The sequence below is a fragment of the Triticum urartu genome, chromosome 3 (genome assembly GCF_003073215.2).
Source record: "Triticum urartu cultivar G1812 chromosome 3, Tu2.1, whole genome shotgun sequence".
Taxonomy (NCBI): Eukaryota; Viridiplantae; Streptophyta; class Magnoliopsida; order Poales; family Poaceae; genus Triticum; species Triticum urartu.
The window spans coordinates 732,797,357-732,869,445 of NC_053024.1; the positions used below are offsets into that span (position 1 = coordinate 732,797,357).

The 72,089-nt window shown below is 46.0% G+C and overlaps 2 long non-coding RNA genes and 1 pseudogene across 3 annotated transcripts; all 3 read right to left on the reverse strand.

Moving 5' to 3' along the window:
• Positions 1 to 20,731: 20,731 nt before the first annotated feature.
• LOC125549504 lies at positions 20,732 to 23,095 on the reverse strand. Its single transcript, XR_007301358.1, has 3 exons — positions 22,813 to 23,095; positions 21,425 to 21,480; positions 20,732 to 20,877 (listed from the first exon to the last, which is right to left on the reverse strand). It is a non-coding gene; the product is annotated as an uncharacterized LOC125549504 (long non-coding RNA).
• A 2,174-nt stretch (positions 23,096 to 25,269) lies between these two features.
• Positions 25,270 to 26,819, reverse strand: LOC125549505. Of its 2 annotated transcripts, none has more exons than XR_007301359.1 (2): positions 26,516 to 26,819; positions 25,270 to 26,367 (listed from the first exon to the last, which is right to left on the reverse strand). It is a non-coding gene; the product is annotated as an uncharacterized LOC125549505 (long non-coding RNA). The 2 variants fall into 2 exon arrangements; XR_007301360.1 differs by having other exon boundaries at positions 26,445 to 26,819.
• A 23,028-nt stretch (positions 26,820 to 49,847) lies between these two features.
• Positions 49,848 to 51,890, reverse strand: LOC125547358 (annotated as a pseudogene).
• Between the last annotated feature and the right edge of the window lie 20,199 nt (positions 51,891 to 72,089).

Below are 72,089 nucleotides of genomic sequence, written 5' to 3' on the forward strand. Positions count from 1 at the left end.
CCTCCTCCGGCGAGTGACGATCAGGGCCCTCGGCCGGCTCCTTCTCCGGCGCGTGGCGGCACTCCGCCTCCGTCTCCGCCTGCGCCGACGCGCCCGAGCAGCCAGCCTCCTCCTTCTCTGCCTCGTCAGCAAGGGCGGAAGAGACCTGCCGCCGCTCCAGCTGCTCTGGCGTGTCGTAGTCCTTCTCCTCCGCCTCTTAAGCAAGTAAAGAAGACAACCGCTTCGTCTGCTCGGTCGGCGTCTACCAGTACAGCCAGAGGCGGGAGGACATACAGATTCGGTCCTTCTCTGAAGACTCCAGAGAAGTTACCATACGAGAGGACCCAGGAGGAGAACGCCGAGATCGCGCGAGAAGAAGTGAGGAAATTCTTTGAAGGGGTGAAAGCAAAGAAACATCCACCTCCGGAGGTGAAGGTAGATCGGGTGAAAGTGAAGCGCACTCTGGCTGCCCTGACAAAACAACCGAAGTCTGATCCGCCGAAAGGAAACTATGACCACATTATTGGAAAGAAATTTGCCGAAGCGGAGCGGTCGGGAAGTACTGTCAGTGATCAAAGGCTGAAAGAAGGACGAGCTGGGAAACAAATTGCCCAGGTCGGCAAACAAGCGAAGCAATCATGCCCCCCGCTCAAGGTGCCTAGCCACAACGTCGCTAATGACCCGAGGATGGTGCCCGGTTATAGAAATCTTGCAGATTACCTGCCCGACGAAGTACATTATGAACCCATGGACATGCAGATACAAATATTCGAGTACGGGAAGCCTCTCGTCAAAGATGAAAGATCTCTATCAACGATGATGCGAAGATTGCATGATTGGTACTTGAAAATCTGCAGAGACTCTGGGGGGAGGAGTACTTTGTATGTGAAAGTTAAAAAGGAGCATGACCTCGTTGGAATTGATCTGTTGCTTGTTCCATTTGAGGAGTTCTATCAGTTTTTCAATCAATTGGCCCTCGATAAAACAACGGTCGCCTGCTACTGTCTGTAAGTAGTACTACTTCTGTCATTAAGTTTCTCTATATAGCTTAGCTCTTTCATTGCATGTATTTATAATCATCCTCACTATATTATGCAGATTGAAGATCGTCGAATTGAAGAAAAGACAAGTCGGTGATATTGGGTTCATTAACACATATCTCATAGATGCAACTCAGGTTAAACTTCATGCCGCAGCTATCGAGGCCAACTTGCTACAATCGTTCGTAATAAATCAAAACAAAGATATAATACTCTTTCCTTACAACTTCAAGTGAGTGTTACTGTCTTGTGCGTATTCGGTTTCCCTTATATATTAGTCAAGGTTATAGTAATGTAATTCATGAGTTATGCATGCGTGTGCAGTTTCCACTATATTCTCCTAGAGATTAAGCTTGAGCAGGGACTAGTAACCGTCTTAGACTCAAAACGAAAAGATCCCCAGGACTATGCAGACATGACTGAAATCCTCAAGAAGTAAGTTAAATAGATCATTATCCACCATATCAGCAACTTTGTTCATTTCCTGATATCAAGTAATTGTTTTCTTTGTCCGGCAGGGTTTGGAGAAAATTCACCAAAAAAGTTCCGGGACTGCCGAAGGAGCTGGAATTTAGACACCCGAAAGTAAGTACTATAGTAGCATGTTCCGCGCATCTCCTAGTGATTCAAGCGCTAGTTTCATCAATACCATTTAGCATTCTTGCTTATCAGTTTGATTGACCTCTATTTCTTGTAAAGTGGTTGTGGCAGGAACAAGGGAATGATTTCTGTGGATACTACATCTGCGAGTCCATCCGCCACACGACGTGTGAGCGGGGCGGGTACTCTAACGAACAATATGAAGTACGTAAATAACAACATTCACAATTTTATTTTATTACCATCATTTGTGTTGAGTTTCATTCATTCATATATATATGTATTGACCCCCTTCTTCAAATTAGATGTTTCGGAAGCGGGATGAACTCCTAGCACCAGCTCGCATGCGAGCAATTCAAGAGGAATTGGCGGCATTCTTTCTTGACCACGTGATCCCTGAAGACGGAGAATTCTATGTGGACCCTGAGTTCGTATGATTATATTTGTAAGAGATAATTATTGTATATATGTAGCCGGTAGTGTCAGATAGATGTACGAGAACTTGTTGTTCGACCAATCTCTCGGAGAAGGAGAGGTGGTCGATATCACTTCTCTTTGTATGCATATATGTTCATGACGATCTTCTGTTTCCTTCGTTTGCTTTACTAGCTAGCCAGCGTGTCTAGTCCTCTCTATACGTATGTATAGTACGTAGCGTCGACCAAGCACGGACATAAGAGAGGACACTTCTCTATATTAATTATAGCTAGCTAACACAATATATGAAACACCTAAATTAACCCCCCAAAACCCCCCACCCCCCCCCCCCTTAAAAAAAAAACAAAAACCCCAGCCACAGAAATGCTGACGCGTGGATGCCTATTGGTCCCGGTTGGTGCCACCAACCGGGACCAAAGGGTCTCCTGACTGGGCTCTGCGCACTGCCCACGTGGAGGGCCTTTAGTCCCGGTTCTGGATTGAACCGGGACTAAAGGGGGGAGGTATTAGTACCGACACTTTAGTCCCGGTTCAGGAACCGGGACTAAAGGCCCTTACGAACCGGGACTATAGGCCCTTTTTCTACCAGTGCCGGTTCAGCTGGGCCAGGTAGGCTATGCCAGGTAGGTGGCCTAGTGGCCTTCTATCCCTCTCTTTTATTATTTGTTTCAGTTTTTCTAATTTCTGCTACTATTTTGCAAATAAAATACTAACCAAAACACTTTGGTTAATTCTGTAAATTTTTGTGAGGAATATTTGAATTATTTTCAAACCACACAACAAATTTCAAAATATTTGGAGCAACCAATATTTAATGGTAAATTTTAAACTCCAACTCAAATATCATAATGATTTAATTGAATGACAAAAATGTCCTGGAAAAATATGCATCATCTCTGGTAGAGGCTTTCACCTTTTCCTATAAATCATGAACATTTTAAAAGGATATTTTGAGGTCATTGAAAATATTTTGGTTGAACCTATTTGAATTTCATTTGCTGCTAGGGTTTACCAGTCCCCATTTCAACTTTCAAATAAATTTTAGACATGATGCATGGGTGCTGATGCAACTAAGTACAAACAAATTCTAGGGCTGTGACAACTCACCCCCACTAAACAAGAATCTCGTCCTGAGATTCAAGACGTGAGCTAAGAAGACAGAGGGGGCACAAAGCTAGCACAATCTTCACGATCCAGGTTGCACTTCATAAGAACGTTGATATTGATCATCACCTTTGCCTCGACGTCTTGCTCTGAGAACTCCATCCAACACGATGATGACAAAACAAACTCTATAGGAATTGATCTTCTCAAAGATCGAACTATACAATCTCAACTCGCGGAATGGGATGTTGAAACATCTCGAGTTGAGACACAAAACACATCGAGAGGGATGAAAGAACAAACGACGGGGTTGATTTGGTGGGCAATAATTCCACGCTTAGAAAGATGGTGGATGGTGTCAAGGTGGCGAGGAAACAATTGCCATGATCCTGTAACGGGGCACCTTGGAAAAATGTGACGCGTTGAACTGTTCCCTTAAGTGACAAAAAGAATTACTTTTGATTCAGAGATCATTGAAACTCTTCATACCAGCCTAAGGCAATTCACAAATGATCATTTGATGGAGTTCAAGGAAAGGACATATTCGGGCTAGAATGAATGATGTGGGCTACCTTGTTGAAGACAACGCAATGGATGATTTCTGCTTATCATCGGAGACAGATGGAACCCATGGTAAGTCCACCTTGAAGATAATCCTGAGTAGTAATTACCGAGAGGCAACTCATGGTAGGATTGGCACAATGGGGTGCAAGTTGGGAACAAAATGCAAATGGTGGGAATGTTCCAACCATCATATCTGCCTGAGATTCAGATCTGGTTGCTAACAGAATATTTCAAATAACATGTCTGAAAAGGAAAGGTTGCAACATAAGTCGACGAGATAACGTTTCGAGACTCTCGGGAGATGAACTACAATAGCAAGCTCCAAAACATGAGTTGGTTCTACTACACACATGTGAACATGTTGTCCAAGACATGCATGACCACAGAGTAGTCTTAGAATAAAACACTACCAAAGTTCAGGTGAGGAACCATCATCGCGGATAACGAAGTCCTTGCATAAGTCATATGATTAGCTCTTATGAAGGAACTTCTTCTCCTTGAACAAATCAGTTAGTGGCTTGGTGTGCTAGGGAATACATATGGAGTGGAGGTAATTAATCTACCAAACCATAGAATACTTCGCACTTATGCATGACTGATTTGGGATGATTCCAGAGGAAGCAACATTGACTTTCTCGAATTCACGGCGGCAACTTGCATCAAGTGCACATGTATTCGGGGAAGTCACTTCTTTCATCCGAACATATGCTTCATGAATGGGACATGAGGGCAATGCTTATAAAGTTTACAACACTACTTAGATGTTCGACATGAATCATGGACAAGATAAGGATGTTGTCGATGGGCTCAACAACAATTCATCCAGGTTCCCATGAAGATGATATTCCACGACTATGTGAACAAGGTGATAGCATTGGTCAGAACAAATGATATAATGGTGTATGCTCGAGGATCAACCACGAGTAAGACAACACTATGAACATCATTGGTTCTGATTGGATTTGGTGATAGCCCACACTCAAATCAAAGTTTTGACAAGACAATAGGTCCAACAACTGATCACGAGGACCAATCGATGAAGATATCATCTTTCTTCAACACACACACAAAAGATAACCCTTAACACGAACTAAGTCAGACAAGCTTTTATCTTCCAACTCTCCAAATTGTTGTTTGGCTTAACCAACTAGCTCAGGGGTATCCCACACAGATCTTGGAGAATGGGTGGTTTGGAGGAAAACCAACATGATCATGAACTCAACATAGCGGTCAGGTGACAACCTGGTAATACTTCCGATAAGATAACCGGAACGTCACGAACCACCGATATGTTACTAAGTTCAAGATCAATCTTGCTTTTCAGGGCAAGACGATATGATCAAGGGAGCGAGGGATTGACACAATCCTAACTCATTGATCGAAGAGTGCACCAGGAAATATGGACTAGGTAGCAAGATCAATCTTAGAATGGTAGTTCAATAACCAACATGCTAAGAATGATAATAATGTCCATAACTACCAAGCAACACAGTTGCTGGGAGTGTTGATTTCACACATCACAGTTCACTTGTCGACATTCCGGTTACAACAACACGGGACTGAGGAATGAATAATGATGGCGAGAAGTATCACTCCGTCAAAAATTCATAAGAGATGGTGCAATTCCTATGATATTCTTGACATGAATAGGGTAATACTCCAAGGTAGAACAGAACAAAAGCTAGATTGGCATTTGATCTGCGGAATACAACTACTTTGACCCAATCCTCGATATGGATGAGGTACTGGAGTTTGTTTCTCCTAGTCATTCTGGAATAGAATGGTTTGATGGACCACAAGAATGATAGGCACCGATGAACGAATGCTCACATACTCTTGACTATCAATTGATAGATGAAGGTCGGAATATAACTGAAGGAGGACAACTCAAAGGAACATATAACTTTCTGAGTTGTGGATGCATAGATTAGTATGTTGAACGAGTTCAACATATTTCTTCCGGATAACCCATGCAGAAAGGTAGAACTAGCGGAATCACAATTATGAATGGAGAACTCCTCAGGAGTACCCTAATGGTGATCTTTTGGTTCAAAGAACTTCTGCCATAATGGTTCATGGTATTTGGAAGAAGGAAATACCACAGACCTCGAGGACTATCGCAAGGTTACTAATAACCTAAAGGAACGATCAAACACTGACGACGGGAAGTGAGTGGAGTGAATCTCGGGTTCAAAACCCAGGAATAGAATACCTACTAACTAATAACATCACGGGATGCTTTCAAGAATGATGGCCAGAATCATCACACAAGGAATATAAAGCATTGCAAAATTACTGGGTGGTTCCCTAAGACGCCTAGGGTCATAATAATGGCTTCAACATATATGTTGAGGCAATGGAGTACCTCAACTCAGCAATTAGTGTGGTTAATCTGGCCCAAAGGAACATCGGGAACAGAAAGAAGGGAGTTGCAAATGCATCAGACTATTTAGAAACCTGGGATGACTCGGACAACATAACGGCTGTAATTGCTCAAAAAGATTTGAGACATTCTGCAAAAATGGTGGCATAACCACTCAACATCACAATATCAAGGTTCTGAGGCCAGCTATGAACATATGGAAGTAGTAGGAACTAAACTGAGGCTTGAACTCAACAATCCTAGGCAACTACGGTTTAGTAACATGTCATCCTGAAAGATAGAAGAGAAGCCTAGTTCTTAACCCCGTAGAAAAGATAAGATGACTCAGATTAGAAGGTCATGAGAATAAGGAGTAAAAAGAGCCTTGCGTTCCCATGCACAATCAATTCCCTTATATAACTAAAGCATTTCTAGACACGACTTCGACCAGCTTGGCTTGGTAATCCTACAGGCAGTGAGGCTCTGATACCAAAGCTGTTAGGACCCCGATTCTAAGTCACACCGATCTAGCCTGTAACACCTCATATCACTTTGCGTCCTCACGCACGGTATTCCCACGGGTGTCGCCTTAACATGGCCCGGGACCGTTTGCGTCTTTTGGCTCACGTATATGATAGTGTCGCTAGCATCCATATGACAGAGAACCCGGGCCGACGTGACTAGTCGTGAACCCAAAGTGGCACTAACTTACGGGGACAGGCATACATGAATCAACATCGAGCATGTCGGTCAGCAGCGTGCGAATCCGGGCTGTAGCACTGGGCTAACAGGACTCCGGGAACCCGAGCTGTAGCAGGCTAGGCAGGACTCCGGATGTCACCGCGTGACTTTTCCCCGAAGGGACAGACACAGGAACAAAGTGAATCACGTGCCGGTCAGTCTAAGTGTTCCGGAGCAGTAGTGCTGGGCTAGCAGGACTCCGGTGAACCGGGCCGTAGCGGACTACTATGGCTCATGGAAGCACAAGACTACATTTCCCCATAAGAGAGGCTACCAAGGATAAACAACTAGGTTGTCGGATCCCACACATACCAAGCATTTCAATCATACACACAATACAACATGGCATCACAACAAGACTCTACGACTCAGAGTATTTATTCATTAGGCTCCGAGGAGCGAGACATTACAAGCATGGGTCTCATGACCCAACATAAAGAGCATACAAGCAACAAGAGCATGCGGAAGCTTAACTTGTCTGAGTACAGACAACTACAAATGAAGAAGGCTTAGAAGCCTGACTATCTACAAGACCCTCCCAAGGGGTACAAGATCGTAGCTGAGGTAACAAGCTAAACTTCAAAGTCCACGTGGAACTACTAGCGAGCCTGAAGTCTCTCTGCAAAACATAAATTAAGCAAACGTGAGTACAAATGTACTCAGCAAGACTTACATCAGAACTATCTACATATGCATCGGTATCAACAAAGGGGTGGTGGAGTTTAACTGCAGCAAGCCAGCTTTTACTTGGTGGCTATCCTAAACTACTACTGCAAGTAACTCTTTTGAGGTGGCGCACACGAGTCCACATATTCACCATACCAATACACCACTATGGATCCGCTCCCGTCTCCCTACGAGAATGCCATCCATAGCACTCACGCTTATCTTGCGCATTTTAGAGTATCCACTTTCACTTGTCTATGAACTATGCAAGGGGTCCAAGTTTCCATATCTGAGGAATCCGGCTATTCGAATAGATAATGATAACCCTACAGGGGTGTACTTCTTCACACACGCTGTCGCCACTTATCGCCCTGTACACGTCATGTACCTCGGCAACCTTCAAGAGGAAGCCGGGCGGGGGTGTCGGCCACGACCTGACTAACCACACAAGTCTCTTGTCCAGGTTTATCGCCTATTCGGGTTCCATCCACAAGGAGATCCGGCCGGGGTGTCGCTCACGGTCCCAAACGATGTGTGCAGGGTTCCCAAGCTCACCATCCGGGTGCCACTTGGTACACCGTGCCACTGTGCCTAGTCTGTCCCAAGTGCACCTGTACCGGGTGCCACTTGGTAGACTACTAACACTACCTACAAACACCAAAAACTAGTTGCAACTCATGGACAGAGATCGAGTTGATTAATAAGCTGAGAGGGGCCGAGTTACCGGAACCCAATGTGTGGTAGTAACTATTCATGGATCACAAGCACAGAACTCAGTTCCTGAGAACGGCTGCAATGAGACAACCCACCATGTACTCCTACATGGCCTCTCACCGCCACCTTTACCAAATCGTTTTCACATACTTAGCTCTCAACAGTAGGACATGTTCACAACTTTCCAACTCATCCCCGATGAATCAGACCTGACACAACTCTAAGCAATAGCAGGCATGACAAACAAGCATGAATGAGTAGGCACACCAGGGCTCAAACAACTCCTACTCATGCTAGTGGGTTTGATCTTTTTACTGTGGCAATGACAGGTCATGCAGAGGAAAGGGGTTCAACTATCGCAGCATGTAACAGTTGAATCGTTGTTGTCCTAATGCAGTAAAAAAAGAGCAGGAGCGAGAGAGTGGGATTGTATCGGAATGAACAAGGGGGTTTTGCTTGCCTGACACTTATGAAGATATCATTGGGTCTTTCATTAGTGTCAATGATCACAGCGTCGGTACAACGTATATCAAGAGGGGACAACCACCTGCAATAGAGAAGGAACACAATCAATGCAATGCACAACATGATGCATGACAATGACATGGCAATATGTTGTTGATTGAGCTAATGCAACTAGCAACACAATTAAATGAAGTTCATTTGAACCCAAAGTTCAAATTCAAACTCCACATGTGGTTATTTAAATACCATTCATTTGATTTTTCCTAAACAGTGGCCTTAAGTTGTTCTGACATGCATGAAAAAGGTACAGATGGATAGATTGGATTTTTCTGCTCATTTTTCATATATAAATCTTTTCATTTGGAGTTACGGTTGAATTTCTATGATTTTAAGAAGTTTAGGGGTATTTTCTGAAATTTATAAATCATTTCTGATTTATTTTAATTCCAGAAAGGAAATATTGCGTCAGCAAGACCTCACAGTGACGGCAGCAGGTCAACGGCTCGGGCCAGGTCAAACCTGACTTGTGGGGCCCGTTGGTCAGTCACACAGTTAGTTAATTATCTAATTATGGTTAGTTTAAGTGCTATGCTAGGTTAGTTAACAGGCCAGGGCCCACATGTCAGTGAGTGAGGGGGTTAATTAACGGGGTCATCAGCGGCTAATGACGTGCCACGTCACCCGCCACCGGTGTTGGACTCCGACGACCTCACAATGCGGCGGTGGCTCGCCGGAATCGCGCTGTGGGCATCGGTTGGACGTGCCGAGGGCACCGGGCGATAGCCCTTGCTCTCCCGCATCCACAGGAGCAGGTGGGTGGCCACGGGGCGGTCGGAGCTCGCCGGAAATGAGCTCGGGGCGGCGCCGGCGTTCGGGTGAGCGTGGGATTGGTGCTGCGGTGCGCAAACGAACGCAGCGAGGTGCTAGGGGGTCTGTACGCGCGGCGGTGGGCATGTTGGGCGCACGCCCGGGACCAAATGGTCACCGGAGCATTACCGGTGACGAGCGCAGGTGGCGGCGCGTGCGGGTGAATGCGGTGCAGCAGCTACGGCGTGCGAGAGAGGGAGCGGAGAAGGGGAGCAGGGGCAGGAGCTCACTGCGGTTGCGACGAGGCGAACGGCGAGCTCGGGGAGGGTCTCGAGCAAGCGAGTCGACGGCGGCGGTCGTCGGTGCCAAAGCTTGATGACGACGAAGATGCCGGCGATGAGGGGCTCCCGAGGTCGTGGCCGTTGGCTTGTCGACGTGTGGTGATGAGGCGGAGCCGATGGGCATGCTAGTGAGTCGACGGGGGCACGGTGGCCGCGGTGGTGACAAGCGGCAACGGTGAGCTCCGCTCGGGGAAGAGAGCAGAGGAGGGGAAGAACACGGGAGAGAGTGAGAGGGCCCAGGGGGTGCGTGGCGACGTCCAGGGAGAGCCAGGGCAAGCAGGCACAGAGGAGGTGGCCGAGCGCGTGCATGCGTGCCGCGGGCACACGCCTCTCGTCCTACTGGCGAGAGGTAGAAGACGGTCCAACCCCTGGTGGGCTGGGCCGGTTCGGCTGGGCCAGGTAGGCTATGCCAGGTAAGTGGCCTAGTGGCCTTCTCTCCCTCTCTTTTATTATTTGTTTCAGTTTTTCTAATTTCTTCTACTGTTTTGCAAATAAAATACTAACCAAAACACTTTGGTTAATTCTGTAAATTTTTGTGAGGAATATTTGAATTATTTTCAAACCACACAACAAATTTCAGAATATTTGGAGAAACCAATATTTAATGGTAACTCCAACTCAAATATCATAATGATTTAATTCAATGACCAAAATGTCCTGGAAAAATATGCATCATCTCTGGTGGAGGCTTTCACCTTTCCTATAAATCATGAACATTTTAAAAGGATATTTTGAGGTCATTGAAAATATTTTGGTTGAACCTATTTGAATTCCATTTGCAGCTAGGGTTTACCAGTCCCCATTTCAACTTTCAAATAAATTTTAGACATGATGCATGGGTGCTGATGCAACTAATTACAAACAAATTCTAGGGCTGTGACACTTGTGAAGCTTCTGATAACGCTTGCACAAGCTAGTGGTGAAGACATGATACTGCCCACTATTCAACTGCTTCGGATTGCTCTGATAACCCGACTGCTTCTGCTGCTGATTCTCCTGATGGTTATAACCACCCTGATTGCCCTGGTTCCCTTGATTGCTATGTCCGGTTTGATTGCCTTGAAATCCTGAACCGGAGTTGCTGCCTCCATAACCCGGTCCATGAAAACCACCTCCTGAACCGCCGGGCGGGCCATTGTCGTATTGAAACATATTGGAGTTCTTGAACTCTCGCATGATGTAACAATCCTTCCAAAGATGTGAAGCTGGCCTCTCCTTCGATCCATGCTTTGGACAAGGTTGGTTTAACAGGCGCTCCAGATTGGGACATGACCCTCCGCCTCTCTGGGGCTGTTTACCCTTACGACGTTGACCGTTGTCCTGAGCATTGGTGTTAGCCACAAAATCCAAACTGTTGTCTGCCTTGCGCTTACCATTATTCCCATGACCTGCCGGATTGTGCTGCTGCCCTTTGGTATTGTCGTTCTTTTTCCCCTTCCCTGATTTGTCGTCCTCAGACTTAGGGTCTTTGGTACTATCTGAATCGGCATATTTCACCAAAGCGGCCATGAGCGTTGACATGTCGTTGCAGTGACGTTTGAGCCCTCCTAACTTTAGTTTTAATGGTAGAAACCGGCAATTGCCCTCCAACGTCAAAACTATTGTGTCCGCGTTGATGCGGTCCGACGAATGCAGGATAGGTGAAACTCGTTTCACCCAATGGGTTGTAGATTCCCCATCCTCTTGAACACAAGCGGCCAGGTCCACAACTGACATAGGCTGCTTACAAGTATCTTTAAAATTCTGGATAAACCGGTGTTTTAACTCGGCCCATGAACCGACAGAGTTAGCTGGTAAGCTCTTTAACCAAGTACGAGTTGTCCCCTCCAACATCATGGTGAAGTATTTGGCACACACGGCTTCATCCACATCCAGCATCTCCATTGCCATCTCATAACTTTCAACCCATGACTCTAGTTGCAAATCGGCGGTGTAATTGGGCACCTTACGAGGGCCTTTAAAATCCTTGGGCAGTTGATACGTCTCCAACGTATCTATAATTTTTGATTGTTCCATGCTATTATATTATCAACCTTGGATGTTTTATATGCATTTATATGCTATTTTATATGATTTTTGGGACTAACCTATAAACCTAGAGCCCAATGCGAGTTTCTGTTTTTCCCTTGTTTCAGTGTTTCGCGGAAAAGGAAAATCAAACGGAGTCCAATTGACCTGAAACTTTACGGAACTTATTTTTGGAAGGAAAGCAACCCGGGAGACTTGGAGTCCACTTAAGGGAAGCAACGAGGAAGCCACGAGGCAGGGGGTGTGCCCACCCTCCTTGGGCGCGCCCTCCACCCTCGTGGGCCTCTCGTGGCCCCCCTGACGTACTTCTTCCGCCTATATATCTCAATATACCCTAAAAACATCCGAGAGCACAATAGATCGGGAGTTCCGCCGCCAGAAGCCTCTGTAGCCACCGAAAACCAATCTAGACCCGTTCCGGCACCCTGCCGGAGGGGGGAATCCGTCTCCGGTGGCCATCTTCATCATCCCAGTGCTCTCCATGACGAGGAGGGAGTAGTTCTCCCTCGGGGCTGAGGGTATGTACCAGTAGCTATGTGTTTGATCTCTCTCTCTCTCTCGTGTTCTTGAGGTGGTACAATCTTGATGTATCGCGAGCTTTGCTATTATAGTTGGATATTATGATGTTTTCTCCCCCCTCTACTCTCTTGTAATGGATTGAGTTTCCCCTTTGAAGTTATCTTATCGGATTGAGTCTTTAAAGATTTGAGAACACTTGATGTATGTCTTGCCGTGCGTATCTGTGGTGACAATGGGATATCACGTGATTCACTTGATGTATGTTTTGGTGATCAACTTGCGGGTTCCGCCCATGAACCTATGCATAAGCGTTGGCACACGTTTTCGTCGTGATTCTCCGGTAGAAACTTTAGGGCACTCATTGAGGTTCTATGTGTTTGTTGAATAGATGAATCTGAGATTGTGTGATGCATATCGTATAATCATACCCACGGATACTTGAGGTGACATTGGAGTATCTAGGTGACATTAGGGTTTTGGTTGATTTGTGTCTTAACGTGTTATTCTAGTACGAATTCTAGGGCTGTTTGTGACACTTATAGGAATAGCCCAACGGATTGATTGGAAAGAATAACTTTGAGGTGGTTTCGTACCCTACCATGATCTCTTCATTTGTTCTCCGCTTTTAGTGACTTTGGAGTGACTCTTTGTTGCATGTTGAGGCATAGTTATGTGATCCAATTATGTTATTATTGTTGAGGGAACTTGCACTAGCGAAAGTATGAACCCTAGGCCTTGTTTCCTAGCATTGCAATACAGTTTACGCTCACTTTTATCATTAGTTACCTTGCTATTTTTATATTTTCAGATTACAAAAACTATTATCTACTATCCATATACCACTTGTATCACCATCTCTTCGCTGAACTAGTGCACCTATACAATTTACCATTGTATTGGGTGTGTTGGGGACACAAGAGACTCTTTGTTATTTGGTTGCAGGGTTGCTTGAGAGAGACCATCTTCATCCTACGCCTCCTACGGATTGATAAACCTTAGGTCATCCACTTGCGGGAAATTTTCTACTGTCCTACAAACCACTACACTTGGAGGCCCAACAACGTCTACAAGAAGAAGGTTGTCTAGTAGACATCAGCAGTCGTACATTACGCAAAGCGGGGGTAAGACACGGCACCCCTAAAGAACTGAAGACCACGCCTGGCTCCACTGAAGCGGTAGGGCGAACCGGAGTAGGTTGACGAGCTGCATGCAGAGCTGCTAACTCGGCTTCTCGGCGTGCACGACCATGATCCACCACATCCTGCGCATTAGCACCACCACAGCCGGGTTATGCCCTCACAGTGAGTTACGGTGACGTGCACTGCTCAACATGGCCGGTTCGTCCTCAACGTGCCTGCTATAGCTCCGACTTGGGCGGGGGGTGGAGTGAATCCTGTCACGACTATGCGAATAAGCTTGCTGCTGGTTTAAAGTTGTCTGAAGGAGCTCTCTGGCTCGTCGTGTCTCAATCGCCACTGGTGATTTGCCGTCCATCGGGAGGGCTGCCAATCGTGAAGCGGCGGCCACAATGTTATCCAACGGGTTGGAGTAATGCCCCGGAGGCATCGGAACGTACTGTGGCACAATGTTGTTCTGGCGAGGGGGGTCCATCGTGCGCGGCTGAACCGGCACTCCTGTTCCCGGTGCCTCAGTCAGGTTTCCGACAGGCTGGTTACTGGTTCCTGCTCCTGTTGTGTTGAAGAGATTTCTTGGCTCATAACCCGGCGGGAGGTGCGACCGGTATCTCCTTCTCATGACATCATCTGAGGCACTCTGATCCAGCCTAAGCCAGTAGGCCTGAGCTTCCAAATCGGCCCGTTTTGTAGCCATCCTGGCGTTCTCTGCTGCCAGGTCCGCTTTATCCTGAGTTATCTGATCCTTCACCTTCGCAATCTCCGCATTGTGCTGATCTCGGGCTGCGGCGTCCACTTCTGCTGCCATCAAAGTTGCCAAAGCGTCGAACAAATCAGACAAAATCTGAGCCGGAGGCGGTGCAGAGCCCACTCCCGCTGGCGTCCACTCCCGCTGGCGTCGTTGTTGCTGAACCGGAGAGCATTGCGGCAGCAGTAGTAGAGTGTTGCACTGGTTGTGTACCGGCCATGAAGATAGCGAACCAGTTTGGCAAATCGAGGGGGTCCGGAATACTGTTGCCATCGGAACCTCCACTAATCCGGTCGTCCTGCAGCTGATACAGTGACTCGGTCTCTCCGGTTGAAGACTCGTCATCAGAACAGACAACAGTTTCCCCATCAGATGCCGGTCCATCCTCATATTCCGCTTCATGGCTGAATCGGGGCAGGGCTTGCACGCTGAGCCGTCTCGATGATGTCGGTGCAGGTGTCCGGCTCAGGGCCCGGTTCGCCGATCTTGCATATGAATACGTGAATCCCACCAAAGGGGACCAGGTACCCGTATTCGATTGAACCGGCCTCGGGACCCCATTCTGCATCGTCGATGTAGAGCTTGCCGCGACGACTCTTTGTCATCCGGCCCACAGCGTATCCCTTGAGTCCTTCGAAGCTGCCATTCACGAACTCGAAATCATCATGCGATAGCCCCACGGTGGGCGCCAATTGTCGTGGGTTTGTCACGGCAGATGTCCTCGTGAAAGGACTTAGTCATGGAGCCATCACTACGGGTTAGCTTAAAGGGGTTAAACCAGACAAGGGACACGAGGGTTTTTATACTAGTTCGGCCCCTTCGATGAAGGTAAAAGCCTACGTCTAGTTGTGTCTGGTATTGCTGAGGATTTGATGACCAGGGAGCGAATCCTCTTTGCCTGGCTCTCGAGTTGTTGTGTGTTGTATTGTCCCTAAACCGCTGCCGGGTCGTCCCTTTATATACATAGGTTGACGCCCGCCGGTTTACAGATTCCCGAGGCCGGATCATAAACGTGTCCGGCTTGGTCTCTATCCTTCCAATCTTACAATGCAAGTTACATATAAGGTCGGTTTACATCTACAGGCCTTAACTCCCTTTGGGCCTTGAGCCTTCACAAAGCGCCATCATTCTTATGTCTTCATGGGCTTCTAATCTTCATAAAGTTAATCCGGCTACTCCTGGCCGGTTTACGTCCAGTAGTAATATCCCCAACACCATCGCTAATAATACAAATAAGTTTTTACTTACACCACTATTTATTTAAATAGGGTAAATTACTTTGTAGCTTTCTTTTTATTCTAAAAAAGCTTCTGCATGCAAGTTCGATCTAAATGCTTTATATTAGTTTATGGAGGGAGTTCTGTTTACCTATTATCAAGTGACTTTATATGAGAAGTAAAAAAAAACATACCTTGAATCATGTCTCCATACCCCCAAACGTGTCAGTAGGTGGCTGCTGGGTGCGTACAGACGCAAGCGCTCATATACACACGCATACACTCACCTCTATGAACGCACATACGCACACCCTACCCCTATGAGCACCTCCGAAAAACTGAGCTGACATATCATCTTGAAATTTACGAAGTCCTTGGTTCGCGGGTGCCTGTGCCCTTGAGTCGTCGAGTCCGACCATGATTAATGCAACATGTGCATGTTTTCCATCACAGCGACGTTATCCCTCTTTCAAGACAACCTTCCTTTCTCCTTACTAATTAGTCGCTATTATATGTGTCTCTTCCTCTGCATTAACTTTTTTTTTGCAATAATAGATTCGGGCCCATTATAGTAGCAAAGACCCATCTGGCTGTCAATTGTCGTGCGATCGATCGTTGGCTCCAGGAAACAGGTAAGGATATATAGAAAATAATATAGGTGAAAAAAACTGAAAGTTTAAATATATGCCCATTGCAACGGGAGAAAAAATATATTTCAACACAGCGCCACACCCCTGCCGCCTCTTATACTTCTTCCGCCCTTGTTGATAGTTGCCGCATTGTCCACTTGGTCATAACACATCCGGAAGTTGTCAATTTTGAGGTGATCAGCTCGGCCACTGCACGACACACCTGTCATTGAAGTGTACAAATGCAAGGGGATGTTTAAAATTTTAAAAACTATAATCTCATCAAGTTGGCATAAGGGCCGCCCTGCGCAATCTAATCCTCGCACCTGGTCCATAGATCGCCCCTCATAAGGATTGACAACAATCAGTAGCGAGAAAACACTACAAACAATTCCATACTTTTTTGGGATATATAAGACATGCACCTTCTATGAAGACAATTTATTTTGTATATACCTAAAGACAATTGTTTTGTTTTCTGCTTGCATGTATAAATCTTCGTCATATACTTCACAAGCCATCTAGGTATATATGCTTCCCGCCTGTGTGCTAACCTATGTACATAATGTTAGTCCAGCAATGTGCAATCCTATTTGGACTATGGATGGTGTTCATTTCTTTTCTAGCTTTATGTCATAGTAGTTATTACCATGCTTCCCGCGAGTGTGCTAACATGTGTAAATATGTTAGTCCAAAAATGTCGTATCCAATTTGAACTATGGATGGTGTTCGTTTCCTTTCCGGCTTTTATGTCGGATAGTAGTTAGTACCACTCTACCAGTCTCTGAAGGACACAAACAAACACCAAATCCAACTTCAGTTAACAAAGATCAGCGTCAAAACCTCTTTACGTTTAGTTATTTTCAAACTGGCACAGACATAAAGCCATTTTTCATCCTCTTCACGTTTATGTCGGATACTGGTGTGCGGCAACATTTTATCCTGAGCCTTTCAACCTGGCATGTGCATGGTGAGTTTGAAGTATTCACATCCTCTTTTCTCTTAGTCCCTCCAGCTATTTTTCATCCATTGAGCGAGTTTGAATTATTCACATCCTCTTCTCTTAGTCCCTCCAGCTATTTTTCATCCATTGATCAGGGCATCACAGGCAACGTGAATCAATCAACATGCATATCCGCCGTCCTTAAATTATTCACGTCCTCATAAATCGTTTAATAGCCCGCATAATAGCAGCCCATGTTACCCTCTCTTTCCAGCAGCCCATATTTATCATCTATTTCCTTCCTTAGCTTAGCCACGTCTTTCCTTTCTGAGCCTCTACACACACACACACACACACACACACACACACACAGATATATATATATATATATATATATATATATATATATATATATATATATATTTCCTTCGTTAGCCTCTCTTCCTTCCACGAGCTCTTCTCTGTCATAATCCTCGAGACCTCTTCCTGATACTAAGGGAACTGAGAGACGTATATAAGTTGGGTATATTGTATGTAAGGGAGCGAGGTGGGATAATTTAACAACACAATCAACTTTGATTCCTACACAGAACAGGGGCTAGTTCAGTGGCCACAATATTGTTTACTAACCTGGAGGTTGTGAGTTTGATACCTTCACCAGCAAATATTTTTTTGGATACGTGGGCCAGAATTGTTGGGCCATGGACAAACATGGTACATGTCCAATTTGGCCCAGGACATATGAGCACGTACGAAGGTCTATGCCCTCTATTTGAAATTATATACTCCTTCCCATCATCATCAATAGTGGCCACAGTGTCCACCTGAAGGCAATGCGTTCGAACGTGACCAATCCGACCACGGTGATCTCAGCCTCTACATGACACACCTGCAATTGAGACACGCCAGCGCATGGGAGTGTTTATACTTTGAAAACTAATCCCGTCGACCTGGTCATCAGGTACACTCTCCGTGAGCTACACGCTACACCTACCACTTAGGATGGTGATAATTTCTGATGTCATGAAGCCATCGGCTCCTCCATGAAATAAGTTGTCATACTTTTGGATTTCTTCTCAAGTCAGAATGCTTGATAAAAAAATGGTCGCAGTTTCTTTTTGCCAGAGCACATCCCACCGAGTAACACTACACATAATTGTTGGCCGAGAAACTAACCAGCCCATTCAAGTATATTAATCCCCACCGAGTAACACTACACATTCCTTCTTAAACAATTCCGCAATCCGTCCTTCTATTATTATACCATGCACCTCGTGGTCTCGATCTCCTTGTGTGCTTCTCCCTTTTCTTTGCCCTCCCTCCTTCCTTTCCCTTCCGACTTCTCTCTTTGTAGACACCTATTTAGGCCAATATATGTTGGGTCTTTCTCCCATTAATTCCTTCTTTAAAAGACTCCTTGATTCGAGGCTGCTTATTGTTTTGAGTTCACTAACATATTTAAACTGGTGGGATTTTAAAAGACTCCCACGTTTCTTTTTTAGTGCCAAAAGAGAAATCAAGTAATACATCAACCAATCCGTAGTACATGCATATCGTTGAAACCTTCTTTGGCCAATACATCCAGAAATTTGGCGTCCATGGGATAAAGTCTGTTCACGGTAGCCATGCCATGTTAACAACGTCCTGCCAGCCAAATCTCTAAGTTCTTGAATCTTGATATTGGCATCTTCGCGCCCCGCATGGCGAGGTCGCCGAGCTTAACGTCGGCTGGCCGTCCTCCAAGAGATCACCGGCATGCAACTGGGCATAGTGCAAAATTATGGAAACCATCCACTCTCCAACGATAGCATGCTCGACTATGCGTGTAGCACCCGCTGAATTCTGCCTGCCCTCACCCTCGGCATGTGCTGCCTCATGCCCTCATCCATGGCCTTCGGCGTCCCCGTTGCCACTCCATCTGCCTCAACGCTCCAGCCGTCCCCCGTGCTCGAACGGCCCATGTCCAGCTAATTCGGTTCAGAACTTCAGATACTGATCTTTTGCTGCTGAAATTCCACTGTGTATCAAACGCCGACATCCATCTTATTATCTTCACAAAAAAAGGGCTGACCACATGGCTTGAAGCATAACTGGCATTCAATTTTGGGGAACAAGGTCCAACGATGTCATTGGAAGTGGGATCTGGCAGCCACCAGCCCACCACGTCTCTTTTGAGCGAGTTAAATATTCAGATATTATGGGCGAGCACGACCACTATTCAGAGAAAATTTCGCCGACCAGCTTGTATGCATCCTGAAATCGATCAGCATGGGTGAGGGTTGCATGATGGGGTTGCAGGTAATGAGATTGGCCTCGATCCTCTCCTCCCGCATCTCGTTGAGAACAGATACTGCCCGGTCTGCTGTATCAGATCGACGAATAAGTCCTGTAGGAGACAACCGTAGGGTGCTGCCGGCTACATGCATCTCTGCCCAGAGCTTCCCAACCTTGTCCAGCTGGCGGATGCTGCCTATACCAGCCGTTGGGAGCATATTGTAGGTCCATTGATCAGGCGTGTTCCCCTCATGCCAGCACCACTCATCGTAGGGCCATGACACCAGGACATGCGACCGCAGCCAACGCGGTCCTCGGACAACATCATTGTGGCCTTGGTGTTGCTTGGGCGCACGCGAAGGTACCCGACCAACACTCAATTTTCCGTCGACGGTGGAGCAGGACGGCAACTATAGCCCGGGCCATCTCGCCGCAACCGGTGCCTTCAGTCCGTTGAGCGTTTTTCTCCGGCGACACATACCTAGGCCTAGATCGATGAGTGTAGTTGTTTGAAGCGTGAGCACCACGATATTTTCATCTCGGCCTCGATCAATGGCTGGCTCTCAACACAACCGAACACCAAGACGCAGTGCCCGTGGCACCGCCCTCCGTCGACAACGTTGTAACCGCCAAGGCTCAGTGCCGACGGCGGCGCCCTCAACGACGTAACCGCGTGGCATAGGTTGTCGATACTTCCAATCGGGCTTCAATTTTTATATTGAGTTGACCGGGAACAGGCTTGGAGTAGTACAGACCAAACCGGCAACGTGTTGGAATTGGATTGGAGTTTCATTGAGGGACCGGGTGAAAGTACAACTCATATAGCGTCAAAACACAGGACTATACTACCACGTACGAAAAATTGGTATTGATGGATGGATGGACGCGATCACATGAATAGTACCACCTCGGATGTAGAAAAAAAAATATAGGTGAAAAAATTGAAAGTGTAAATTCATAGGAAGAAGCGTGTTGTGACGGTGAACTCACGGAGTCAATCCGTGCTTTATTATTAGGGATAGATAGGAAAATTGCCCGTGCGTTGCAACAGGGAATGCCCTGCAGACATGTTATCATGGTATTGGAACACTCAGGCGCATTGCATTCGACTCAATAAAAAGTATGTGATTAGCTTCTCCACCCCGCATCATGCAACGACTAACCACACATCATGCGAAATTAATATGTCTCGAGAATGTAGGATGCGGATGCAAATTGTTTTAAAACATTCCAAAAAACATTTTGCATTAGGTTATCACAAAATGTATATATGAATATGAACACCAAATTATTAATGATAGTGAATCACTAATATTTCACATTTGTCAACAACAACATTCCTGCATTGGTAAACCAACTTGCCAAGCCATGCTATGATCAAGGAATGAAGAGGGTCCCCACATAAAAAGAAGGAATTAAGAGGTACCTTCCACGTAGTAATAAGGGCAGTCATAAACCTGGTAGTCAATGGATCAGTCTTACATTTTTTTTCTCACATCTCATGAGTTTCAACTCCCTTACAACAACTATTATTATGCATTGTCATGTCTTGAGACATACTCCCTCTATAAAGAAATATAAGAGCGTTTAGATCATCTATCTAAACGCTCTTATATTTCTTTACAGAGGGAGTAACAATTAGCTAAACACAAAATAAAAATCTAGATTTCCTGCCTTAATCTGTAAGGTAATTGACTCAAGTGTGATGAATCATTATCAGATCTAGATATAACTGAACTACACGCGCAAAAAAAAGTATGTGATGTATGCATCTCTTTCTAGCAGATTTGAAAGCGTTATGGAAGAATAATAAAGGAAAATAAATGCAATGTCCAACTTAAATTGTATGAACAAACAATCAGGCCTTTCTAGCAGATTTAAAAGCTTCATGGAAGAATAATCGAGAAAGATAAATGAATGTCAAATAGGGGTAAACAATCTATGTTGGACTGGATTATAAGTGTTTCGGTTGCACCGAACTCGGGAGCTATCTAGCTGTCAAATATTTGTGATGTGGGCAAAACCATGGACAGATATAAAGTGAACACCAATACAGTTTATTTTATACAAGTACGCTTTCAAAAACAATGCCCACACAAAGAGAGTCCAAACTTGTTGATGATAGGCAAACCAGGCTCCCATATTTGAAGTATTGTCATGGAAGCAACCTGCATTGGAAGGGTGTGCCATGGTCCATTAAGTATGACCCTTACAAAAATTGGTAACTGAACAATGCAAGGAATCTATGAACACTGCATACAGAACCCTGACGATAATTGGTAATATCTAAGTGAGATCCTTGTAGGCTAGAACAGACACAATGATAATAATAACTAAAAGGTACAAATACTTCGTAATGTGCTTTTTTTATGGCATCTACCCTTTGCTTATGTAGTACATACAAATCCAACAACGATAATAATGCACTGGAACTTCTGGTAGGAGATCAAATGGCAAAGCTTGAGCCTCAAATCAGTTGCAAGTAAGAGACACACAGGGTCTTTCATTCACATGAGACTGCAAAAATTAAATGTCACAAACCTGAGACCTGACTAAATCTGAATGTACTTCTACCATTCGTCTGCTGGATAACAAACTCTGTTCTCTCGAGAACTCATATATAATTCAGTACTACTGTCCTGTAGGATGCATAAATGACAAATTGAACACCAAAATTTGTGGTCAGTATATTAGTAACAAATCACAATAATACATTTTATTTTTCGTTAATTTCGTGGCAGCTCACAAATAAGGTGCAGACGTCATATCCACAAATCAAACAAATTAGGCCTATTTTGTACAAAATTCTCTACTTGTAACTTTTTCCTAGGTCAGTGTTGCTAACATGATAAATTCCATAGATTTACTCGATCACTCTGGACAGTACCAATTATTACCATATCATGTGTTCAGTGCTCATTGCAACGGTAGCCTAAATTACAGCTTATGTGCCAACCAAGAAGCCTCGGACAGTAGCCTAAGTTACGACCACATTAGTAATAGAACGGTGATGATGCTTTTGCACCAACCTAAAAAGGGACATAAGATATAATTTTTTCAGAGATCCAGATGCAAAAAAATGCAACTATGATAAAGAAATTCAAAGAGAGCAATGGATTGAGTTAAAATAGACAACATGTCCTGGTCCAATCAATTCATTATATGCCAGACTGGAAAATAGCTCCCAGCTTGGGTATCAGTTTTGATTCTACTCTGCATCTATGATGATTTGCATTCTAATTCATGCATTAGCTTGGGTAAGATTCTGCACGAATCAATCTTTTAAACACACTTACAATTGGCACATGTTTTGTAATAGAAGTCAGACAACTGAGAAATTATAGGATGATAAAAAAAGTAACTAAACAACAACGTAAACAGAAATAGTACAGAAACATCGATTCATTTGGGTCGAACTGTAGACCAGAATCTGTCTGAACATCCAATTTATGTATTTGATTGATGAGAAATGCTAATAGAAAGGGAGAACAATAGCATACCAGTGCATGGAGATGACACACCCACCACGCAGATCACCAAGCCGATCTCCTAAATCCTGATTGCCATAGTTGGGACCACTGTTGGCCGCTTTCTTTGCCGCCGGGGCACGCTGGTGACCCTGGTATCAATTCACGTGTCATAGTCCGTCGCCTGCTCCACAACCCCGTCGCCCGTACCCTAAGGGAACCACTCCAAATCGGCCTTGTACGCCATGACCGCGGAGCATCCATGATTGCTCCTGTACACGAAGGATGGCAGCGAGATGAGAGAGAGAGAGAGAGAGAGAGAGAGAGAGAGAGAGACCTGGGCGGCTCCGGCGCCACGGCGGGCGCTGTCCTTCCGCGGCCACGCAACAGCGGTTGAGGTGGGGTTCGGCGCCGGATCAAGGTGGCGGCGTCGTTCACGAGCTCGGGCAGGGCATCCATGGCCGGAGCGCCGGAGCACCGGCGAGACGCGGACTTGGGGACCCCGGAGACCGCGCTGGAGGTGTGGATCCAGTGTGAAGGTGGGGTTCGGCGCCGGATCAAGGTGGCGGCCTCGTTCACGAGTTCGCGTAGGGCATCCATGGCCGGAGGGCCGGAGCACCGCGGGCGGGCAGGCCGGCGAGACGCGGCTCCAATCCTACGCCGGTAGCTGCTCTGCCTTCCCCTTATTTTTTAAGTGCTTTGAACCCGACGGAGTCAATCCGTGATCAACGCTTTAGTACCACCTCATATATATATTTTAAATTCAAACTCAAAGCGTAAATTCACGAGAAGAAAGCGTATTGTGACGGTGAACCCACGGAGTCAATCCGTGCTTTTTATTATTATTACTAGCAAAAATGCCCGTGCGTTGCATCGGGAAAAAAATCATCACACCCCGTAACCATAGCCAATTACACGAGTAATTTTTTGACTCATGACCCACATGAACTAATCTCAACATGAAGAATTATGCTTTCGGCCAAACCATCTTTGCAAAATGGCTAACAAATGTTTGCATTGTTTGGTTTGCGGGTTTGTTAGTTTTATTACCACATCCACTGTAGCAGGTGTACTTATTGTCCACTGTTAATGCAAGGCATATATGTAGTCTGAGAAACATAAGGATCCGGAATCTATTGGGTTAAAAAAAACATTGTGACCAGCTTATTAACCAAGAACCCAAAAAATGGATAATTAATTTCCTAAAGTTAGGACATTTTCTTGTGGATCTGTAACAATCTTCCCAAAATCTAGAACAATTCTATCCTAAACCCAAAACTTTTTTTCCTTAAACCTAGTACATTGTCCGGCTTAATAAAAACATGTCTTTTCTTAATAGAGAAATGTTCTTAAAAATGTCATATTTTTGTGGGGTTCAAAAAATGTCATCTAATGAAAAGAGTCGGTGCATTGCAACGGGGCAAACATCTCACTTTCTCCTAATTATTCTTTGTAGAGGTTCGTGTTGCCTGGGGTTGTGGATTAAGGCATCTTATGTTCCTAGTCATAGATGTATACTGAATGATGGACATATTCAGGTGTTGCAAGAAATGTTTAAATTTTGAATTAATCAGTGGTCAGTAATTGTGGCTACCGGGTAGTAACCACGAAAATAACATAGACCCCCCAAGATCCATGCCCTCTATTTTAACACGGCACCCCACCAGTGTTGCCACTTAACCTTCATCCAAGTCTACTTTATGGTGTAGTCCAAAGTGAGCAATGAAGCACAGTCCAAAGTAAGCAATGAAGCGAAAACAGTGTCACTGTGAATAGCACTTGTTTATGGAATCAACAGCTAGCTAGTGGTTGTAGCTCAATATTGTAAATCAGTATGTTATTGAAAAGGTCGTTCAGTCTCACTGGAACTGGAATATTATCAAGGATTAGTCTCTATGTCTACTAAATTTACAGCCCCGCAAACTACAAGAAAAATGAGGCATTCTAGTGAGCATGCATCTAATTAGATTAGTATCGGATGTAATGTAATACTGGAGGGGGCACATTCCCCTCACCTTGACCAACCTGATTATTTTCTTTATTGGTAGGGTTTCTCTTAAACCTTATAGCTTATTTAAATTACTTCAGTATAAATTAGGTGTTAGGCCTACCACATAAAAAGTTTACCTAAAGGCTACAGCAAAAATCCAGAATCAAGCAATGATGAACCTGGTAATAAAGCTAGAACCACCTGTCCTGAAACAGATCTCAATAGGCAAAATAACTAACTTATGGTGTACACAAGATTTTATCAGATCAAACAACTTAGGTGGTAAGCAGAGTTGTTAACCCAAATTTCCAGAATTTTACATGATTGAATGCTGTTGTATAGACTAACCATGACTTAAATAAAGCTACTCGGTGTAAAACGAACCTTATCAAGCGTTGGAGAGAGAGATCTCATCCCTGCGCCTCTACCACGGCTCGTCAAGATGAGCTGCTTGAGATCAGACACAGCTATAAAAGAATAGGGCAACAACACATAGTAAGTTTCCTCTGCACTCATATTTTTAATATATAACAACACCCATGATGGAGTCTTTGAATCGCAATAATGGAGCGTCACAACACCCATGATGAATTCCCAACATTCCGGTGAAACCATCTGGCCCGGGCACCTTTTCAGGATGCATATCAAATATGGCCTATTTTATTTCCTCTTCGGTGAAGGGCGCTCTAGTTCCAGCAGCTTACAAGGTTGAAAACCAAGAGCGTCAAAATTCAATGTAGCGGTCTTCTTCAGAGAGGGCCTGCAACATGGCATTGGGTGCAGCCTCACACCACGGTTGGCTATACAGGAATCAATTAAGCCTGACAAGAATTGTGTTGAATTGTTCATTTCTCCATGTGTATCAGACCCCTGTTGAGATTACCATTGTTCTTATCCTTAGCTGCAGCAATCATATTGAAATCGCCAAGAACAAGAGCGGGCCAGGGCAGTTAATCCCAATTTGCTGCAGGTCAGCAAGAAAGTCCATCTTGTCAGAGAAAAATTGGGGGCAATAGACGTTAACCATCTGCCAAACTAACCCGTTTGCTCTGCTTTCACATAGCAGAGTTGAAAATTTTGGAACATTGGATAGAGGAAACAACAACGTCATCTGCCCAGGCTATTAGCAACCCTCCACTTGCTCCATCAGATGGGGAATAGGCAAATCCCGAGAAAGAAGCACCACAAATCTCCTTCACCAAATTAAGATCAAACACGGACATTTTGGTTTCTTGCAAACAGATCATACACACATCATTATGACTAACAAACACACTGACAGCCGCTCTTCTCGCCGGGGAGTTAAGCCCCCTGACATTCCACACAAGGAAATTGCCACTAATCAAAGAAACACAAACGACATGGGTACAGGCTGAGACAAACAGTGAACTGAGACTCAGGCGATTGTATTCTTCAGAATCTTCTTACCCCCAATGGCATGAGTTGAAAGCTGTGTCAGGGCGTCGATCTGGGAGATGGAGAGGGGATCTCTTGAAGCAGTCAGCATAGAAGGAGAGGAGATCCGCGGGGTTGGTGACCGGCTCCTCAAATTGGACTCCAATGCGGCGGCACATGAGCCGCTTTGCCTGAGTGAGCGACTGAGAGAACATTTTACTGCCCACGAAATCCATAGGAAGAAACGATCGAGAGAGGATCTAGTAAAACGACGACTCACATCTCTTGACGGAATTAACAGTCCAGATTGGACCAAAGAAGAACAAGCGATGGATTCTGGGGAGCTAAGACCTGCGGATGTAGATGACGTCTGGTAGATTGGTCCGGTGCCTTCTTCGAAGTTGCAGGAGCAGCGCCATCTCTGCCTAGACGCGTGTCCAGAAAGGATGACCTCGAAGTGCGGCCACAAGCCCAGGACGAGCCGCAGGGCAGGATACGGGGGCTGACGGGGAGGGGCAGGGAGGAGGCCGAAGGGCTGGAAGGAGGCAGGGCGGCAAAACCGGATGGAGGAGAGGGCGGGGCGGGAGCGGTGGGGAGGTGCGCGAGGTTTCGAGAGGATGACGAGAGAAGAGATTAATCCAGAGAAGAAGACCGGCCGCTGCCGCCGGCGCCATGTCCATACGGATCGAGCAGAGTAGGCATCAAAGAAACTGTGGGCCAAGGCCCAACTGGATCGCAGCCCAGCTAAGCGATCAAGAAATAAGGTAGCGGTCAATCGAAGAGACAAAATTTAGTACCACCTCGAATATGTTTTAAATTTAAACTGAAAGTGTAAAATCACGGGAAGAAGCGTATTGTGACGGTGAACCCACGGAGTCAATCCGTGCTTTATTATTAGGGATAGATTATTAGGGATAGATTAGACTAGTAAAAATGTCCGTGCGTTGCAACGGAAAAAAATGAAAAAGTACTCCCTAAGTCTAATGGCTGAAGACTATATTTTGTTGCTTCACTAAAATACTCTCTCTCTGCGCGCGCGCGTCACCGAGGCATTCCTCATAGCATCAGTTATGTAATTTATTTGCCGACGGTCTTAAACATACAAAACGATGTGTATGAAGTGCTACACTTCAATTATAAAATAATGGAACAACTGACCTCAAAGAAGTGGATTTGTGTTGGTGTCAATTACAGTTTCTTTTTCTCTGGAGACATGTTCATCCCTTCAGAAATAGATCAACATAAGGAAGGAGCGGCGAAGCAATGGAGGACAGACAGTACGATGTACACCCCCGTTAGGGGCCCCAAAAGAAGGTCCACGGAAGTATAACACACCTGCTCTAACCTGACGTTGATGTACATCATCATCGATGTCCTTGTCGGCATTGTGTTCTACTTGGCCGTCCGCTACGGCCAGTCGCTCTTGTGCGAGTGGCGGGAGCTCCATGGCACCAGCCACGGCCCGCCTCCCGGAACCCCTCGCCATTGGGCAGCTGGGGTGGCTGCCGGAGCACCAATAGTAAGAGGAGGAGGGGCAGCAAGGGGAGGGTGATGTCGGTGGAGTGCTGGTGTGCCTGAGCACGGCGACGTTGTGCGCATGCCGTCGGCGTGTAGGCAATTCTTCCTGGGCAGCTGCATCGGTACCTGGCTGTGCGAGCACTCGTCGTGTCCGGTGTGCCCGCCATCGGTAGCTGCATCGGTACCTATGTAGTCAGTATGACCCACTTCAAGCCTCAACGGCCACCGCTGCTTCAAGGCCTCCTCCGCAGATCTGGATCGAGGCCTGCCGATTAAATAATCGTCGTCCCGGACACTGCCAGTTGTGTATCCACCTGGGATATAACAAGATTTGTGTGGATTTGTTCCCTCTTCTTTGATATGTTTCGGTCCTATGCTTGTTGTGTGTCCCCCGCCAGGGTTAACAAGATTTATGTGGGTTTGTTCCCTCTTCTTTGATCTGTTTCGATTCTATGCATGTTGGCTTCTGATGCAACAAGGTCGCTGACATATAAAAGTAGATGGAATCGGGTGCAAAGAAGCGGGGTGGGACTATTATTACTTTGTACATGCAGCGCGTCCTAGCTGGCTATACATGTTGGACGGGCAGGTATTCCCCTAGCGAGGAAGATTTAACCTTAACTGGGATAGTTGGGCCTGATTCGGTGTGCCAGGTCATGGGCTGTTTCGTTTGCTAACAAAACTGATGCGAAACTGAGGTACTAAGGGTGGTGAAACGGTGGACGGAGACAAAATTTAGTACCACCTCGAATATGTTTTAAATTCAAACTGAAAGCATAAAATCACGGGGAAAAGTGTATTGTGACGGTGAACCCACGGAGTCAATCCGTGCTTTATTATTAGGGAGAGACTAGCAAAAGGGCCCGTGCGTTGCAACGGGAGAAAAAGAAATCATAATCTTTAATGGCCATAATCACATTTTGCTGTATCACCGAGATACAACACCACTCTCAATTTTGTAAAATGATGGATATTTTTTAAACTCGTGAACATATTTGAAACCGTGGTCATTTTTCAAATTTGATCATTTTCAAAAATCAAGAATATTTTTCGAATTCATGAATATTTTATACTATTCGCAAATATGTTTTAAAAATTGTGAACATTAAAAAACGTTTCTTGAATTGGTGAACTTTTCTTGAATGGATGAACACTGTTTTGGAAATTGGTGGGTTATTTTTTGAAATTGACAAACATTTTTTTATTTAACGAACATTTTGTGAAATGCATAATCTCTTTTGAATCAGCAAACATTTTATGCATGAATACACTATTTTGCAAGTCACAGATAATTTTTTAATTTTTAGGATATTTGTTCATTCATGAACATTTTTTGAATTTGCTAAATTTTGTTCAATTTCATTATCATTTTTTCATATATGACCTTTTGAAAAAATCATGAACATTTTTTGATTTCTCAAACATTTTTGTTCAAAGTTTCGAACATTTTTTGAATATGAAAACAGTTTTTTAATAAAATCGTGAACATTTTTCAAATACACAAACATTTTATGATTTATTAAAAATATATTTCAGAATTCCCATTTATTTTAATTTGGGAACTTTTTTGAAGTCCGAAATTATTTAAAGTGGAAAGAAAGAAAGCAGAAAAAACAAAATTAAAAAACAGGCTGCCCGGACATGGACCGGCCCAAACGGTCGCGCTGCGTCTTCTCCCGACGCACAAAGCACGGTATAGGAGGATTGCCCTCTGTGAACCGTTTTTTACCACTTATAGAAAAATGGCCCATGTGTTGTAACGGGTGCATAAATATATTAACTGGTTATCATCAATGTTGTAAACATATATTTTTAGTGTCCATATGCACAACACATCATATTGTTGATTTTTTCTTTTTAAAAAAATCACTCTTCTTCGTGTGGCCATGGAGGCATGGCGGATCCCACCGCCAATGACACATCCGTCTAAATATAATATACTCGTATATTCATCTTTTGTGAATCTTAACATCACAAACTAAAACATTTGGGCATTTGATTTTGGTGAGTACATCCAAGTTGTACAAAACCGTTCATAATTTAGGAAGGATTAAGTAGAGACATGGCATAAAGAATATGCGTGTTACATACTAAAAAACAATTTACCACTCTTTTTTGCGACATATGTTTTGGGAATTTACCACTCATATCATCAGTCTTTCCTATATATTATAATATCTTCACGCCACGGTCCTTCTTCCTGTTGGGGAACGTAGTAATTTCAAAAAAATTCCTACGCACACGCAAGATCATGGTGATGCATAGCAACGAGAGGGGAGAGTGTGATCTACGTACCCTTGTAGACCGACAGCGGAAGCGTTAGCACAACGCGGTTGATGTAGTCATACGTCTTCACAGCCCGACCGATCAAGCACCGAAACTACGGCACCTCTGAGTTCTAGCACACGTTCAGCTCGATGACGATCCCCGGACTCAGATCCAGCAAAGTGTCGGGGAAGAGTTCCGTCAGCACGACGGCGTGGTTACGATCTTGATGTACTACCGTCGCAGGGCTTCGCCTAAGCACCGCTACAATATTATCGAGGATTATGGTGGAAGGGGGCACCGCACACGGCTAAGAATATGATCACGTGGATCAACTTGTGTGTCTAGGGGTGCCCCCTGCCTCCGTATATAAAGGAACAAGGGGGAGGTGCGGCCGGCCAGGAGGAGGGCGCGCCAAGAGTCATACTCCCACCGGGAGTAGGATTCCCCCCTTTCCTAGTTGGAATAGGATTCGGGAAGGGGGAAAGAGGAGAGAGAGAAGGAAGCGGGGGCGCCGCCCCCCTCTCCTTGTCCTATTCGGACTAGGGGGGGAGGGGTGCGCGGCCCAGCCCTGGCCACCTCTCCTCTCTTCCACTAAGGCCCATATACCTCCCGGGGGGTTCCGGTAACCTCCCGGTACTCCGGTAAAATCCCGATTTCACCCGGAACACTTCCGATATCCAAATATAGGCTTCCAATATATCAATCTTTATGTCTCGACCATTTTGAGACTCCTCGTCATGTTCGTGATCACATCCGGGACTCCGAACAAACTTCGGTACATCAAAATGCATAAACTCATAATATAATTGTCATTAAAACCTTAAGCGTGCGGACCCTACGGGTTCGAGAACAATGTAGACATGACCGAGACACGTCTCCGGTCAATAACCAATAGCGGAACCTGGATGCTCATATTGGCTCCCACATATTCTACAAAGATCTTTATCGGTCAGACCGCATAACAACATACGTTGTTCCCTTTGTCATCGGTATGTTACTTGCCCGAGTTCGATCGCCGGTATCTCAATACCTAGTTCAATATCGTTACTGGCAAGTCTCTTTACTCGTTTCGTAATACATCATCTTGCAACTAACTCATTAGTTGTAATGCTTGCAAGGCTTATGTGATGTGCATTACCGAGAGGGCCCAGAGATACCTCTCCGACAATCGGAGTGACAAATCCTAATCTCGAAATACGCCAACCCAACATGTACCTTTGGAGACACCTGTAGAGCTCCTTTATAATCACTCAGTTACGTTGTGACGTTTGGTAGCACACAAAGTGTTCCTCCGGCAAACGGGAGTTGCATAATCTCATAGTCATAGGAACATGTATAAGTCATGAAGAAAGCAATAGCAACATACTAAACGATCGGGTGCTAAGCTAATGGAATGGGTCATGTCAATCACATCATTCTCCTAATGATGTGATCCCATTAATCAAATGACAACACATGTCTATGGTTAGGAAACATAACCATCTTCGATTAACGAGCTAGTCAAGTAGAGGCATACTAGTGACGTTCGGTTTGTCTATGTATTCACACAAGTATTATGTTTCCTGATAATACAATTCTAGCATGAATAATAAACATTTATCATGATATAAGGAAATAAAATAATAACATTATTATTGCCTCTAGGGCATATTTCCTTCAGTCTCCCACTTGCACTAGAGTCAATAATCTAGATTACACAGTAATGATTCTAACACCCATGGAGCTTTGGTGCTGATCATGTTTTGCTTGTGGAAGAGGCTTAGTCAACGGGTCTGCTATATTCAGATCCGTATGTATCTTGCAAATCTTTATGTCTCCCACCTGGACTAGATCCCGGATGGAATTGAAGCGTCTCTTGATGTGCTTGGTTCTCTTGTGAAATCTGGATTCCTTTGCCAAGGCAATTGCACCAGTATTGTCACAAAAGATTTTCATTGGACCCGATGCACTAGGTATGACACCTAGATCGGATATGAACTCCTTCATCCAGACTCCTTCGTTTGCTGCTTCCGAAGCAGCTATGTACTCCGCTTCACATGTAGATCCCGCCACAACGCTTTGTTTAGAACTGCACCAACTGACAGCTCCACCGTTTAATGTAAACACGTATCCGGTTTGCGATTTAGAATCGTCCGGATCAGTGTCAAAGCTTGCATCAACGTAACCATTTACGATGAGCTCTTTGTCACCTCCATATATGAGAAACATATCCTTAGTCCTTTTCAGGTATTTCAGGATGTTCTTGACCGCTGTCCAGTGATCCACTCCTGGATTACTTTGGTACCTCCCTGCTAGACTTATAGCAAGACACACATCAGGTCTGGTACACAGCATTGCATACATGATAGAGCCTATGGCTGAAGCATAGGGAACATCTTTCATTTTCTCTCTATCTTATGCATTGGTCGGGGATTGAGTCTTACTCAATTTCACACCTTGTAACACAGGCAAGAATCCTTTCTTTGCTTGATCCATTTTGAACTTCTTTAAAACTTTGTCAAGGTATGTGCTTTGTGAAAGTCCAATTAAGCGTCTTGATCTATCTCTATAGATCTTAATGCCCAATATGTAAGCAGCTTCACCGAGGTCTTTCATTGAAAAACTCTTATTCAAGTATCCTTTTATGCTATCCAGAAATTCTATATCATTTCCAATTAGTAATATGTCATCTACATATAATATCAGAAATGCTACAGAGCTCCCACTCACTTTCTTGTAAATACAGACTTCTCCAAAAGTTTGTACAAAACCAAATGCTTTGATCACACTATCAAAGCGTTTATTCCAACTCCGAGAGGCTTGCACCAGTCCATAAATGGATGCTGGAGCTTGCACACTTTGTTAGCTCCCTTTGGATCGACAAAACCTTCCGGCTGCATCATATACAACTCTTCTTGCGGAAATTCATTCAGGAATGCAGTTTTTCACATCCATTTGCCAAATTTCATAATCATAAAATGCGGCAATTGCTAACATGATTCGGACAGACTTAAGCATCGCTACGGGTGAGAAGGTCTCATCGTAGTCAATCCCTTGAACTTGCCGAAAACCTTTTGCGACAAGTCGAGCTTTGTAGACAGTAACATTACCGTCAGTGTCAGTCTTCTTCTTGAAGATCCATTTATTCTCAATTGCTTGCCGATCATTGGACAAGTCAACCAAAGTCCATACTTTGTTCTCATACATGGATCCCATCTCAGATTTCATGGCTTCAAGCCATTTTGCGGAATCTGGGCTCACCATCGCTTCTTCATAGTTCGTAGGTTCATCATGATCTAGTAGCATGACTTCCAGAACAGGATTACCGTACCACTCTGGCGCGGATCTTACTCTGGTTGATCTACGAGGTTCAGTAGTATCTTGTTCTGAAGTTTCATGATCATTATCATTAGGTTCCTCACTAATTGGTGTAGGTGTCACAGAAACAGGTTTCTGTGATGTACTACTTTCCAATAAGGGAGCAGGTACTGTTACCTCGTCAAGTTCTACTTTCCTCCCACTCACTTCTTTCGAGAGAAACTCCTTCTCCAGAAAGTTTCCGAATTTAGAAACAAAAGTCTTGCATTCGGATCTGTGATAGAAGGTGTATCCAATAGTTTCCTTTGGATGTCCTATGAAGACACATTTCTCCGATTTGGGTTCGAGCTTATCAGGTTGAATCTTTTTCACATAAACATCGCAGCCCCAAAATTTTAGAAACGACAACTTTGGTTTCTTGCCAAACCACAGTTCATGAGGCGTCGTCTCAACGGATTTTGATGGTGCCCTATTTAACGTGAATGCGGCTGTCTCTAGAGCATATCCCCAAAACGATAGCGGTAAATCAGTAAGAGACATCATAGATCGCACCATATCTAGTAAAGTACGATTACGACGTTCGGACACACCATTACGCTGTGGTGTTCCGGGTGGCGTGAGTTGCGAAACTATTCCACATTGTTTCAAATGTACATCAAACTCGTAACTCAAATATTCTCCTCCACGATTAGATCATAGGAATTTTTTTTTACGATGATTTTCGACTTCACTCTGAAATTCTTTAAACTTTTCAAACGTTTCAGACTTATGTTTCATTAAGTAGATATACTCATATCTGCTTAAGTCATCTGTGAAGGTGAGAAAATAATGATATCCGCCACGAGCTTCAATATTCATCGGACCACATACATCTGTATGTATGATTTCCAATAAATCTGTTGCTCTCTCCATAGTACCGGAGAACGGTGTTTTTGTCATCTTACCCATAAGGCACGGTTCGCAAGTACCAAGTGATTCATAATCAAGTGGTTCCAAAAGCCCATCAGTATGGAGTTTCTTCATGTGCTTTATACCGATATGACCTAAACGGCAGTGCCACAAATAAGTTGCACTATCATTATCAACTCTGCATCTTTTGGCTTCAACACTATGAATATGTGTGTCACTACTATCGAGATTTAATAAGAATAGACCACTCTTTAAGGGTGCATGACCATAAAAGATACTACTCATATAAATAGAACAACCATTATTCTCTGATTTAAATGAATAACCGTCTCGCATCAAACAAGATCCAGATACATGTTCATGCTTAACGCTGGCACCAAATAACAATTATTTAGGTCTAATACTAATCCCGAAGGTAGATGTAGAGGTAGCGTGCCGACTGCGATCACATCGACTTTGGAACCATTTCCCACGCGCATCGTCACCTCGTCCTTAGCCAATCTTTGCTTAATCCGTAGTCCCTATTTCGAGTTGCAAATATTAGCAACAGAACCAGTATCAAATACCCAGGTGCTACTGCGAGCATTAGTAAGGTACACATCAATAACATGTATATCACATATACCTTTGTTCACCTTGCCATCCTTCTTATCCGCCAAATACTTGGGGCAGTTCCGCTTCCAGTGACCAGTCTGCTTGCAGTAGAAGCACTCAGTTTCAGGCTTAGGTCCAGGTTGGGTTTCTTCTCTTGAGTAGCAACTTGCTTGCTGTTCTTTTTAAAGTTCCCCTTCTTCTTCCCTTTGCCCTTTTTCTTGAAACTAGTGGTCTTGTTGACCATCAACACTTGATGCTCCTTCTTGATTTCTACCTCCGCGGCTTTCAGCATTGCGAAGAGCTCGGGAATAGTCTTATTCATCCCTTGCATATTATAGTTCATCACGAAGCTCTTGTAGCTTGGTGGCAGTGATTGGAGAATTCTGTCAATGACTCAATCATCTGGAAGATTAACTCCCAATTGAATCAAGTGATTATTATACCCAGACATTTTGAGTATATGCTCACTGACAGAACTGTTCTCCTCCATTTTGCAGCTATAGAACTTATTGGAGACTTCATATCTCTCAATCCGGGCATTTGCTTGAAATATTAACTTCAACTCCTGAAACATCTCATATGCTCCATGACGTTCAAAACATCGTTGAAGTCCCGATTCTAAGCCGTAAAGCATGGCACACTGAACTATCGAGTAGTCATCAGCTTTGCTCTGCCAGACGTTCATAACATCTAGTGTTGCTCCAGCAGCAGGCCTAGCACCCAGCGGTGCTTCCAGGACGTAATTCTTCTGTGCAGCAATGAGGATAATCCTCAAGTTACGGACCCAGTCCGTGTAATTTCTACCATCATCTTTCAACTTTGCTTTCTCAAGGAACGCATTAAAATTCAACGGAACAACAGCACGGGCCATCTATCTACAATCAAACATAAATAAGCAAGATACTATCAGGTACTAAGTTTCATGATAAATTTAGGTTCAATTAATCATATTACTTAAAGAACTCCCACTTAGATAGACATCCCTCTAATCCTCTAAGTGATTACGTGATCCAAATCAACTAAACCATGTCCGATCATCACGTGAGATGGAGTAGTTTCATTGGTGAACATCACTATGTTGATCATATCTACTATATGATTCACGCTCGACCTTTCGGTCTCCGTGTTCCGAGGCCATATCTGTATATGCTTGGCTCGTCAAGTATAACCTGAGTATTCCGCGTGTGCAACTGTTTTGCACCCGTTGTATTTGAACGTAGAGCCTATCACACCCGATCATCACGTGGTGTCTCAGCACGAAGAATTTTCGCAACGGTGCACTCAGGGAGAACACTTCTTGATAATTAGTGAGAGATCATCTTATAATGCTACCGTCAATCAAAGCAAGATAAGATGCATAAAAGATAAACATCACATGCAATCAATATAAGTGATATGATATGGTCATCATCATCTTGTGCTTGTGATCTCCATCTTCGAAGCACCGTTGTGATCACCATCGTCACCGGCGCGACACCTTGATCTCCATCGTAGCATCGTTGTCGTCTCGCCAATCTTATGCTTCCACGACTACCGCTATCGCTTAGTGATAAAGTAAAGCATTACAGCGGATTGCATTGCATACAATAAAGCGACAACCATATGGCTCCTGCCAGTTGCCGATAACTCGGTTACAAAACATGATCATCTCATACAATAAAATTTAGCATCATCTCTTGACCATATCACATCACAACATGCCCTGCAAAAACAAGTTAGACGTCCTCTACTTTGTTGTTGCAAGTTTTACGTGGCTGCTACGGGCTTAAGCAAGAACCAATCTTACCTACGCATCAAAACCACAACGATAGTTTGTCAAGTTGGTGCTGTTTTAACCTTCGCAAGGACCGGGCGTAGCCACACTCGGTTCAACTAAAGTTGGAGAAACTGTCACCCGAAAGCCACCTATGTGCAAAGCACGTCGAGAGAACCGGTCTCGCGTAAGCGTACGCGTAATGTCGGTCCGGGCCGCTTCGTCCAACAATACCGCCGAACCAAAGTATGACATGCTGGTAAGCAGTATGACTTATATCGCCCGTAACTCACTTGTGTTCTACTCGTGCATATAACATCAACACATAAAACCTAGGCTCTGATACCACTGTTAGGGAACGTAGTAATTTCAAAAAATTTCCTACGCACACGCAAGATCATGGTGATGCATAGCAACGAGAGGGGAGAGTGTGATCTACGTACCCTTGTAGACCGACAGCGGAAGCGTTAGCACAACGCGGTTGATGTAGTCGTACGTCTTCACAGCCCGACCGATCAAGCACCGAAACTACGGCACCTCTGAGTTCTAGCACACGTTCAGCTCGATGACGATCCCCGGACTCAGATCCAGCAAAGTGTCGGGGAAGAGTTCCGTCAGCACAACAGCGTGGTTACGATCTTGATGTACTACCGTCGCAGGGCTTCGCCTAAGCACCGCTACAATATTATCGAGGATTATGGTGGAAGGGGGCACCGCACACGGCTAAGAATATGATCACGTGGATCAACTTGTGTGTCTAGGGGTGCCCCCTGCCTCCGTATATAAAGGAACAAGGGGGAGGTGTGGCAGGCCAGGAGGAGGGCGCGCCAAGAGTCCTACTCCCACCGGGAGTAGGATTCCCCCCCTTTCCTAGTTGGAATAGGATTCGGGAAGGGGGAAAGAGGAGAGAGAGAAGGAAGCGGGGGCGCCGCCCCCCTCTCCTTGTCCTATTCGGACTAGGAGGGAGGGGCGCGCGGCCCAGCCCTGACCACCTCTCCTCTCTTCCACTAAAGCCCACTAAGGCCCATATACCTCCCGGGGGGTTCCGGTAACCTCTCGGTACTCCGGTAAAATCCCGATTTCACCCGGAACACTTCCGATATCCAAATATAGGCTTCCAATATATCAATCTTTATGTCTCGACCATTTCGAGACTCCTCGTCATGTCCGTGATCACATCCGGGACTCCGAACAAACTTCGGTACATCAAAATGCATAAACTCATAATATAACTGTCATCAAAACCTTAAGCGTGCGGACCCTACGGGTTCGAGAACAATGTAGACATGACCGAGACACGTCTCCAGTCAATAACCAATAGCGGAACCTGGATGCTCATATTGGCTCCCACATATTCTATGAAGATCTTTATCGGTCAGACAGCATAACAACATACATTGTTCCCTTTGTCATCGGTATGTTACTTGCCCAAGATTCGATCGTCGGTATCTCAATACCTAGTTCAATCTCGTTACCGGCAAGTCTCTTTACTCGTTTCGTAATACATCATCTTGCAACTAACTCATTATTTGTAATGCTTGCAAGGCTTATGTGATGTGTATTACCGAGAGGGCCCAGAGATACCTCTCCGACAATCGGAGTGACAAATCCTAATCTCAAAATACGCCAACCCAACATGTACCTTTGGAGACACCTGTAGAGCTCCTTTATAATCACCCAGTTACGTTGTGACGTTTGGTAGCACACAAAGTGTTCCTCCGGCAAACGGGAGTTGCATAATCTCATAGTCATAGGAACATGTATAAGTCATGAAGAAAGCAATAGCAACATAGTAAACGATCGGGTGCTAAGCTAATGGAATGGGTCATGTCAATCACATCATTCTCCTAATGATGTGATCTCATTAATCAAATGACAACACATGTCTATGGTTAGGAAACATAACCATCTTCGATTAACGAGCTAGTCAAGTAGAGGCATATTAGTGATGTTCGGTTTGTCTATGTATTCACACAAGTATTATGTTTCCGGATAATACAATTCTAGCATGAATAATAAACATTTATCATGATATAAAGAAATAAAATAATAACATTATTATTGCCTCTAGGGCATATTTCCTTCACTTCCTTCCTTATATCTTTCTCACTTATGGAAGGGATACTCCTTTTTTTTGTTGCTTCCAATATAAGCCGTGTAGTAGATGCCTTCCATGCCTTCATATTTCCTTCCTATATTAATCCGTGCATGCCCACTCCTTCCCATATTATAATCTCTTTGTGCCACGGTCCGTCATCCTTCATTATATCTCTTTCTCACTCATTAATTTCTGATGGCCTCAGGCAACCCGACTCCAGCTTTTCTTTTGTTAACCAGCTTATTTTGCAGTCAACTCGTGAACCTATAAAAACTGGTTGGACTTGGTATAGATAAGCGATGTGGTACTATTTAATTTGTTGAAGAACCTAAAGTTTGATAGAGTCGAGTAAGCTAGCTCAGTTGGATTTCCCTCTTGGCGCTAGATTGAGGTCGGCAGATCGATCCCGTGTGTGTACATATTTTTTCGTGGGATATGTCTTTTTAACTCCACGCGGCTCATGTTGGTAATAGACAAAAAAAGGCCCACTTAGGCACAGGTAGGCGTCAAGCGAGGGCAAGGGAGGTGCACGTACGAAACGGTTTTAGTACCACCTCGAGTATATATTTTAAATTCAAACTGAAAGCGTAAAATCACGGGGAAAAAGCGTATTGTGACGGTGAACCCACGGAGTCAATCCGTGCTTTATTATTATTATTAGGGAAAGATATATAATCATGCCTTAACCCCTCCCTCCCAAACACACACATGTCCATGTCTTCTATTTCAAGATGACTTTCTCAAGGGAGGCTCGAATATTCTCTCTTTGGCATGTCCTCTCCTCTGTTGCTCCATCCCTCAATGCGAATAAAACCGAAGCCGAAATCAGTCGTCCACCCTATTCGACCCTTCTTGTTCTCGAGGCACTCGCCCACTGGGAATGAAGCTCAATAGCTCATATTTCTACAACCACTACATGGTTCATCGGTGCTTCGATACGGAGCCAACATCAATTACCATAAATCATAATTGACCGGGTCAAAGGGTCAAGATTCACATTCGACGAGATTGAGAACGCCTAATAGGAACTTTCAACAAAGATTAATTTCCTTGCATAATTTTCCACCTTCCTCCATCCTGCCGCTAATATAATATAATAGGGAAGAGTGAGAAGTTAGTGTCGGAAACAGGAGAGATTTTTTTTGAGCTGATCGACTATCTTCGCTTTTGATTCCATTCGGATTCTGACTCATCGTGTCGAAGACGCACTCCACCACGGCCACATCCGGACGATTTTGTCTGGCAAAGATTATCACCTGACAAGACCCGGCCTAAATTGTAAGAGCGGGAAAAAAACTACAACATGGACCAATTCACAAGAGGTTTCGATCTAGAGTTGATGTTAGCAAACAATATGTACCCTCGTGCATTCAATTATTAACCCAGCAGTCGTATGAATATACTTGGTTCAGAGAAAAATCAGTATAATTTTTTTTTGAAAAGATCTAAAGCATACTAAGTAATAATCAAACATCGGGTTTTTAAGGATGGGCGTAGATCAAACCTGCATGATTCCCACATTAACTTGCGTGCAACAGGAGATACATACGTGTGTATGCAGAGGCCAAAGCAAACATTAGCAGATGATGAGCTGCCGCCGGTGAGTAGTTTTTCAACTCCTTGCATACGTACGTGTAGAGAACAAACCAAACATGATGATGTGATGAAGCTGCCGCCAACAATTACTTGTCGTCGACTCCTCGCATGCATGCGCCTCACGAACGCATCACCTTTCGTTGGGTAATTAAGTGCCAAAGACACGTTCATCAACACCACGACTTGATCAGGACTTGATCAGGAAGCGCCCTATGACTGTCTTTTGCATGTACCTGATGAAACACTGGGGCTGTCAAATAGAGTTCCGGGTCGATGGCCGGAGGGGGTGGGTGCAGGTGCTCCGGTGGTGCCTGTTATATGCCTCCTTGTCGATGGTGTTGGTGAACATGTCCACCGTAGCTCCGCACTGGCGAGGTCTGACACCAGCTTGACATAGGAACATGGCTTCCTCGCCTCGCCATAAGGCAGCTTGATGGCCTAAGTAATCATCCGACCAGCACTGATCATGATTCATGACTGTGGATGAAGACCGTGGGCAACAAAGTAAGGACAGTACATGCAAACAAAAAGTGCGCCTAGGCATATCGATGAGAATCAGGTTCAATACCACGGCGGTACTATACCTGTACGATGTATTTACGTGACAATATCTTTGTTGAGCTCGTGGAGGAGCTACTCATAGTTAGAGAAGATGAGATAGTTGGCCTCGGAGGTGGCGATGATCCACTCGTACGCAGTCTTCAGGACTCGTCGTCATCATACAGTCATGCTGGATGTTCATCCTAGCTGAGTGTTCTTTCTCCGGGTCTAGTCCAACCAGCATCATCGGCAGGACACAATGAACCCACCAAGCGCTGTTGGTTTGCGGCCACCTCTAATCTGTGGCTCTACGCCGACGCAGCGCTCGGTCATGGAGCTCCGTCGTTCCTTCGCGCGGGACTGTGATCATGCAGGCCTCAAATTGTAGTCGATGTAGGATCGAGCCGCGGGGGCTCGTATCGGCTGTTGAGCCGATCGACCTCATCGACGGAACCTTGAGTAGGCGAGACAGGATCTCGTCAGATGCATCGGACGTAACTATCGCCAATGACCTAACCCACCGTGATCTCCTTTTCGTCTCAAATAGGTACAAATAGAGACGGTCAGATTAAGGAAGGGATACAGTAGGATTCCAATCAGAGTCGTCAAGAGTTGCTTTCCTTTTTTTCATCCAGTCCAGCAGGACGTTCATAGTTTGTTTTTCCTTTATTCTTCATCAAGCCAAACGTGTAGACTTTGTCTGTAGTGCTTTTCTGTTTTTTCCCGTACACGTGTGTAGAGCAACATATGTAGGTCAAAAAAAATCATCTAAACGGGGCGGACGAAAACAACAACACAGCGGGGGATATATAGATAGATTAGTATCACCTTGGATATAGAAAATAAATATAGACGTGTTGAAGAAAAAAACTGAAAGCGTAAATTCACAAGAAGAAACGTATTGTGACGGTGAACCCACGGAGTCAATCCGTGCTTTATTGTTACTAGTAAAAGTGCCCGTGCGTTGCAACAGGCGAACAACAAAAACTCACAAAAATTAGGTCACCATAAAACAATTCAAGTTAATCAGATTGCGCCAACTAATGTAAATCCTACAAATCAAATCAATACTTAAGAATAACTCATGTAAGAAAGAGGAACCTTAGCTTAGAAAAAAAGAGGAACTTGCACACCATCCTGCCTTCCTTCTGGCGCTGCTAGTGGCCATCGCTGTGCCTCCTTGTCCTCGTGGGCAGACGTGGGGAAGGAGCAGATCCTCAGATCAAGGAGGCCATGGACGGGAGCAGCCGCTCAAGGAAAAGAACTACATATACTAATATCAACACTTCAGTATAGCAATATAACTTATGTAGCATCGCCCAAAAAATTAGTACAGCAAAAGGGCATGGAGTAAAAAAACATGGTCCAAAATCATCTACTGGGAAAATAAATCAAAAGGACAATGTTTTTGTACCCACATGGGGATCAATGTTTTGTTTTAATGTTCTGTGAAGAGGTTGTGGCTCATGCCGCATGACATTTACAAGAGGAAAAATTCAGATCATCTCTAGGTGCTAGCACTTTGCAGAAGCCTGCAAATCCAGTTTGGCTCCTCCAGTTAGTTCATGGTGTGATGCCGCCTGCAGAAATAAGTCAAGAGCCAGCACATCCTTCGATGCCCGGTAGTGCGCCTAGCTATACAAATTTCACATATTACATGCCAGCTTCTATACCACATCCGATGAATCAGAGAGGCATAGTACCTTTCTAATATTTGCATACCACAATTTGGATAAGGTAAAATTTCATTTTGATAACATTTGTGATGCTGCCTCAAGTGTGTATCAACCTCATCATGGATTCCACCACAAGCTTTGAGAACAGAGAAAATCTGTCTTCCAACAACTTGGCTGGCCATGGTTGCTCCAGATTCCACAGCCAGGCCTGCAATTTTTATTTGGCGGTGTTCATCAGTCCACAAAATAAATGGGTAATGATATGAAGGGGTAAGATGATAGCTAACCATTGTCAAGAATCTAGACTATATCGTTAAGAAGGACTGATGTGATTTGATGCACGGTCGTGATGACAATTGACCCGGAAAAATTATGTTGTAGTGTGTTCTGGATCAGGTTATTGGTTGCACTGTCCACCGAAGCAGTGGCTTCGTCCAGGACCAGTATCTTGGTGCACCTAAGAATCGCCCTACCAACACAGAAGCTGGAAATGGCCCATGCTCTAGTTCTGTCCATTCTCTACCATTTCGAGGGTAACTTTGAATTTTAGAAATTTCCAAAGAAGCAAGACTACCAAAATATGAACTGTATGGCACAATAGATCAGACCTGGTGAGTCAAGTTTTAGCTCCTTTCTCCGAACTTCATCTCATAGCCGACAGTAATCCAAGGCCTGAAATGTCAAATAATATTTTTCAGATAAGTTAAGAAGATCATAGGGCCTCTGTATTCGAGAAATGCAAACAACCATATTGTGGAGACATATCAAACTAAAAAACAATTGCAGCACTTTAAAAGAGGGCCCTCTGTTTCTGTTATTTTTTAATTCACCATGACCACTTTGTGCACACGCAGATGTAATCAACATAACAACATCTGTATTCATCAACCTCTGAGATGGAAATCAGGAGACATATTTGTGAACTCAGATGTTAATTGTGAACCATCTCTTAAGCTTGCCTGCTGAAGTAAGCCACTGTTTTCATGTTCCAAGAGGTCAAATTTTCATGCTGGTTCTAGTGATATTTTTCAGACTGAAATTATTTGTTAACATATACATATAAAATCATACTGATTGTAGAGGAGCTAAATATCTCAACCCCTTTTTACTGGAAATGATATGGATATCATACTCGTGTATTCAGTGATGGCATAATGTTCCTGTTTTACTCTCTGAACTATATGTGCAAGGACAAAGCGAGAGCCATGGGGGGAAACAAAAAAGGATCAATGTAGTGAGTTTGAGTGTACATGCAACAGTCTGGAACATCAAATTCATTACACTGATACAACCACAAAGTACAGAACTTGCATATACTAACTTATTAAGCTCTGCAGTGTCATCACAAATGTGTTGAAGCAATCTGTATAAGAAGTTCCTTACCTATGGAGGAGCATGTCTGGTTGTGGTGGTAGTCGGACTTGGGGCCAAAGGAGATGAGGTCACGGCCCTTGTCAAGGACGACATCTACCTCGCCAGCTCCCAACTTGGCACTGTCAAGGCCCACTGCAACATTGAGCTCCCAACAATGCTAACTTTTCCATATGAAAGAAGCAAATATTACTTAACAACAATAAATTATGTTCTCAAATTCAACATCCTTCAGAGCACCGGGGTCTCTAGCTCTCTGCCAATCCGAAGTTCCAAACGGTCCAATGCGAAAACCTCACAAAGTCACCACAAGCTCATTTCCTGTTCTTTCGGTTCGAAAGAACTCTGAAGAATTTCAGGTATCATCGACCTGAGAATGGAAACAAAGCTTGGAAATGTCACTGCTAATCGATGGCAGAATTAGTTTCAGAAATATATATAAAGAACAGAGGTTCTGGAAATATTTTATAAACTGCCAGCGTCTAGGATTCTAATCTAAAGAAAATAGAACACATAAGGTTTCTGGTATTTTTTTCTATTATTAAGGACTTGTAGCCTCCTGACTCCTATCATGAAGTGGCTTGCTTGGACCTCATGCAGGAACTTAACATATTTGATGTGCTTAACATTCAAAGGACTGATGTGCTTGATGGCGATTTGAACTACATGTCTTCTTATGTTATCCATTATCATAACCACATATGAAAATTACTAGTTAGTATAAAATCACCCCTTTGATGTGAAAAGCATCTAAACAGATGATTGGCAATAGTACTGGACATAGCTAAATTATTTGGACTGGGTTGACCACTGAAGGCCATGCTACACCGTTGATCCCATCATGTAGGCCTAAATTCGCGTTGTTGGTGTGGTTGGGCATTTCATCAAACACCCAGAAGGACATACTTTAATCAGTACAGAATTTGGCCACCAAGGAATTGAGAGAGAAGCACTCAAAGAAGCATGGAGAACGGCACCATACCTCCCCCGCCTTTGCCGCCACCGCCCTCCTCCACCTGTATATCCCTTCCCCTCCACACCTCATGTCGTTGCGCCGCTGCAGCGGCAGGAGGACGATGTTGCTGCCTATCTGGAGGGACACGACCGGGAGGGAGCTCGAGGGAGTCGCGTCGACAGGGGGCGCTACCGGCGGCGAGTTGGTTCAGCGCACAGATGGTTAGTCGTGGCGGCGCGAGATGCAGGGGAGTTTTCTCCAGCGGCGCGTAGAGATTTGACTCGCAGGCGGTGTCGGAGTTGGGGCGCCGGAGTTCGGGGGTGGGGACATGGAGGAGATGGGTCATGCCCTGGAGCTCACCTCCCCGAGATCCTGGTGCTGTCGTCCTCCTCGAATTCCTGCTGCCCGATCCGGCCTCCGCGGCATGGGTGTACTCCTTTGAGCCAAAGGGTGGCTCCGCAGATGCGAAGGCTGACGGCGTGGAGGGGCCCTGAATTAATACCACCTCGCGTATATGCTTTAAATCTACCATTCTTAAGAAGTTGCTCCCCACTATAGCAATTCTCTCTACATGCACATCGTCCACATCAGCATGATGCCATGTCAATGTTCTCTCAACATGCAACCTCCACGTCACTGGTTCCCTCAAATCAGCAATTTTGCACATGCATAACGTCACATCCACATTATCAGTCCCACGATGAAAATCTAGAGCGCACTACTAGATTTATGATCACAATGAATGTTAGTGGTCTGCTGTTTCACTACCGCATCAATTCCCAGCCGTTTCGTCCTTGCATAAGCATGTATGTAGGATGTACCCATGTAATCAACGCAGCAATCCCCGTCGGTTCCCGTTCCATCCCATCCCCTCCCCCCTGCCTGAGTCGCTTGATGTGTGCAGTTACTATCTAGCGACCAAACAGTCCCTTCGAATCTCACGGCTTCATAGCACAAGTACTGGGAAATCAAGAGTCCGTCCATGGCACAACTCATCTTCTGATTGTCTCCCGGTTAGGATATATATACATCTATCGAAGTCGTCCCAAAATCAAAGCGTTCAATCTCTTTTCATTATCGCTGCTATGTTTGCGAGTTCTCTCAAACCCTCTCGGTCTCTACAACAAGTCGTGCAAAAAATAAGGCGACTTGAGAGGAGGGCTTATGGCGGCCAAACCTGTCGATCTCCCTAGGATGCACCGGCTGTTTTCGGCAGCCGGAGGTGGGGGAGATGATGGCGGTAATGTGCCGGTGGAGAGTACTACCACGTAAAGTTGTCCTAGCGAGTAGCGACTAGGGTGTCTCCTGGTGGCGCATGTCGGTGGAGGAGGGTGCCCTGCACAGGAGTAAAGCCATCTGATTGCATCCCTGTGGTTGTTGCGAGCTCCGGCGAGGCCTGCAGGTGCTGCCAGTGCCAGGTATGTGGGGGAGTAGGAGTACTATGTTCAGTAGTCTGATGTCTGCCCGTAGGTGGGGGGACGGCGCTGTGGGATTGTGGTGAAGCGGTGGGTGGTTCTTCATTTATTTTCCAATGTTGTTTTCTAATCATCAATGGAGCTGGTTACAGGGCCAAGGTCAGAGGAGCATGGGGCAGGCTGTTCTTTGGGAGAATGGCTTTGGACAGTTGTTCTTCGTACTGTTCGGATAATTTGGTGTATGCTGGCTCAGGGGGATATGGTAAATTGGTAATGAAATAGTGGAGTACTACTTTTCTCAAAGAAAAAGAATTCTATTGCTGTTGTTTGGGATGGTGACGATGCCTCTCTTGGTTTGGCTGTGGGTCGATTCAGCCGCCGCTTCTCTTAGCTACACCACATGTGATTAATTTTCCTTGGCTCCATGGTCTACGGTCGCACTGCTGCTGCACTAAGTACACAACGCAGGTAATAATGCTTCGATCGACTCATTCCGATGCTGTACATCTACCCATCTTTTGCGCCCCAAGATATTCAAACAAGTAGTTCGCTTCCCTTCTGAGATTCATACGAATTTTGGTCCATGGATTATATCAAATTAGCTCACACAGCAACAGTTATTTTCTTACCATATTTAGTTACACTCTATAATTCATATGTAATTAGGACTGTAATAGGTAATGCATTATATAACTTTTGACAACAGGAAAATAGAAAATCTCACTTTCTTTATTCACATTCCTCAGTCCTATTTTTCACATTCTTTTCTATTATTATAGAGGGCTGATCTTATAGACCTAATTTCTCATATGCAGCTCACATGTAGAAGATGCAATGTCCTATGTTTTTTCTTTATGGATAAGACACTTTCAATGACGACTTCCCATGCTACATCATCAACCACGCATGCAATAAACTACAGATGGTTTCTACCTAAAATTAGTAATAATGTGACTTAAATTCAGGATTTGTTTTAATCTACAGAGTGATCATGTCCATTTGTAATAGAGTAGAACTTTCATTAGTACTCTTCTGAACAGTTCCTATTCCATACCGAATCAATAATAGCTTGTACATTAATTTCTCCCTTTGTCTATTACATGCTATGGATTGATCAACTTATCAATTATTTTTAAAATAATCATGTGATATAGCCATTTTATTCAAAAATATACATGATTTGGAAGCTAAATCTATGTATTTATTCTAACTAAGCACGTGACCGCACTAATCTGCTTCTCTTAACATGTAACCATGCCATCTTAATATACAACCATGGATGCGTAAAACCTCTACATGCAACAATGCATGGAAAATAGTACTTATATTCATTAAATATTATGTAACTATGAAATATTCGGATACAATAAATTATATGTAATTTTAGTTTTACTTCTCATATTATAAATCCAAATGTTCCTGTTCCATCTAGCTAAATTTCAAATATGTTGCAACCGATTCCCGCAGGAACGCGCGGGGTATCATCTAGTTTAAACTGAAAGCGTAAAATCACGGAAAGAAAACGTGTCAATCCGTGCTTTATTATTAGGGATATATAGGGAAAGACTAGGGAAAGAGCCCGTGCGTTGTAACGGGTATACATATTCTATGCTCGTGCTTTTCTACGGAGCGAACACAAATTTTCATGAACCACAACTGGCCGATTTGCTCTCCTAGCTAGCAATTCAGCAACCAGTCCCATCTTCCATCACCGATGCATCCCTTCCCCACTCATCTGTTCCCTCCCATTTACTTTGGTCAGTTCCATGCCATCTCTCGGCAATTCTCCCTTCCCCCTGACCACTTACACTTTTAGCCGTAACCATATGATCAATCTTATTGTCGTCTATCTTCGCGTGCATGTGCTTGAGGGGCACGTGATCAGCGTGAAACTCTTGCTACCCACTGATCTACATGCCAATATTCTCTTTCCTCCTCACAGTGCTGACCACTGCCACCATGGTACGCAACAGGAAGCTACATGGCCGGCCTTCCGATTCACCACCGCGAGCAAGATCGGCACATAACTACGCAACAGACGGCTACACGGTCGGCTTTCCATTCACCACCGCAAGCAACATCAACACACAAACTGCAAACTCTCACAGTGGGGCCTCCCTCTCAATTTCTCTACCACAAATTACAAGCAGTGGGAAATAAATCACCCCAGACAAATAAAACAAAATTGTGACAGACCCTTGTAGAAACTAACAAAATAAGGAGAGTTACATACACATATAAGCATAGATGTCATTGTTCTACATATATACACTAAATATGCACTCGGAGAAGAAGCCATAGAAAGTAAATAAAAATACGATGAAATTGCACATGATTCTTAGGTATACGTAACTCTGCATATGAGGCGTAACTCTGCATATGAGGCATGATCCCTCTACCTCTGCAAGCATAGCAAGAAGAGTAATTAAGTGCTAATTAAAGCTTCATACTGTAGCTTGAGCACAATAGTAATAAAATCTAGTATAAGCTAGCTTTGTTGGCATATATATGTGCACTTGCAGAACTATGTAATCCATATAAAAAATACAACATGCAATGGGAGGGACTTGCATTGTTATCAGATGCATTGGAGTAAATTGCAAAAAACCACCACATTTGTGGACCCTAAATCAAAAAACCGCCATGTTTCATTTTTTTGGCAAAAACCCACCACCATTGTACTGACAAATTGCAAAAAAGACTGATCAGTCAATAAGCAGCGATTGACGCCAAAACTGACCGATCGGTCCCACTTGGCAGGCTGACATGGCACCAAGTTTTCACACTGTTTGACTAGCCCATTAAAAGGTTCCCAGGGCCCACCCGTCAGCTTCTTGGCTTCTTTCTCTTCTCCGAGCCTCTTATCCACGGATGCTGGCCTCGCCGGCGCCGCTCCCCCGCGCCTCCCTTGCTGGCCAAGCCTCCCCTCCCTCCCCTTCCATTGTCGGCAGCCACGGCAGTTCCCGTTGTCCCCGGCGGAGGCAGGGCCGGACGGAGGCTCGGTGGTCACGGGCTCACGGCGGCTGGAGGTAGCGGCGGTGCTGTCGCTGGTCGGGTCGAGCTCCCCCACGCCGAGCTCGCCGGTGACCTGAGACCAGCACGAAGAGCTCCCCGACCTCCAGTGCTCCTTATTTCCCAACCCCGCGACCCGCCCCATACTCGATTATCCCCGTCGCTGTTGCAAACCTCGGCCCGCCATCGACGCCGTTCATGGTTGTCGCGGCCAATGACCACCGCAAATCACTGAAACTAGCCGAATAGACTCGTCGTCGTCTGAATACTCTCTTCCCAGAGGAATCGGCGTGAGGAGCCAGGAACGGAGGAACCGTCGGCGTCGCTTTCATCTTCTCTGCCTCCGGTGGAGCTCCACGGCGCGTTGATCTCCTCTACAACTAACCCATGTGATCTGCCTCAACTACATCTGCTTCGCAAGGACGTGCATAAGGCACTAATGCCTCTTCCTCGAGCTCTCTGCAAGGCCGCCCCCGCCCTTCACCTCTGCTATGTCATCCGCCGCCGACGTCGCGGCTAACTGCCGTGCTCCGCTGCTGTCCCCATGTCCTGGACCCAGCTAGGCGTGCTAATCCATTGATTTCCGCCTGCACATCGGCAGCTCACAGCCCCGACAGCAAACACACCGCGCGGCGAAGCTTCAGATTTGCTCTAGATCCAGCTCGTCGCCGCCCTCGCAGTTCATGTCGATGGCCACCTCTGGCGCCCGTTGCTCCTTCCCATCGCGTGCATGGCCACCGCCACGGCGTCGGGCGGCTCGACCAGGAGTAGGTCGTGGCGGCGCGTCCAAAAGAAGAAGGCTGCGGCAGCCCAGCAGCGCGGGGCGGCGGCACCGACGAGCGTGCGGGCGCGGACGCGCTGTGGCCTGCGGGGCAGCGACTGGTTCGATTTTGACTGGTCAAACCTGACTAAGTTAGCGCCGTTAGTCCCTTCGTGACGGGCGCCGTCTCCCCCTCCGCCAGGTGGCATCTGACAGTGGGACCCAGTGGTCAGTTTTGCATCAAACGGCGTTTTTTGCAAACTGTCAGTACAATGATGGTGGGTTTTTGCAAAAAAAACGAAACGTGGTGGTTTTTTGATTTAGGGTCCCCAAATGTGGTGGGTTTTTGCAATTTACTCGATGCATTGGCACTGTGCATATACATACATTGCTATATGTACGATGAAATTAAATTTTTTTTGAAGAGAAACAAATAGAATACGTGTGTAATATATATATAGAAATATTACTGTTTGGGAGCTGCCTCGAGTGTTAACCAGCGTGCAGCCGTTCTTGAACAGGTTGCACTCGCCGCCGTGCTTTGGCTCCGTAGCAATGCATGCTCGGGCTGTCAGGCAACTGCTGGAATGCTGGTTTTCGCATCACGGCTCGATGCAGCCGCTCGCTGCGTTGCTGGCTGCCGCTGGTGTGCCGGTGCCGAGCCTCAATGCCATTGCCATCTGATGCGCGTCGCCGGCTCTCACTCGCATGCCTCCGCCTCCCGTGCGCTGTCGCGAGCATCACACATCTGCCTACAGGAGTCGCTGCACCGCTCTTGGCCGTCACCACCATGCATCAACGGCAACCGCGTTCTCGAACAGCCCATGCGCCTTGGCCTACCTGGCCGCGAGCATCGCGTTCTTGGCACCACTGCGATGGGCCAAGGCCGCGTCGCACGCACCATCGTGCCGCCGTGCCACCACGAGCCGTTTTGCCGCCCAAGTGCCGAGGCCACGCCGGCCAGCAAGAACTTGGGCGGGAAACCATGGCCGTCGGGGGTAACGCGCGAGGGCCGGCGTGGCCGAGCGCCCGATGGCTTGGTGAGCCCCAGCCATATTGCCACCACGGAGTTGATCCCGTCGCAGCTGACCAGCACCTTTGCCCGGAGAGTCGAGCCGTCAGCGAGGTGGAGCATCTTGGCGCCGTCGCCGTCGCCGTCGTCGATGGACACGATCATGGAGGAGTAGCGGATGGTGCCCGTCGGCAACTCCGCCGACAGGACCTACAGCAGCATGTCCCGCCTGACGCAGCGGAACTCGTCCCTGAAGTCCACTTCCTTCGCTATCTCACCCGTGGACGCTGACATGACGCGCAGCCCTTGGATGTGCAGGTGGAGCTTCCTGATCTGGTCGCCGATGCCGAGGGCACCGAGCGCGCGGAAGGCGTTGGGCCAGGTGGCGAAGGCGAACCCCGAGGCCCGGAGCGCCGGGGACGACTCCAGCACCACGCTTCTCACCCCTTTCCCGTGTAGCCCGAGCGCGGCGGCGAGCCCGGTGAGCCTGGCTCCCACGATCACGATGTCCTCGCTGGACTCCCATTGCCGCTGTATGCTTGCTGCCGCTGCTGATAGCAACGAGGTCGAGGCCACGTAATTGGTGGACTTTCGGAAGAGAGCGCCTGTTGACACGAATCAACCAACCAATCTAGCTAGAGCTAATTAGTACCACCTCGTTTATATTACGATTTTGTCTACACGAATCGTAAAAACGTATTATGACTGGGCGAAAGCGTATTGTGACGGTGAACCCACAGAATCAATCCGTGCTTTATTATTATTAGGAATAGACTAGCACAAATGCCCGTGCGTTGCAACGGGAGTGTAGAAAAAATATAACATTGCAAAAAGGGTTTTATGAAACGATGGGTGAGAAAATAGGTGGAAGACGAAGCTCTGGAGGCTTGCTGCTCTAAACTTGTAAGGATGATGCTAACTAAGTGACAACATTTTTACTTGGGGACGGCATTCCGATGACCTCATCAAGGTGATGCAAGAGTTGGCAACATCTGGTTCGCGTCCACATATGTCACAGATCTTGGTCTCTGACCAACAAAACAATCAGATAAGGGACAATGTCTAAATTGTTGACGGTATCTAGATTAGAAGAAAATATCACACGGCCCTCACCCAATAACCATGGCATGGGTTTTATCGTGCGTATTCGAGAAAAAAAATGATATAATTTTTAAAACCTATTTTTGAAATCATAAGAAGAAGCCCGGTAACGTGACCAAACACACAGGCTGATTTTAGCGCTTTCCTTATTATCTTCTATCGCAATTTGGTTCTCCAATCCTTTGCCTCGGTGTGGATTGCTTTCCTTATTCCCCGTCTCAATTCCTTTTCCTTTCTTATTATTTCCCTTGCCGCACAAATTTCTTTCTCAAATTTTCTTCGGCGTGGAAGGCTTTCCTTATTAGTGTTCCCCGTCTCAAATCCTTTTCTTTCCTTATTATTTATCTCGCTGCACGTTGCAACGTCGGCTGGAATCCTATATAAATTAGGAGGATGAGATATAAAGTGGCGAGGTGGGATTAACCAAAGCACTTGGCTAGCTCAGCTGGTAGCGGATTAATTACAGGACAGGGAGGTTGTGAGTTGGAATTCCTGCCTTGGCAATTATATTTTATCACGGCCTTTTACCCCTTTTGTGGGCAGCCTTCGTTGGGCTAGAATGGCTATGGGCCGTGGCTAGACGAACAACTTCATGGGCCTGATTAAGTACGTACGTATCTACATGCACGGACTGCGGGTTCGAGGAATTGAATCGTTTTTTCTTACACTTTAGTACCACCTCACATATATGTTTTAAATTCAAACCAAAAACGTAAATTCATAGGAAGAAAGCGTATTGTGACGGTGAACCCACGGAGTCAATCCGTGCTTTATTATTAGGGATTAGGGATAGACTAGCAAAAGGGCCCGTGCGTTGCAACGGGAGGAAAAAAATCATATTTTTCAATGGTTATGACCACATTTTGTTCACATCTCTTCTCATGATTTTTAAAATTTATTTACAAATGCAAGAAAATGTACCCTTTTTCAAATTTATTCACAAATTAAAGCAATGTTCATATTTTTGAAAAAAATATCTTGGTTGTCAAAAAAATTGATAATTCAAAGAATTATTCTGAATTTCAAGAAACGTTTTCTAAAAGACATACTATAATATTTTGATCTAACCAGGCAATTACTTCTTCAAAATTCACGCTCATGTCGCAAAAATGTTGTAACAAACATGTTCAACTGAACTGTGTTTGGCACTGGATCAACTCATAAACTAACTTATAGACTGAAAAGTAGGATGCTTTTGTTGTCTTAAGGAAATACATATGGAAAACATCACAAACTCACATAGCTACATGAAAATTCGTAGCTTTGTACTTACCTAGCTCATCTATGGATCTCACTGATGCCAAGTATATATAGGTTTGCATTGTATTGTAGAGTTTTTCTTTGAAGCATATATAGGAGACTTGTATACTAATTCACACGTCCATGCAACCTTCGCTTGGCCCTGTCTGCTCATGCAGGTTAGAATTATTTTTTCATGCATAAATTATGTCGGGATTTTTTCTTATCAGACACTGCAATTGGGCTCTTGTCATCGCCGCGAAGTCTCACCCAGTTGGCACTGCAGTTGAAGCATATAAAAGCCAAAACTTGTATGTAAATATATGTTAAGTAAAAGGAAGTGATTCCCACAACCCATGTTTTCTAACATATTTATGGGCATCCAAGATATTATGTCTGTCCATCAAGAAGATATGCATGGACAGATATCTTCATAGGCCGGAGCAGCAGCAATAACAGAAGGCAGCTGTTTCTAAGTGTCTTTTAGGCCTTTTATTTTCATTCACTAATTGAGCATATTTTATTATACATATAAATAGCGGACCATACATCCCTTTGTAAGTGCAAACTTTGCACGTTTTTCTTAATGTTCGGGTTAATTGGAACCAAGGACCAAAACAGTAAGACAAAGACAGTGGATTAGTTTTCATAGCAAATATGTCCATGCGTTGCAACGAAATAAAAAATAATAATGCCTAGATGGTGGATACGGCGGCACATGGAATAATTTCTACCTTAACTCATTCCCCGTCCCCGCGATTCGGTCGTCGATGAGTTGGAGTTCTGGTCTTCTCGCCGGTTAGTGGTAAGATAGTGTATTTGGTCGTCGTTCGTTTGTCGTTGTTCTACATGGCGGCGGTGCCAAATTTGTATTCCGCCAAATCCCTTTGGATGGTAGGCTCTTCTTTGTCGGCCTTTGATCTGGGCGCATGGTTATTGTACAGGAGCGACGCTAGTTCTAATACCTTCTTCGTCGATGGTGAGGGAGGTGTGGTGGTGGATCCCTTCCGCCTCTTCTCTGGTGCGCTAGGCCGATGAGACCGTTGCTGGAAGAATTCCCGTCCGCAAAAGGTCCGACTGCAGATTTCAGAGACCGCCGACAGTGGCACCGTGCCGTCAATTCGCGGTGGAGTGAGTGGTTGTTGGGTTCCTCAAGGACCTGGATGCAATTTCCTTATTTGGGGGGGGGGGGGGGGGGGGTTGTGTCATTAATAAAAATAGGAAAATAATTTACGGATCGACACATCAGCTGATTGCTAGAAGAAACCAGGTGCATCGCTGGCGCTCCTGCATCGTATGGAAACCCACACACGCGCTCCTTAGTTTTTTTTCCCGTGTCGCTCCCCAGGGCGATATCGGGTCGACCCCAGCGCCCACGACCTCTATATGCTGGGCACCTCACCGACACTGCCGCCGGCCCACGCTGCAGCAACGACGGGCCAGGCTGCCAAGGTGGCGCGCGATGTTTTGGCAGCATAAATTGCTGTTGCGGCTGGGCGGCGTCCCTGTGCCGTGGTGGTGAGGAGCCCCTCCGGTATGGGGCGAAGGAGGCAGGGCTCCTGGCGGGCGGCCTACGCGGAGGAGGCGGGTCGGCGGCGGCTCTTGCCGGGGCGGGGCGTGGATCAGCGCCGAGGCCCCCTCGGGGCTCCGGATTCGGAGTGGTCGTGTGGGCGACGCCTTGCTGCGGGGCTTCACTGGGGCGGATGCCGCTCGGCTTGAGGTTGTTGGTGCTGGCGTGCGTGCGGCTGCCGGTGGCGCAAGGAGGATGCGAGGGCTCGTCCGTTTCTGTAGAAATCAATGGCCTGCTTGTGACACTGTTCTTCAGGCTCTATGTGCTTCTTTACGATTTATTTTTTAGCTCCAACGGCAAATGGCTGGGCACCCCATGCTGCTTGTGACACTGTTCTTCAGGCTCTCTCTCTGCTTCTTTATGATTTATTTTTTAGCTGCAATGTCAAATAGCTGGGCACCCCATGCTGTTTATTCTTTGGATTCATGGGCCTGTCCTTGTTTTCTCGCTTCAGCATTTTCGATTGATGACGCATAGTACATGTGGTAGGCATCTTTCTTCAATTTCTTGGCTAAACATGAATCACATCTCACCTTTTTCCCTGGCTTGTTGATTTTTGCAAGTCCAAAAGCATATAAGTTGATAGGTTTTGATGTAAAGGGGCAGGATGGGACTATTATTTCGGATCTGAAAGTTTAGCAAAGGCATAATCGAACGGCATTTCCTATTTGGCGCTGCAGGCGGCCGTTACAGTGCAATTTGCAAACGGGCGCCTGCAGCAGACCAAGCCGGGCCGGCCCATCTTAGTTCAATCTTGTTTTGCAGAAATGAAGCCACGCCAGGTTCGTTACCATCGTTGAGCTATAACCACCGCGCCATCGCCCTTCTAGTGTGCATAGTAATTCGCTCGCGCATTTTTATTTGTTTCTTCTGGTTCGCGAATGCCCGGTTTTGGGAAGCTTCTAGAACCTTTCTAAAATCACTATTAGGAAAAGACCTACTAATGGCGCACCTAATTTGGCCATTAATGGTGCATTAGTGGTGCGCCATTAGTGCCACGCCATTAGTATATTTTACTAATGGCGCACCTCGGATGCGCCATTAGTATATACAACAGTGCGTCATTAGTATGCCTCTCAGGGGGCCATGTATACCCAGGTGCTTTGGCATACTAATGACGCACAACCACAGGATGCGCCATTAGTAACTTCGGCATACTAATGGCGCACTGCCTAATGATGCGCCATTAGTATCCTTTGGCATACTAATGGCGCACTGTGATGTGATGCGTCATTAGTATGAATATTAGGTTTTTTTATTTTTTATTTTTCTGTTTTTTGCACAGGTTACAAATGTATAATTGAACAAAATATAGACAGCACACATCAACAACAGATTCATCGAATACAATAGAAGATTAGTCTCTGAATACAATTCATCATTTTAGTCTCCGAATACAATTCATCATATTAGTCTCCGAATTGAAAAGACCGAACAAAAATAGAACATTATATTACAAGTCTCGAGACCGCGAGTTTGTTTTCACATTATAAGTCGATATCGATCATCTAAACTACCATCACATAGAAGAGAGCTGCGGTCATCACGATAGAAGAGACCGAACAAAAATAGAACATTATATTACAGGTCTCGAGACCGCGAGTTTGTTTTCACATTATAAGTCGATATCGATCATCTAAACTACCATCACATAGAAGAGAGTTGCGGTCATCACGATGAGCATCATCACGACGAAACTCGTCTTTATCCGGTTCCTCCAACTCTCCCTCCCCTCTCCCGCTAGATAGCGGGCGTATCTAGATTCGGCCTCGGCCCTAGTGGTGTACCCTTTGTAACTGTTACCGCTGAATCGGTGAACCTGTCTCCGACACTCCTCCCAGTCGTTGTACACTCCGGGAACCTTACCCTTGTACACGACATACCACGGCATCGCTATGCAGTAGCCAAACGAAACGTTAGTACCAATTCACAGACAATACATAAGCAATATATAAGTATGCAACAGAACGATCGGAAGAGAAAAGCAAGACATTAATAGCATCGATTACATCTAAGTTGAACGACTCTCGAAACTAAAGAGACATACTACAAGTTCATTAAAGTTTAATTACAACATGAGCCAATCGATGTTTCAGAACTAGACACAGCATCACTACTTTCGACTCGACTCAAGGGACCGGAGCGTGGACGAAACCGCCGTCTATCGTGGGAGTCATGAAACAACGGGCGTTGTCGGCCTGCATTTGTAGGATTGTGTCGATGTCACTGTTGGACGGTTGATTTCTGAGGTAGAACTGCCCCGAGGTACGAAGGACATCTTGATGGATGATTTCCGCAAACTCCGACTGGATGCGAAAGAATTCTTGTCTGATGTCCGCGTCCTGGATTGCCGACACGCTCGCGGCCCAATCTTTGAGTCTACTCGGTAGCAGAAGTTGATGATGGTCCCGTACGATCGCCCGCATGTGATGGATGGCGTAGTAGGCACCCTTCTGACCGCCAGGCGGCTGCTTGACGCAGCAGAACATCGTATTGTGGGAGAACACGTGCTTGCCGTACTTACGAATAGGCCTGGTGAAGGTGCCTCCAGATTTGACGTAGCCGGGGAGAACATCATCAAGAACCTTCTTGACATTTGTGTAGTCTACGTTCGACTGACGGTCCGGGTCGAAATACGTGGCCATGGAATATTTGGGGCTTAGGAGGATGAGCGTGCAACGTGTGTCACTGCAGAAAACACGGAATGTTAAAAGAAAAACGATCGAAATCTAAGAATTCATATGTTACGGGGCGGTTGAGGGGAGGACTTACTCGGGAAAGTAAGGCACGAGGAAGTTATCCTTATCTTGGTTTGCCAGAATGACGCCTTCGAGGTAAGAACTCGCGACTTGCCGGTCCCCAGCGCCGCCCAAGATCTTGGCACGCATGTAGAAGGGGTCGACTATCACGATGTCCGGGGTCTTGTCGCGAATGATCCGCATCTCCATACTCAGCGAAAATAGCCGAACGAAGGTGTAGTGCAGCGGATGAAGGTTCAACATAGCGTGGATGTCATCAAACCGCAGGACGATCGTACCCCTGATGGAGTTATCCACAAAGCCCTTGCCCTCTGGCACCTTGGCCGCGAAAACCGGGTATGCCACATCCTTCTCTCCGAGACGCCGCTTCTCCAAAGAAAGAACACTGTCATGCAGACTCCGCATAGCACCGGTTGCAGCATCGAGCATATTTCTCGGTAGCATCGGCCTACCCGCCACATGCACCCTCCTCGAGATATCCTCAGGTGAAGGTGGCTCGTCCTGAGCATGGATCGTACTCGGTGCCGGTTGGCCCGCACCCTTGTTAGTCTTTCTTTTGCGTGCCTTCTTCTTCTCCTGTAATGGGACCGAGTTCTGCTCACAGACCGCCTTCTTGAGTGTGTTGGGGCTGATAATATTTCGCACCTCGCCTATCTGAGGCTCGGTGAAGTCGGCAGCTGGAGGCGTCTCCTGAGAGCTGAACGGCAGACGACGCCTGTTGCAACTTGGCTTCTCCGCGGTACCAGCTAGATCACGCACGTCTTTTGTTGGGTTGGGTTCTTGAGAAGGAGGCCCCATGAAGTCGCCACCGTACCCATGATCGGCAAAGTACTGATCGACGTTGGCAAATGTATCGTCGTCGTCGTCGTTCTGATCCTGTGCCATATGCATGTTTGGATCCAGTGGCATAGGGATGTCCGGCACCGTTGCGGCGGTCTTGCCATGGGGCCGACTTGGCACCGGCACGACTGGCGGTGTTGTCTTTGGGGTGGTGTCCCCCGCCCCCAAACGAATCTGGCTCTTCGGCCAAAGCAGGGGCCAGCTCAGGCAGGCGCTGAGAGTCATCACGTCATCATCGTCGGCCCCGACGGGTCGAATCGGAGGTAACAACTCGTCGCAGCCTGGCAGCACCCGAACCAGTTGAACCCTAAACAAGTTGGGTGGCATCTGGGTACCGTGGAACAAGGGGTTGCCCGGTTGAACGATTTTGCCCTTGGCGACATCGACCAACTCGTTGTTCACGAAGTGCAGGAGAGTGCACGGAACGTCGGCGACGCCCTGCGAAAACATGTAGGGCGTCAGGGATGCCCAGTCAAAGGCAAGGACAGGAAGTCCTCGGCCGAGAGAGGCTTAATTAGTTACCGTGATGATGGCGTCGAGCTCGGCTAATGTCAAGGCACAGCCAACGGCGGGCGTGCAATTGACGGAGGGGCCGCTTGCTGCAGAGGTGCCGGCCGGCGTACACCCGGGTGCATTAAGCTCCCGTGCCGGCGTCGGAGACACCAATGCCGCCTCCGCCAGAGACACCAATGGCCCCGCCATCGCGTTCTGCGAGTTGCTGACCGTGAAGCTAGGAATCGGGGGCGGCCCCTGTTGGCCGCCCGCAATCCACGCACTAATCCCCTGGATCAAGGTAGGCACAATGGCGGTGATCGTCGCTCCGAGTTGTTGTTGCACTTGCTCTTGGACAATCTCCGGAATCCGCGCCACCCGTGCCCTGAGTTCTTGAACCTCACGCGCCTGGCTTTTCGAGCTGGTCTTTTTCTCCTTTCGCCCACCAGTGTTATAGTATGACGACCATTTTGTCGACAAGCCTTTGCCGGCCACACGACCAGCTGACGTCGCCTTACTGAGCTTATCCTTGTTCTTCATTACATTCAACGCCCTATTTAGAGTGGTGTCCCAAGGGTTGCTCTTAGTCGACCCCGCACTACTGCTTTCAGTCGCCTGCGGTAGGAATGTGAACCATTTAGAAATTTGGCTTCATTAATTAGAATGCAACCATATGGAGCTAATTACGCGGGGGTGTATTCCTTACCAGAACAAGCTCAAGCGCCCTGGTCTTCGGATCCATGGTAAGCTCCTTTGTTTTCGGGTCCTTCTTGTACCGGGCCCTGACAAAGTTCCTGGTCTGCTTGTCACCGTATTTATCGAAGAGGGGCGGTAGGCCTTGCTCGGCACGGTCCGCCTCCTCCTTGTCCCATATAGGCTCCGCCACTCTGTAACCGCCGGGACCGAGTGTGTGTTCCCCTAAGTTCAGCTCCCGCATTTCTTTCCCCCACTTACTTGATTCGGAGCTTGCGGTGCTCGAGCAATTGATCTTGAAGTCATTGTAGTCATCTTCGGTGATCGAAGGATTTTTCTCCTTGATCTTCTCATAACTCTCACCTTTCTCGATCATTCTCTTCACATTGCTTTTCCAAGTAGACAGGGCCGTGCTCATCTTCGTGAGGGCAGCACTGTTCACTTTATTCCCTTTGAGGCTTGTGTTTTCAAATTCAGCGGGGAACTTGTATCGTTCGTGCAGCTTCGTGAAGAGGAGGTTGCGCAAATTCCCTCGGTCAGGATGCCTGAGGTTCTCGGTGTTGATCGAGACGGTGCTCCGGAGAATGCACCCAAGCTGAAGCGAGTACCCCTTGACTATTCGTTCGGGCGCCGTTGGATTCCCGTTGGAGTCCACTTCAGTAACTTCCTCCTTGAGGGTGCGGAGCACGGTCGGGCGCCGGTCCTTCCATTGCCTCTTCGCTTGGCTGCCATCTGTGCGTGCGCCGCCATCATCAGTGGTGGCATCCTCGGCGGCACCATCAGTGGTGGCATCAGTGGGGTCATCCTCGGCGGTACCATCAGTGGTCTCAGGATTGGTGGGGAAGGCGGCGTCCTCATACAAGTGAGGTTGTTCCTCCATCTCCTGAGACAGCTCTCAAAATGCCTTGATGCCCGAACCCCCGGCCTCATCGTTGTTGGCCATGTTTCTCTCTAAATAGGAACAAAGTTTGGTCAAAAAGTTGGTTATTGTCAAGGAACAAGATCATGGTCTCATCATTTAGGGTTTGTCGACACCGAGGAGAATTCTAAGTTGGGCCTAATCACTTGGCTCTATTGCCGCCTATGGTTTAATGCAGCTAGAATAAAGGGGCACTTGATCCTACTTAATTAACTACTAAGATACCCCGGCCCATGCATTAGTCACAAGTACCCCATATGTCCTATTTTTAGCAAAGTCATGCTAAAATTCACGGAAAATTTCAGCATGACCTTTGCTAAAAATAGGACATATGGAGTACCCGAATTTGCCGGAACGGAAGTTAATCGACATTCCAGCAAACTCAAGGGCCTCCCGGGGTACCTGCAAAATCGTCACGACACGATGGTCGGAGACATGACCTTTGCCTAACAGTTCTGAACTCCTGCCAAAACTGAACACAACATATATATACCAAGCATCTTGCCAGCTAGTAGACCAGCTAGTAGACCATCATTTGTCAGGCCAAATTGAGGCCAAACAGAAAACCAATGTGGGCATGGCACAAAGTCCATGACCCAGAACAGGAGACATACCAAGCACTAAATGAGGACAGAAACAGACATTTAGAACAATTAGTTATTAGCTAAAATGTCTTGCTTGAATGCAGCACAATTTATTCACTACTCCAAGGAGTACTATTTCTCACAATCCCAAGGAGAATAACTGGCAACAGAAAACAAAACACTTATGGTAGTATGTTGATGTCCAGCCAATGCACGGAAGTTAAAGGCACCCATTTAACTACGAAACAACATTTTTTTGGAGCAACACTCTTAACACTGGAGAATGAAAACTGAACTCAGTCATTACACATTAATACAACTTTTTTGGTAGCAAAGTAGATTGACAGCTCTTGCATAAGAGAACAGGAAAGTAGTGATTGTATAATAAATCATATAACTTACAGGAGGGGTTATCCGATATTCTGGCTTTATAACAACTTGTATGCCCACTGCAGCGAAACAATGAATTACGTTAGTAACCATGAACTGTTCTCAATAACAGTACAGAAGGGCACAATATTGGGCAGTTTGTTAGTCTGGCATGGTAGCAACAGTAAAATATATACAAGCAGGCACTCCCTTCTCTGTATACCAATTCAAAGTCCAACCAATGTCTCACAATATTTTTCAATTTTCAGCATGACCCCCTTCTTCGCGAGGAAGCATGCTCTGACAAGCTAAGTTAAGTTACACATGTAATGGCCAAATTGGGGGAAATTACTAGCTAAACAAGTTTAAGCGCACACACATGCTGGCTACAAGAGAAATGATAGGGTTAAAAGACCAACAAACAAACTCGTGTAAAACTGCCTCAGTTTCAGGTCTAGATTGTTCAATTCCACTTTCCACTCACGGGCTCTTAAATCAGAACTCAACTAAGAGATCCGTTGATCTAACGCGCACGAAACCACTCTCAGTTCGATCGAACGAAAGATCAATAGTGGCCAAAACTGAAGAAAAAACTGAATAAAAGCATGACTTGCATACAGAGCACATACCAAGCAGCAGCCTAAAATAGCAAGCATCAAATTAGTAGCAGTATCAAACTGGAAAAAGTACATCCATCGATTTCTAAGAACCGGTAGCATTACCAAATTATCAACTAGCACTAAGCAGCAAGCAGCAAGCAGCAAAAGGGCACTGATTTAGTACCATTGACAATTCACAGCAGCAAAAATCTGAGACGTACTAACACGAGCTATCAATCACAGTAGCAAAACAAATCCATTCGTCCATCTATTCAATATGCAACAGCAACATCCACCCATCCGGCTAACAAACAGAGGGGTGGGCAACAGGGAGATGAGAGGCACCTGTTCTCGAAGGAGATGTGGGCGGCTGGTCGAAGCAGGGGCGACGGGAGGGCCGGGGGCTTGTCGAAGCAGAGCAGCAACGACGGGGGGAGGGCCGGCGGGAGGCGGCCAGGCAGGGCCTAGCGCTGGCGATGCTGAGAGGAAGGGGCTGGCGATGCTGACCGGGCCGGCGAGGCAGGATCGCCCTGGCGGCGGCGCGGATCCTCCCTCGAAGGCTCGAACCCTAGCCGCTGTGGGAGGGAGGAGCGGGGTGGCAAAGGAGACGACTGTGGGGGCGTGGGGACTGCGGAGCGGGAGGAGGAGCCAGACGAGGTGGAGGGGGCGGCGTCCGGGCCGCCGGCGACGAGGGGGAGGAAGGGGAGAGGGAGGTGGCGGGGGCGCGGTGGAGGGAGGGAGAGGGAACTGGCGAGGGGGAGAGGGAAGGGGGGATTGGGCGAAGGGGGAGAGGGAAGGGGGGATCAGGCACAATACTAATGGCGCACCATCCCTCGGTGCGCCATAAGTACATCCATACTAATGGCGCACCTCACCGTGGTGCGCCATTAGTACTTTTTTTTCTTATAGCAATGGCACAATACTAATGGCGCACCACCCCTCGGTGCGCCATAAGTACATCCATACTAATGGCGCACCTCACCGTGGTGCGCCATTAGTATTTTTTTATAAGACAGTAATAATTTTTTAAACTTGTTTAAATCATAACAGTAATATTTTTTTATAAGACAGTAACAGTAATATATTTTTATAAGACAGTAATAATTTTTTTAAAAATATCATCAAACAGTAATGCCGGTGGAGCGGGGGAGGGTGCGCGGGGTCGGCGGCGGCGGTTGAGTAGGGGAGGGGTGCGGGGGTCGGCGGCGGCGGTTGAGTAGGGGAATCGAGGGTGCGGGGGGTCGGCGGCGGCGGCCGGTGGACCAGGGGGTGCTCGGCGGCGAGGGGGACCAGATCTGGCGAGGTGGGATAGCGATCGAGATGGAGGGGGATCGAGATCGAGTGTCCATGAAATTTAAAAATATTCATGATAGTTCAAAAAGTGCCCATGAAATACAATCGAGAAATGAAGGCTACGATTTAAATACAATCAATCTTAGCTAGCAATCTGTTCACAATCTTCTTGCCCTTCTTTTTCGCAAATGGAGTTCTTCTGTGGAACGGACGTCCTTTAGGTAGGGTGGTCCTGCTTCTTCTTGTGGTGTATGCTGCTACTTCATCATCGTCGTCATGTTCGATCCTCGGGTCGCCGTACTTGTCGAAGTCTTGCTCATTGGCTACTCCATCCATTCCGATGATCTTCCTTTTGCCTCTCATCACGACAACACGACTGGGCTTTGACGGGTCGGTAATGAAGAAGCATTGGTCCACTTGGGAGGCCAGTACCCATGGCTCATTTTTTGCGGTGACGTTTGCGCCCGCGGTCTTGGATTTGGCTTCGGGTATAACCATGGTGGTGAAATATCGGTCTTCTTTTAGGACGCTCTTGGCCCATCTGACACGGAACATCGGGACCTTCTCTCCAGCGTAGCTCAGCTCCCAGATCTCCTCGATCCTTCCGTAGTATCTGTCCTTGTCGTTACCGGTGTAGGATTCCATCGTTACCCCGGAGTTCTGATAACCATCGCTCTTCATGTCCTTGGCCTCGGTGTAGAATGTGTAGCCGTTGATATCGTACGCCTCATAGGTCATCAGGTTGTGCTCGGTGCCCTGTGACAAGGCGAATATGAGTTGTTCTTCCGCGGAAGAATCCTCATGTAAAGGGTACGACAGAAGCTTCTGCTTGAACCAACGTGTGAAACATGAGTTGTGCTCTTTGAGTATATCTCCGTCCGTCCTCTGTTGGCCTCGTTCATTGTACGTCTTCTTAATAAAGGTTTTGTGCTGTACCACCCAAGGATCGACCACGTCTATGTGTTGTAGCGCGACTAGGTTTGATCTTTCAAAGTCGGCGAGTCGACCCTCGAAGTCGACATGCATTTCGCGACGACCCTCACGGTGACCCCATCCAGCGAGCCTACCGAGGTGCCTGTTGACGGGCAGACCAACGGGGTTCTCGATGCCTAGATAATTCGTGCAGTAGGAGATGCACTCTTCGGGCAGAAAGCCCCTGGCTATGCTTCCCTCTGGACGTGACATGTTGCGAACGTATCCTTTGATGACACCATTCATCCTTTCGAACGGCATCATGCTGTGCAGGAACATCGGCCCGAGTTGGATGATATCGTCCACGATATGGACCAGCAGATGCACCATAAGGTCGAAGAATGTGGGCGGGAAGTACATCTCAAGCTCGCATAGTATCACCACGATCTCTTCCTGTAGCCTTCTGAGTTGCCTCACGCCAACAGACTTCCGAGAGATGACGTCGAAAAAGTTGCATAGGCCAAATAGGGTTTCACAGACGTGCGCGTCCATGATCCCACGGATTGCAACTGGAAGTATCTGCGTCATCAGCACGTGACAGTCGTGAGACTTCATCCCGCTGAACTTCAGCTTCGCTGGGTCTAGGTATCTGCTTATCTTCCCCGCGTAACCGTAAGGAAGTTTTACTCCTACGAGGCAGGTGAAAAACTGCTCGATCTCCTCCTGACTTAGAGTGAAGCACGCGGGAGGGTAGTCATTTCCGGTCTTCTTGGCCTTCTTGCCTTTGCGATGACTTTCCGTGTCCTGCTTCGCCTCATCATCATCATCATCATGATCATCATATATAGCGTGAAGCTCCTGCCTGATGCCCATTGATTTCAAGTCTGCCCTTACTTTCGGCCCATCTTTGGTCCTCTCTGGCATGTTGAGCAGGGTACCAAGCAGACTCTCGCACACGTTCTTCATGATATGCATGACATCAAGGCTGTGAGGCACACGGTGGATCTTCCAGTACGGCAAGTCCCAGAAAACAGACCTCGTTTTCCATACCTTCAGCAGCGGCTCTGGCGACTTTCGCTTCTTTCCCGGCTCTGGTGCCTTTTGCTTCTTTCCCGGCAGTGGGCAGTCTTTCCAATTTTTCAACAGCTCGTCTATTTCCTCGCCGCTCCTCGTACGCGGGCGTCCTCGGGGTTCGGTTTCACCATGGAACAGATCCTTGCGTTTTCTCCACGGGTCATCGTCGCGAAGCCACCTTCAATGTCCCATGGACACGGTTTTCGAAGACCCGGGATCTCTATCTAGCTGGCGATACGTTGTGTCATCCATGCACCTGACGCATCCAGAAAATCCGTGGACCACCTGCCCCGCGACATATTCATAACCGAGATAGTCGTGCACCGTCGTGAGCAGCGCGGCTCTCATAGGGAAATATTCTTTCTCTGCGGCGTCCCACGTATTGGCTGGCGTTTTCCACAGCGTGTCAAGCTCCTCTTTCAGCAGCCCCAAATACAGATTGATGTCGTTCCCTGGTTGTTTCGGTTCTTCAATTAGCATACTCATGTGAATGTACTTCCTCTTCATGCACAACCAGGGGGAAGGTTGTACATCCACACAAACATAGGCCAGGTGCTATGTGTGCTTCTCTGGCTGCCAAACGGATAGACTCCATCGGTGCTCGCGCCCAGCACGATGTTCCTTGGATCGTTCCCAAATTCTGGGTCTTCGAAGTTCAACGCTTGCCACTGGCTCGCATCCTTAGGGTGACTCAGCATCTTGTCTTTTTTATCTATCTCCAGCTTGCATGCCTGCAGGTCGACTCTAGAGGATCATTTGCGTCATCTTCTCGCTTCTTCTCCTCCCTATCCGCGTGCCAACGCAGGAGCTTTGCTACCTTAGGGTCCGCGAAATACCTCTGCAGACAAGGAGTGATCGGAAAGTACCACACCACTTTTTGAGGAGCTTTCTTCCTCTTCTTGTATCGAGTGACGCCGCACACCAGACATATGGTAGACTCCGCGTGCTCGTCCCGATAAATGATGCAATTGTTCATGCACACATGGTATTTCACGTGCGGTAAATCCAGAGGACACACGATTTTCTTCGCCTCCTCCAAACTGGTCGGGCACTTGTTCCCCTTGGGAAGACGTTCGTGCCAGAATGACATGTTCTCGTCGAAGCATGCGTCGGTCATTTTGTGTTTTACCTTCATCTCCAGAGCCATGAGCGTTACTTTCAGGCGGGTATCCTCGGGCCTACATCCTTCATACAATGGAGTAACCGCGTCTAACTCAAGTTGATCCATCTTGGCTTTCTCTCGGGCGGCAGCTCTTGCGTTATCCGTCTGCTTGAGAAGCAGCTCTTGAATATGAGGGTCCTGCACCCAGCCCATCGATGGTCCAGCGTCGTCTGCTCCGCCGGCATCATCATCTTCATGATCATGCCCGTCGTCTGCTCCGACATCTTCCTTATCATCATGTCCTGCATCTTCTACATGATGACTGTGTACAGCATCACCGTCGTGATCATCTTCTGGGGATTCTTCGTCTTCTCGCCCGCCCGAGCCGCGGTGGTTGTCTTGCTGCCCTTCCTCATTTCTTGCCCGGCCCCCATGGACGACTTCGTAGTCATCTTCATCACCTTGCCACCGATAGCCATCCATGAAACCATGCAAGAGCAGGTGGTCCCGCACCTGCCCGGAATCCGAGTCCGCAATAAGGCTCTTCAGCTTGCATCTTCGACACGGACATCTTATCTCCGTCTCGTTCTTTTGAAGCATCTCGGCCTTCACGGACCTCAAAAACCTATTCACGATGCCTTCGGTCATCGTGCGGACCATGGTCGCCTGCGGGGTAGAGCAAAACGATATTTTAGAACCAAGAAAAAATTTGGCATGACTTTCCCTAAAAATAGGACCAAAAAGAATGCTTAATGCCAAAATTCTCGCCGAAACGGAAATGAATCAACATTCCGGCAAAATATTGGCAACTATCGCATTTCAAATACCGGTACACCTCCAAACACAAACACATATGCAACACCACAAACATATGCAACACCACGAACATACATAGATCTAGCTAGGCCATAAAAAGTGCATGTGCACATTGTTGTAGGGAGAACAACATAAATATAGCTTCCCCCCTTACTTACCTATCAAAACAAGGTAATTTAACCACTTAATTTGAATGAATCTATGGTGGAAATGAGGTGAAAAAGAGGAGGCACCCGAGACAAGGAGGAGGTGGAGAGAATGAAGTGGGAAGAAAGTGAGTGTGGGTAGGAGAGGCTGTCCAAAATATCTTGATGCTGCCCATTTACTAATGGCGCACCAACTCTAAATGTGCCATTAGTAATCTAGGTTACTAATGGCGCACCTTCTGGTGGTGCGCCATTAGTAGTTTTGCAAAAAAAACATACTAATGGTGCACTGTTCCAAAGTGCGCCATTACTAGTTTAAACTAGTAATGGCGCACGGTGGAACAGTGCGCCATTAGTACTTTTGCAAAAAAAGGAATAAAAAATATAATAAAAAAACAACACTAGTGGTGCACTTTCCGACAGGTGCGCCATTACTAGTTACAACTAGTAATGACGCACTGTGTCTGGATGCGCCATTAGTATGTTTGGACAGGCGTACTAGTTAAATTTTTTTTTTGATACTAATGGCGCACCCTGGCCAGGTTTGCCATTAGTAATTTCAACTCTAATGGCGTATCAGAAGGTGGTGCGCCATTGGTATATACTAATGGCGCACCGCTTGTCTGGTGCGTCATTAGTGTCAATCCCATCTATAGCCCTTTTTCTAGTAGTGAATGGTTTTCCCCAGTTCGCGTTTTAGTTTACGGATGGTTTTATTCGTTTTTTTCTTTTTCCTTTCCTTTTTTAAAATGTGTGATTTTCAAAGAATTTCGTGTTTAAAAAATCGATGAACATTTTTCAAAATCGATGAACTTTTTTAGATTACGTGAACTTTTTTTAAATCCGATGAACTTTTTTTTAAATTCGATGAACTGTTTTTTTTCAAATTCGATGAACTTTTTCAAATCCAATGAACTTTTATAAAAATAGATGAACTTTTTTCAAAATCGTTGAACTTTTTTTAAATTTGTGAAACTTTTTTTCAAATTCAGTGAACTTTTTTCTGTTTTGATGAACTTTTATTTCAAATTTGATAAACTTTTTTCGAAAATCACTGAACTTTTTTTGAATAACGATTAACTTGTTTTTCAAATTCGATGAACGTATTTCAAAACCGTCGAACTTTTTATCAAAATTGATGAACCTTTGTCAAATTCGATGTACATTTTCCAAATTTAAGTTTTCTTCCTTTTTAAAAATCTGTGAACATTTTTCCAAATTTGATGAACTTTATTGCAAAATCGATGAACATCTTTTTAAAATCAATGAACTTTTTTCAGATTTGTGAACTTTTTCTCTTTTGCCAAATAATTCAAAAGAATTAAGTGGTACAATAGATGAATGGTTCAGATCAATATACATAGCGCTGCGTGCTTGTTATTAAGCATTTGCCTCTATTAATAATCACAAATGGCAAGTAGTTCTTGTGGATGGTGATACCTGTGCGTTAGCACGATGTGGGGAGTTCGAAACCTGTATGGAGCAACTTCTTCCCCCAATTTTTGCGAGCTTTTTCCGTTCGCGGGTCTGCACGTTTTCGTGGGCCGGCCCAGTGCGGGGCGCTGCAGGCGCCAGGAGCAGTCGAACTCTGTTTACCTATACCCAGCGAGGGTTCCCTAAAAAAAACCTATACCCAGCAAGGGGAGGTCAGAGCAGGCCGTGAAGTTCAACTTTTTAGCGGCCCATAAAAGAAATTGGGCCATTACTCACGAAGCAGTATGGCAGCGAAGACAACGTACGAAATTGGATAATATTGTAGAGACAAAATTTAGTACCACCTCGAATATGTTTTAAATTAGAACTGAAAGCGTAAAATTACGGGAAGAAGCGTATTGTGACGGTGAACCCACGGAGTCAATCCGTGCTTTATTATTAAATTAAAAACATTAGAGATAGATTAGGGAGAGACTAGCACATATGCCCGTGCGTTGCAACGGGAAAGACAATTGGATGTTACCAAAATGCTCATCAACGCGACACTAATAAAACATCCAAACGGTGCAACCTGGTAGCAACGGGGACGCACATGCTGAGGTCTATTAGATATGCACATTAGTTTGGCGTTGAAAACCGTGGTAGAAATGCAATATTTTTGTTATGATTTTTGTACCACAATCTATTGAGACCATCCATGAATAAATCAAAGTTGAACAAAACCATTAGATTGAAATCTACTTCATCCATCCCTTTAAGTTTCTTGGGGCTATCTCAAGAATTTGAACCAGCCTACTGTCCAATTAACACACTTGCTATTTCTCTTAAAAATAGTTTAGTTGTGTTAAAAAAACTGATGAACTCGCTTGGAACAACAACGAACCAGCCCACTGTCCAATTAACACACTTGCTTTTTCTCTTAAAAAATATTTTAGTTGTGTTAAAAAAATGGATGAACTCGCTTGCAGCAACAACCCGAACGCATGCACCTGCGCCCCTCGTTGAAGCTTCTTGGAGATTCAAACATATCGCCCACAAATCCGTCTGGGGTTCATTCACGTAAAATTTAGAAAATACGTTCGGGATTTTAGAAGAAAAAATCTCAAGGGAGCAACATAATTTAATGGGCGGAATTGATCTCTCACGGGAGCTCGCATGCATGCACGGCCGGGGTTCCATTTGTCCTTCATTCCCGCTGATCCTCCATTTGTCCTTCATTCCCGCTGATCCTGCATGCAACGCTGACTTAATTCCTTAAGATACCATTTACAATAATTAGCCAGCCAATCAGCAGTCGTGCATTGACCACTCAATTTCTGGAGTTGATTTATTTGATCCCTTATTTCTTGCTTCTCGAGGCTTGTTGATAGGCAACTTGTGAAGGTATATAAATTAGTAGAATTTGGTAAAAATAATTGAGGAGGGACTATTGGAAAGCAAACCATGTTATGAACCAAAAGTGTGTGCTTTCCTAGCTGGTTGCGCCCTTATATTTGAGTGGGATGGTCCAGCGTTTGAATCCCCCACGAGCGCTATTAACTTTTTGCTGATTGTTGCCTTTCACTGAAAAAAGGATGTGTAGCTGGCCAGCTCGGCTAGGGAAGCGCTCCGGCCCAGGCCAGACCGCGCAGAAAGATGCGTAGCTGGCCCAGCTCGGCCCAGGAAGCGCGCCGACCCAGGTCAGACCGCGCAGGAAGATGCCCGACGGTTCAGCAAGGGTTGGGCTGAGACTGCGGAAAGCTATCCATGAAGCAATATTCCAGAGCCCTCAAGCAACCCATGGCTTCATCGAGAGGTACTTGCAAGATCTGGCGATCATACAAAATACAACTCAGAACCAAAACATGATTGGCGCGATTCCATGACCAGTTCATGCAAAACCAAAAAAACCACCTCCTGGACATCACAAAATCCACGTTGATGCAGGTGTCCGCGTAAGGAGAGGTGGTTCAGCGGTGGCTATACGTAGAGATGAAGGGGGCAATTACATTGGAAGCTTGGCCATTGTAGTCGAGGGAGCTTATGATCCCCCAACGTTGGAGGCAATAGCATGTGGGGAAGCTTTGGCCCTGGCAGATGATCTGGGCATTCATCACTTCATCGTGGCATCGGACTGTTGACAGGTCGTGCTAGACATCAACAGAAGGGCACGCGGGGCTTATGGCGCCGTCATCAACGAGATCAACACCCAAGCTTCTACTTTTTCGTGTATCTTTTCTTTTGAAAGCCGTGCTGTTAATTATGAAGCACATCGCTTAGCAAAATTTGCACTCTCTAGAGGCCCGGGTCGCCATGTCTGGTATGGTGTTCCCCATGACCAAGTGTGTATCCCATTTCATGTGGAGTTTGATGAATAGAGCAGGTTTTTACCCCTCAAAAAAAGCAAGGGTTGGGCTGGGACTGCGGGTTCTATCTTTTCCTAATAATACCACCTCGTTTATATTGCGATTTTGTCTCTACAAATCATAAAGGCGTATTATGACATGAGAAAAAAGCGTATTGTGACGGTGAACCCACGGAGTCAATCCGTGCTTTATTATTAGGGAAAGATTTACACGGGGCTATCTTATGTAGATCTCCAGGCCTCTAATTATTTGCATTTATTTTTTCTAGCTCTATGGATACCAATATGGTTCTTTAAAATTACTGCATTTCCACCATAAAATTTAAATAGCCCGTTGCAACGCACAGACATTCTACTAGAAAGTATACTTATTCAGAGAGATAAGTTAGGGCACGTAAAATTATTAGCATGAAGATGAAACATGTGGCCACACAGGATCCCCGCGGACCAGTTGCCGGAGGAGCGCGGCGGCGACGGGCGCGCTCGAGTTCGAACTCCTCGAGCTCACGCCGGTTGAATGTCGGCGGCAGCCGGGCACCGTGGTTGAGCCACCGACGCCCCCCCCCCCTCCCCCCTTGCGCGCGACGTCAGATCTGGCGCGGTGGCGGCACTCCGCCTCATCCCCCGAGTCGGCCATGGCAGTTCAAGGCTTGCCGGCGGCGACAAGTCGAGCGGCACGGTGACGAATTGGAGGGGAACGCGACTGCGGGGGATAGGGTTTCGACCCGGATCTGCCACGCAAACCCGCAGTTATAGTGGCTCGGGGGTTGCGTTTGCGGGTTGCTGCAAAAATATTTACGGGTCGGACACTGATGCGGGCTCTGGTGTGGCCAGAAAAATGGGCCGAGCCCGTATAATCGCCGGA